General features: G+C 34.7%; 4 protein-coding genes across 4 annotated transcripts in view; 1 reads left to right on the top strand and 3 right to left on the bottom strand.

Moving 5' to 3' along the window:
• Positions 1 to 13,233: 13,233 nt before the first annotated feature.
• LOC125650375 (protein phosphatase PTC7 homolog) lies at positions 13,234 to 22,724 on the bottom strand. The gene is made up of 6 exons (XM_048878614.2): positions 22,334 to 22,724; positions 20,454 to 20,633; positions 18,577 to 18,775; positions 18,274 to 18,397; positions 16,858 to 16,993; positions 13,234 to 16,514 (listed from the first exon to the last, which is right to left on the bottom strand). The coding sequence occupies exons 1-6, from the start codon at positions 22,554 to 22,556 to the stop codon at positions 16,444 to 16,446; spliced, it is 933 nt and encodes a 310-aa protein (XP_048734571.1). The 5' UTR covers positions 22,557 to 22,724; the 3' UTR covers positions 13,234 to 16,443.
• A 5,058-nt stretch (positions 22,725 to 27,782) lies between these two features.
• On the bottom strand, positions 27,783 to 56,583 carry LOC125650287 (cell cycle checkpoint control protein RAD9A-like). Its single transcript, XM_048878459.2, has 13 exons — positions 56,490 to 56,583; positions 54,700 to 54,770; positions 52,263 to 52,409; positions 48,133 to 48,247; positions 47,890 to 47,989; positions 45,532 to 45,638; positions 45,200 to 45,306; positions 43,299 to 43,363; positions 42,218 to 42,355; positions 38,434 to 38,535; positions 36,585 to 36,822; positions 34,924 to 34,995; positions 27,783 to 28,042 (listed from the first exon to the last, which is right to left on the bottom strand). The coding sequence occupies exons 1-13, from the start codon at positions 56,521 to 56,523 to the stop codon at positions 27,929 to 27,931; spliced, it is 1,410 nt and encodes a 469-aa protein (XP_048734416.1). The 5' UTR covers positions 56,524 to 56,583; the 3' UTR covers positions 27,783 to 27,928.
• A 186-nt stretch (positions 56,584 to 56,769) lies between these two features.
• Positions 56,770 to 60,921, top strand: LOC125650427 (vacuolar protein sorting-associated protein 29). Its single transcript, XM_048878735.2, has 4 exons — positions 56,770 to 56,878; positions 57,116 to 57,307; positions 59,411 to 59,646; positions 60,413 to 60,921. Exons 1-4 carry the CDS (start codon positions 56,876 to 56,878, stop codon positions 60,528 to 60,530), a joined length of 549 nt encoding a protein of 182 aa, XP_048734692.1. The 5' UTR covers positions 56,770 to 56,875; the 3' UTR covers positions 60,531 to 60,921.
• Positions 60,922 to 68,617: 7,696 nt separating this feature from the next.
• The window catches only part of LOC125650263 (cylicin-2-like), a 22,527-nt gene continuing 19,055 nt past the window's right edge, over positions 68,618 to 72,089 (bottom strand). The window contains exons 9-10 of the mRNA XM_048878402.2: positions 70,881 to 71,278; positions 68,618 to 70,053 (exon numbers count right to left, since the gene is read on the bottom strand). Of these exons, the coding sequence (XP_048734359.2) occupies positions 69,434 to 70,053; positions 70,881 to 71,278 (1,018 nt within the window). The 3' untranslated portion in view covers positions 68,618 to 69,433. The remainder of the gene's footprint in view (positions 70,054 to 70,880; positions 71,279 to 72,089) is intronic.

Below are 72,089 nucleotides of genomic sequence, written 5' to 3'. Positions count from 1 at the left end.
AATACTTGTTGAGCAAAAAATGTTTAAAATGACAAGGCCTTTCTTACGATATCAAGCAAAACGGGCTGGCCCTTTAAATTAGGGGTTCAGAAGGGTCCAAATGTTTTTGAGAATATCTCAGAAACTATTAATATTTTATAATAAGTCATTGAAGCGGAAATGTTCATCTCAACGAGCTTGTTCTTATCAAATCAAAAAGTAGGTCATATGTTACGTAATAAGGGATTTTAAGGGCCAAAATCATAAATAATTGACGCCTCATATCTTGAAAACGACAAATATTTTGAAAAGCATTATTGAACAAAAGTTGTTCAGAATGATAATCTAAACAATATGTACATTTCGTTATTTCCCTATGTGGCCCCGTTAGGGAGCTACAGTTTGGCCCCTAAATATTTCTTGTAGAGATAACTCGAGAACGGTAAAGAATTTCTAAATACTTGTTGAGCAAATAATGTTTAAAATGACAAGGCCTTTCTTACGATATCAAGCAAAACGGGCTGGCCCTTTAAATTAGGGGTTCAGAAGGGTCCAAATGTTTTTGAGAATATCTCAGAAACTATTAATATTTTATAATAAGTTGTAGAAGCGGAAATGTTCATCTCAACGAGCTTGATCTTATCAAATCAAAAAGTAGGTCATATGTTACGTAATAAGGGATTTTAAGGGCCAAAATCATAAATAATTGACGCCTCATATCTTGAAAACGACAAATATTTTGAAAAGCATTATTGAACAAAAGTTGTTCAGAATGATAATCTAAACAATATGTACATTTCGTTTTTTCCCTATGTGGCCCCGTTAGGGAGCTACAGTTTGGCCCCTAAATATTTCTTGTAGAGATAACTCGAGAACGGTAAAGAATTTCTAAATACTTGTTGAGCAAAAAAATTTTAAAATGACAAGGCCTTTCTTACGATATCAAGCAAAACGGGCTGGCCCTTTAAATTAGGGGTTCAGAAGGGTCCAAATGTTTTTGAGAATATCTCAGAAACTATTAATATTTTATAATAAGTTGTAGAAGCGGAAATGTTCATCTCAACGAGCTTGATCTTATCAAATCAAAAAGTAGGTCATATGTTACGTAATTAGAGATTTTAAGGGCCAAAATCGTAAATATTTGACGCCTCATATCTTTAAAACGACATATTTTTTGAAAAGCATTATTGAACAAAAGTTGTTCAATGTGTCATAACCTATCGATCAATATCAAAAAATGGGTCTGTGGGCCTCATGGCTCGCCTGTAGAGTCGATTTTTGTCGATATCAGTCGATTTCAAAAACTTGTAACTGGTAAATATTTTGTAAGGACATATTGAACAAAACTTGTTCAGTTTATCGAGATCTATCGATTGATATCAAGAAATAGGCCTATGGTCTTAATGGCTCGCCTGTAGAGTCGATTTTTTGTCGATATCGGTCGATCTCAATAACTTTTTACAGGTAAATATTTTGTAAAGACATATAGAACTAAAGTTGTTGAGTCTATAGAGGGCTAACAAATGACATCAAGAAATAGGCCCGCGGGCCTTATGGCTCGCCTGGAGAGTCGAATTTCAAACGAATTTCACCGCAACTTTGCTTCAGAAGCTTATGATATGAAAAATTGATTATATCTAAAGTGTCTTAAAGTCGGAAACTAAATTGGGACTCATTTGTCTTTTCTTTTTTTTTTTTTAACTCCGAGTGCATCAACAAATCGGACGGAAGACCTACTCGTTCTCCTTACCGATTTTTGTGCAGAAGATTTCTCGGAGATGGCTTGATCGATTTGCTTCAAATTTTCAGGATTGATGCGTTGCCATTTGAAGTTTGTACCGCCGTTTCAATTTTTGAAAAATCACTTCCGGTTGGAAGTTATCCCCTTTTATCGATTTTCAGATGACCATTTTGTCCAGACAAAAACTCAAAAACGATAAAAGCTAGAGTGCTGAAATTTTCAGTGATGTTAGACGACATGTTGTAGTTGTGCACCTGGGTTTTTAAAATTTCCGGAAGTGCCTAGTATGGAAGCTCGGTAGGGGTCGAAAATGGAGTTTTAAAAAGTGTCCAATTTTTTTCCACGTTTTAAATCAGAACTTTTTACTCGTAAATATTTTGTTTAGATATATATAACAAAAGTTGTACAGTTTATTGAGATCTTTCGTGTCATATCAAGAAATAGGCCCATGGGCCTCATGGCTCGCCTGAACCATTGGATTTCTGTTACAATAATTAACTTAAGACATGTAGAATAAAAGTTGTTCAGTTTTGCAAGATCTATTTAAAGATATCTTTAAAAAGGCTTCCGGGCGTCATGGCTCGCCCGAACAGTCGAATTTGTATCGCAATTAATAACATTGATAACTTTTTTCTCGAGAAACGCTTGACAAGAGATGTAGAACAAAAGTTGTTCAGTTTCGCAAGCGTTAACTAATTATCTTAAGAAATAGGCCTGCGGGTTTCATGGCTCACCTGAACAGTTGGATTATTGTTGCAAGCTATAACATTTTTGTCAAGAAACTTTTAATAAGACATCTAGAACAAAAGTTGTTCAGTTTTGCAAGATCTTTCGAACAACATCATGAAAAAGGCGAACGGGCCTCATGGCTTGCCTGAACAGTTTGATCAGTGTCACAATTACTAACTTTTTTCTCGATAATCTTTTGATAAGACATGTAGAACAAAAGTTGTTCAGTTTTGCAAGATCTTTCAAACGATATCAAGAAAAAGGCCCACGGGCCTTATGACTCGCCTTAACAGTGACAAATGTCGCATAACTTTATACTCGTGAACATTTTGTTTAGACATATATAACAAAAGTTGTACAGTTTAATGAGATCTTTCGTGTCGTATAGGGAAATGGGCCAATTGGCCTCATGGCTCGCCTGAACCATTGAATTTCTGTTACAATGATTAACTTTTTCCTCACGAAACTTTGATAAAACATGTAGAATAAAAGTTGTTCAGTTTTGCAAGATATATCTAATGATATAAAAAAAAATAGGCCTGCGGGCGTCATGGCTCGCCTGAACAGTCGAATTTGTATCACAATTAATAACATTAATAACTTTTTTCTCGAGAAACGTTTGATAAAACATGTAGAACAAAAGTTATTCAGATTCGCAAGCGTTAACTAACTATGTTAAGAATAAGGCCTGCGGGTCTCATGGCTCACCTGAACAGTTGGGTTATTGTTGCAATCTATAACATTTTTGTCAAGAAACTTTTAATGAGACATCTAGAGCAAAAGTTGTTTTGCAAGATGTTTCAAACAACATCATGAAAAAGGCCAACGGGCCTCATGGCTCGCCTGAACAGTTTGATTAGTGTCACAATCAATATCTTTTTTCTGGAGAAACTTTTGATAAAACATGTAGACCAAACCAAAAGTTGTTCAGGTTTGCAAGATCTTTCAAACGATATCAAGAAAAAGGCCCACGGGCCTTATGACTCGCTTTAACAGTCTGATAAATGTCGCAATCAATAACTTTTTTCTCAAGAAAATTTCCATAGGACATGTAGAACAAAATTTGTTCAGTTTTGCGAGATATATCTAGAATGATCTAAAAAAAAAAAAAAATAGGCCTCCGGGCCGCATGACTCGCCTGATCAGTCGAATCTGTATCGCAGTAAATAACATTATTAACTTTTTTCTCCAAAAAATGCTGATCCTTTTAATTATTTGCCGAGAGGGAGAGAGAGTCTTTAATTTATAACATTTAAATTATCAATATTTGTAAAGGATTACCGAAGCTAAATTGTACGGCTAGACAATATATTTGTATCATTATTTATGAACGAAAATGTCAGTCAAATTCTTATCTAATCACATCTAAATTTGGACGGAAGACCCACTCGTTGCTCGCAACGAGATCGAATCTAGTTATTATTATTTTTTTTTTTTTTTTTTTTTTCCCTTTCGTCTCCGAGACCGTTGGATGGATTTTCCTGAAACTTTCACAGGTTATAGGGAACGATGGTACCTCGAGGCATTTTTTTCATTTTTTCAAAATTCACTTCCGTTCGTCAGATACGTCCGATTTTCCGGTTTTTGAAAGAAACTTTGTCCGGGGGTAAACTTGAAAACCACTAAAGATAATCGAATGAAACTTTCAGGGATGATAGATCTATTTTCTCTATGGTGCATGCACGTAATATTTTTTGTCGCCGTCACTTCCGGTCGTCACCGGAAGTGATCAAATAAATCATCAATTTCAAACTTTTTTCTTTCAAATTGAAACCTACTTTGGTTTACTATATCTCGTTCTAATTCTCAAAAAATGTTGACCCCACCGGAAGTTGAATCTCCAACTTCCGGTTATATCAAAGAAAGACTATTCATTCTCTCATTTTTCAGTGCCATAAATCTCGGTCATGAAACTAGTTAATGAGTTGAGTTTTACATATATTATAGTCACTATAAATGTCTAGAGTAACGTCAAATATTTTTGTAAAACTCACTTCCGGTCGGCAAATACGGCTTATGAGCTGTTTTCGTTGTCAATCGTTTTTCTCAGAAACGGTAAAAGATAGAGTCACCAAAATTTCAGAGTTAATAGATCTCACTTTGTAGGGGTGCAGTAGGGGGGTAAGAATGTCGGCCGTCACTTCCGGTCGTCACCGGAAGTGATTAATAAATCATAAATTTCAAACTTTTTTCATTCAAATTGAAACCTATATCGGTTTATTAGGTCTCGTTCTAATTCTAAAAAACCATTGACCCCACCGGAAGTTGAATCTCCAACTTCCGGTTATATGAAAAAAAACTATTCATTCTCTCATTTTTCAGTGCCATAAATCTCGGTCATAAAACAAGTTAATGATTTGAATTTTACATATGTTATAGACATTATAAATGTCTAGCGTAAATTTAAATATTCTTGTAAAATTCACTTCCGGTCGTGAGATATGGGGTGGACATATTCAAACCTTGTTTTTTCAGTTTCTCAATAATGAATATAGATAGACGCTTGAAACTTGTAGAGTTGATCAACTAACATTAGTCCATTGTACACATACATTCAATTTTTTCGTCCGTCACTTCCGGTCTATACCGGAAGTATTTGAAAAATGTCGATTTTCCGATTTCTTCGAGTGATTTCTCAGAGATGGTGTATAGATTTTCTTGAAATTTTCAGGAATAATGTCTTATGAAAGGACCTTCCTATAACTATTTTTGTTTTTACAAAATTCACTTCCGGTCGGAAAATATGGGCGATTTTCTGTTTCTCAAAAGCAATTTTGTCCAGCATTTTTCTTGGAAAAGGTAAAATATAGGTTCATCAATTATTCAGGAATTATAAATCTCCGTTTGCAGTCGTGCAGTAGAGGGTTGAACATGTCGACCGTCACTTCCTGTCGTCACCGGAAGTGATTGAAAGAATCGCAAATTTCAAACTTTTTCTTGTAAATTGAAACCTATACTAGTTTATTAAGTCTCTTTGAAAGTGTCAAAAGAATATTGACTCCGTTGGTAGTCAAAACAGCTACTTCCGGTTTCTTGATAAAATACATTTTTACTTTTCATCTCTTTGTCACCATAAATCTCGCGTATATTTGAAGTCTTTCATATGATTTTCACATGTCATAATAAAAGTATCAACTTCTAGAGTTTGGATCATTTTGTTTTTCAAAATTGACTTCCGGTCGGTAGTAACCTACTACTTTTTCTTTCTTTAGTCTACTTCTTTTTGTTGAGAACTCTTTCAGATAGAGACTTGAAATTTTCAGGGAATATCGACAGTAAAGAGTCGCTGTCATTTATAGGAAAACGCATCATAAAAGTACTTCCGGTCATCACCGGAAGTTACGAGAAATGAGTAAAAAATTCGATAATACATTTCTCATTCATTGTTAAGGCACATTTTCTGATATATTTAAATGGTTTTCGTAGGAACAGAAAGCTCTTTACCGGAAGTGATCTAACGGAAGACCTACTCATTACTAGTAATGAGTTTCTAGTTATGTTCCCCAAACAAAGTTTGGGAACATATTGTTTTTACTCTGTTTCTTATTATTATTATTATTATTATTCTTTTTCTCCGGTACTTTTTTGTCCGGTAGTGTTCTCAGAAACTACAAAAGGGATCGATATGAAACTTTCCAGGATGATAGTATAGCGTTTGTAGATGTGCATAGTGATAGTCATTTTGTTTGCACGTGCATGCACGCGCGCGCACGTGCATTGCAATTTTGGTACAAAAAATGGAAAATCAGAATATTGAAGGAAGCGATATAAAACCTAAATAGGATGATAGTATATCATTTGTACATATGAAAAATAATAGTTATTTTGCCAGCACGCGCACGCATGCGCGTGCACGAGCATTACAAAATTTGTACGCTAACTTTGGAATCAGTCTAACTTTTTTGTTGTTCATTGAAATGGCTTGAAATTCATATCATAGGTAGATATTGAGACCCTTAACTGATTTGCATGGTCAAAATTACCAATTTGCACGCGCATGCACGTGCGCTTCATTTTGATTGGATAATGCTAAAACGTTTGTAACTATCTTATTTATGAAGCGAATGAGATGATATTCACAGCATATGTAGACAATATGTGTATCTATATGTTGGTGTAACAAAAAATTCCAACGCACACGCGCATGCGCGTGCAACGTTTTTTAAATGTTCAATTTTTAAAGGACGATAACGTTTTTGTTTTTCATCAAATTCTATTCATATTAGGGGTTTAGATGTATCTTGGTACTCCTTACAAATTGCTGTGGTTAGAATTACTGCTCAGCACGTGCATGCACGTGTGCTGATTTCTGATTGGACGATTTTAAAATCGCTATAACTTCCTTATACTTGGTGGAAACGTTATGAAATTCATACTGTGGGTATATGATACACATGCCTGTTGAACGACATCAACAAAAATTCGGAATCATACACGCGTGCGCGTGTATGCACGTGCAACGCTTTCTTTCATTTCTTGGTACTGAAATGACCATATTGAACGTACTACATGTAATTAAAGGCTAAAATAAAATGATTTTTTCCTATAGATTCACAAGGACATCACTTTTTAATTGAGGGAGGTTTGGGGAACATCTGTAACGGTCCCCGTTACAATTAGAACTAGTTATGTTCCCCAAACAAAGTTTGGGAACATATTGTTTTTACTCTGTTTCTTATTATTATTATTATTATTATTATTATTATTCTTTTTCTCCGGTACTTTTTTGTCCGGTAGTGTTCTCAGAAACTACAAAAGGGATCGATATGAAACTTTCCAGGATGATAGTATAGCGTTTGTAGATGTGCATAGTGATAGTCATTTTGTTTGCACGTGCATGCACGCGCGCGCACGCGCATTGCAATTTTGGTACAAAAAATGGAAAATCAGAATATTGAAGGAAGCGATATAAAACCTAAATAGGATGATAGTATATCATTTGTACATATGAAAAATAATAGTTATTTTGCCAGCACGCGCACGCATGCGCGTGCACGCGCATTACAAAATTTGTACGCTAACTTTGGAATCAGTCTAACTTTTTTGTTGTTCATTGAAATGGCTTGAAATTCATATCATAGGTAGATATTGAGACCCTTAACTGATTTACATAGTCAAAATTACCAATTTGCACGCGCATGCACGTGCGCTTCATTTTGATTGGATAATGCTAAAACGTTTGTAACTATCTTATTTATGAAGCGAATGAGATGATATTCACAGCATATGTAGACAATATGTGTATCTATATGTTGGTGTAACAAAAAATGCCAACGCACACGCGCATGCGCATGCAACGTTTTTTAAATGTTCAATTTTTAAAGGACGATAACGTTTTTGTTTTTCATCAAATTCTATTCATATTAGGGGTTTAGATGTATCTTGGTACTCCTTACAAATTGCTGTGGTTAGAATTACTGCTCATTACGTGCATGCACGTGTGCTGATTTCTGATTGGACGATTTTAAAATCGCTATAACTTTCTTATATTTGGTGGAAACGTTATGAAATTCATACTGTGGGTATATGATACAAATGCCTGTTGAACGACATCAACAAAAATTCGGAATCATACACGCATGCGCGTGTATGCACGTGCAACGCTTTCTTTCATTTTTTGGTACTGAAATGACCATATTGAACGTACTACATGTAATTAAAGGCTAAAATAAAATGAATTTTTGCTATAGATTCACAAGATGATTACTTTTTAATTGGGGGAGGTTTGGGGAACATATGTAACGGTCCCCGTTACAATTAGAACTAGTTATTATTATTATTATTATTCTTTTTCTCCGGTACTTTTTTGTCCGGTAGTGTTCTCAGAAACTACAGAAGGGATCGATATGAAACTTTCCAGGATGATAGTATAGCGTTTGTAGATGTGCATAGTGATAGTCATTTTGTATGCACGTGCATGCACGCGCGCGCACGTGCATTGCAATTTTGGTACAAAAAATGGAAAATCAGAATATTAAAGGAAGCGATATAAAACCTAAATAGGATGATAGTATATCATTTGTACATATGAAAAATAATAGTTATTTTGTCAGCACGCGAACGCATGCGCGTGCACGCGCATTACAAAATTTGTACACTAACTTTGGAATCAGTCTAACTTTTTTGTTGTTCATTGAAATGGCTTGAAATTCATATCATAGGTAGATATTGAGACCCTTAACTGATTTGCATGGTCAAAATTACCAATTTGCACGCGCATGCACGTGCGCTTCATTTTGATTGGATAATACTAAAACGTTTGTAACTATCTTATTTATGAAGCGAATGAGATGATATTCACAGCATACGTAGACAATATGAGTATCTATATATTGGTGTAACAAAAAAATGCCAACGCGCATGCGCGTGCAACGTTTTTTAAATGTTCAATTTTTAAAGGACGATAACGTTTTTGTTTTTCATCAAATTCTATTGATATTAATGGTTTAGATGTGTCTTGGTACTCCTTACAAATTACTGTGGTTAGAATTACTGCTCAGCACGTGCATGCACGTGTGCTGAATTCTGATTGGACGATTTTAAAATCGCTATAACTTCCTTACATTTGATGGAAACGTTATGAAATTCACACTGTGGGTATATGATACACATGCCTGTTGAACGACATCAACCAAAATTCGGAATCATACACGCGTGCGCGTGTATGCGCGTGCAACGCTTTCTTTCATTTTTGGGTACTGAAATGACCATATTGAACGTACTACATGTAATTAAAGGCTAAAATAAAATGATTTTTTGCTATAGATTCTCAAAAACATCATTTTTTAATTGGGGGAGGTTTGGGGAACATATGTAACGGTCCCCGTTACAATTAGAACTAGTTACACTTGGCATAAGGTATGTATGTGTACCAAGTTTGATAGTCCTAACCCCAACAGTTTGGTCTGTATCCTGCTACTACGACCTTGAGAAACAGTAGGCATCCTCCACTTTGCATAAGGTGTATGTGTACCAAGTTTGACAGTCCCATCCCCAACAGTTCGGTCTGTATACTGCCTACAAGGTTTTCCAACTGATACTGTGACATTGACCTTTAAAAAAAATGGGAATCTTCCTCTCATCATGGTGATCAAATGTACAAAGTTGAAATATCCTGGAGCTTACGGTTCAGTTTGAAACCTGCCCACAAGGTTTTCTTACTTATTGATACTACAACTTTGACTTTTGACCTTGAAAAATAAGCATCTTCTTCTCATGATGATCATATTATATAAAGTTGTAATATCCTGGAGCTTATGGTTTGGTCTGTATCTTGCCTACAAGGTTTTCCTACTAAGTGATACTACGTCCTTGACATTTGATCTTGAAAAACAATAGGCATCTTCCTCTCCTCATGATGATAAAATGTACCAAGTTGTAAAATCCTGGAGCTTACAGTTCGGTCTGTATCCTGCCCACAAGGTCTGGACAGTAGTGTTGAAAAATTTCATAATCGGAAGAACTATTTCGATCAATGATCGATATATAATCGGTATTTGCTTGTAGTTAATAAATATTTATTATTTTGGGGGTTATTTCTATTTACTTTTATGGATATGTGTAGCATACACACTAGCTGGTGTCACTGAATTCCCACTTTTTCAATGTGGGGTCCACTCTGACTCCCCCGTACATGTCTCGATATAAAAGCAGGATTAACAGTCAGATGAGTCTCGGATTAGATATTAATTAGTGTACAGGCGACAATCAATTATGAAAAATATAATCGGAATCAAAGAGCCAAAAACGATCAATAATCGATTGTCGGTGACAATCGTTTCATCACTACTGGACAGACAGGTGGACGATGCCATATCATAATGAAAGATGAAGATAACAAACAATGATCAATCTCATAACTCCTATAAGCAATACAAAATAGAGAGTTGGGCAAACACGGACTCCTGGATATACCAGAGGTGGGATCAGGTGCCTAGGAGAAGTAAGCATCCCCTTTCGACCGGTCACATTCACCGTGAACCCTATATCTTGATCAGGTAAAAAGACTTATCTGTAGTCAAAATCAGTGTGCCAAGAATGGCCTAACAATCAGTATGAAACAGTCTTTGACAAGTGTATAAAAACTTTCAAACCAATAGGGATAGGACCCCCCCCCCTTTTTTTGCGGACAAAAAGTTTAAGAGTAATTCAATTTTAATGAGTCATCGAGTCAAAATGATATGAAAGGTGGATACTTACATCACTAAAATTTAACAACTGTGGTATATCATTTAATTCTAGGATAAATAAGACCACTGATCTATATTGCCGATATTTTTGTCAAATACAAGTATCACTTAAGAATTCTTTAAAAGTATATGTAACATGAAAGTTTTGTTTAAGGAGTAGACATTTTGAAAGTAAAAAAGTGCCAGGAAATGCTTAGAATGCAGGATTTTGCACCATTTACCCCAGACCCCCGGCCTATATTGGCTTTAAATCAGCTTTTTTCGTTCTGAAATAAGGTCTTTAGTATGGAAATTAGAATGACAAGAACTTGGGAAACAAGTAGTACTGTAAATAAACTAAGCATGAATTTTCATGAATGAAAAGACAGTCTCACGCTCTCCCTAAGATATTATGTACACCAGCAAAGGGATAAATGGGCAGGGGTGAAGGTAGTGAAAAGTACATAAAAGATCAAGTGCTAGACCCCCCCCCCCTCTCAAAAATTCCTGGGTCCTATATGTATGTGAAGAGACCTTTGATTTGACCTAATGACCTTTGCCTTGAACTTTGACCTACTGTTCATAACTTTGGTTATATCTTTTGAACCAAGAGTGATAAGGCTTTGATATTTCAAATATAGATGCTGTTGTGAATTAAAGACTGTATATTCATTAACTGTGTTAAATACTATAAATGTTTCATATCGCTATACATTAATATTTACTTATGAATTGTTATGTCATCATAAAAAGTTAGCAGTTAAAATTAAATAGTCTAAGGTTTGAACATTCGCCCCGCATGCAGAAGGCCAGGGTTCAAATCCCGGTTGCGACAGACCTAAGTCGTTAAAACAGGTAGTGACAGTTCCATCGTCAAACGCTCGGCATCAGGTGTGAAAATCATGGGTCCTCGGAGATGACCTTCAAAATGGCCGATGCCCCGTGTCACACTAAAGAAGCCTCACTGCTCAATGGCCGTAAGCGCCAGGCAAAGGCCTAAATTTGAAGCCCTTCAACAGTCTTGGTGGTGTCTCTATATGACATTGCGTGAAAAATTCTTTCTTGGAACATTAAGCAAGATACAATCACATAAACACTATATACCAAGTTTGGCCCCGTCCTGGGGTCAGAACCCCTACCCCGGGTATCATGAAATTTACAAATTGGGTAGAGGCCTTCTTGCTCTACATCACTATGCATTTAGTTTTCCTTAGACATGCGGTTGTAAAGAAGATTTTTGAAAATTGGCAAATTTTTGCCCCACCCTCCAAGGCCCCAGGAGTTCTGAAATTTACAATTTATGTCCCTTTGTCCCAAACATGCTTCATACCAAATTTGAAAAGAATTGGAATGTTAGTTGACAAGAAGTTAAAAATGTTCAATTGTTAACGCACGACACCAGACCAATTGCAATCATGAGTTTATTCAGGTGACCTAAAAAAAGGGTAAACATTTTAAAATTCTCCAAAAAAAGAAGGTATACATGTACATATGTGCATGGGTCAACTCTTATGCGAGTATGTACAGTAATAATTTTCCTGTTCTGCATATCTAAGTTAAGGTCATTCCACTCTTCTAGAATTATAGGTTCAGTCTTATATTTGATTGTTGATTCTTCAAAAAACATATCTTGGTAACAAATAAAAATTATAAAATAAGTATGTTGCAGTATTCATAAAGTTTTTATCAATTAATCTTTAAAATATATACAAAATGTTTGTAAAAATAAAGAAAATCTATCACATAATGGACCTGATCAATAATTTAATTAAAAACAGAGTTATTGCCCTTGAATTCAATAATTGATTATTCGTATAAAACTTAAGACTTTTGAAATAATTTATGGTGAACCAAAATAACTATTGAAAAAGACTCCAACAAAATTTAAGTTCCTGTCGTGCATAAGTCTTATTAAATCATTGAGTTTGTGAAATATTATGACGTCACAGGAGGGTGGAACTATGTTAAATTCTAATATTCAGCAGCAATAGAAAACAAGATGTTATTAAAACACAAATGCCACTAAAAGTGCCCTTATTGCAAAAGACTTTACATATTAATATAATATGTTATATCAACACTATAATAGTCTTTATGTGACTATTTTGGACCCATCCTAGAGTCATAATTGACATACATCCCTTTCTGCTTTTCCTAAATATGCATTTGGTTTTTATACAGCATCAGCAAAATTAAAGTAGTTTTTCATATGATAAAGACAATAATCACTATAATTTTGCCACCCTCCCCCCTGGTACCTACACCCCTACCCCTGGGATCATGAAGTTTATAATTTTGTTGATGGGCTACCTGCTCCTTCAAAACATCCATTTAGTTTCAATATAGTATCAATAACATTAAAGATGTTGATTTAATGTTTTACACTAAACAGTTGGCCCTGCCCTAGAGTCGGAACCTCATGAAATTTACAATTTATGTCTGTCTTGTCCCAAAGACACCTGAAGACTTCTAACCAAATCTGAAAAGAATTGAAAAGTTAGTTATCAAGAAGTTATATTCAATGGTTAACAGACACAGACCAATACTGTCACCTGAGTGAATTCCACCAAATGTGCTTTATCAAATCTACAATTGCAAAGATAACTTAAATCCATAAAGATTCGCAGGATTTATTTATAACATTCCGACCATACTTGGAGAGACAGATGCACTGTTGATATATTCCCTCAAATACAAAGATAATGACTAGTTCAGTTAATTTTACATTAGATTTCCTTAATAAATAAGATGTAAGAAAGACTTCTTAATGGCTATACAACGTAAGAAATTGAAAGACACTATTTAGAAATTGGTAAAATTAACACTTCAGCTTCAAAGTACATATTTCATATCAATAGAACCTTTAAAAACTTCTTCCATGAAGATAATTTCTGATTACAAAAATCATAAAGCACTGATGATTGACAGGATAATTTTTTTAAACCTAAATTTAAAAATAGGTTCATAAAATAAATTTGCTAGTACAATTTATTATTCAGTCCACTTCAAATTCGAATATTTTACTACAATGGCACAAGTCTCGTGAATATATCATAATCGTGATGACCAATCCCTTTTATTAATTAATCAAACAATAATATACAATACCATCTGAGCTCTGAATATACACACTGTTGTCTCACTCACAGACGCACACCAACAACGCTATGTACAGGAATGTATCAGTCCTATTTGACTACATATATTTTATTCCTTCACAACACTTGCAAACCTTTTGTGACAAAATTATGTATACAAAACCAAATCAATGTATACACAAAGATAAAAAAAGTAGTTATGACTGAAACAAATGGATAATTATGATTATGCATACAACAAAACAAATACAGAATGATCCTTTAAGGACAGAAAACTGTTCTTGGTTAATGATCATCACTGAAATTTGAATTGGTAATTGACTACAGTGTACAGATTTCATAATGAGCAGGTGTTCACTTCTGCTGTGAAGTTGGACTCCATAATAAGTAAGTATTCCTTGTATCTGTCTTTGTTGTAACCAAGTTTTGCTGTAATACTTCCTGTAATGCTTTTCATATCAAAATGAATTATTACTACCTAAGTACATATACTTTGAATTTTAAGAGAATTTCAATATTTTGTATGATAACCCAGATACGGTCATACTACTTCAATTTTTGAAATCATGGTGTAACAGTTCCATAATAAATCATGATGCAACACTTTACATTTACATGACTTTTTCTCACCAGCCCTATACTTCTTCATGGCAGTGATACCCTTCAATAAAAATGTAAAGTTTGCCTTCATTTTTCAGACTCTTTGATGCAAAGAGGTTGATAGTTGATATGTACTACCAGAGTATGGGATATATATATGTACTTGAACTACCTCTGCTATGAAAAAATCCACATGCTTTAAAACGTACAGAATATACATGTACAATATCAAATGGTGCACATCAAATCATTAAAAATATGGAAGCAAAGTCTACAGTAGTTTTCAATGAATTATGTTCATTAAAAATCAACTATATTTATAACTAATATATGTATTTTATGCAATACCATCTCTCTCTCTCTCTAACCCCCTGCCCTCAACATCCTGGTACATCATATTGACATACTCCAATATTTATTACAGGAAATAAAAAAATTATTTTTTTTTTTATTACTGAAAAAACCCGCAACAAAACATGGTGTCTTACACAATTACAATGTAGATGAAACTGCATTCAAAAACATCCTCATATATCTAAATGATTAAATCCATGTTATAAAGCAGAAAATGATCAAAATTGTTTTATCCCCCCCCCCCCCCAAATATACAGATATCTTGTACAATTACATTTGGTACTGAACATCTCTGTCAAGGTTGAATTCAAAATGCAGCAAAAACCACATTCACAAGCATTCCAATTTATCAAAATGACACCAGCATGAGAAAATCAAAACATATTTTATTTCACAATTACACTTGATTATGTTGGAGAAACTGTGCTCACAAACTGTGACTCACTGACCAACAGATAGACAAAAACAATAAGCCCCCATCAGATAAAAGTCAATTTAATAACTAAAAATTTTCACTCACGGGCACATTACAAGACTCTCATGAAATAAATCAAAAGATAACAAATTACTTTATCCACCCATATTCTAGTATAAGGAGTCATTTTTAAATTCAGAGTATCTGGATTTGATCCTGGTTCCTTCAGGCCAATGGTTGAAAGCTTCAAAACTCTAGCTATTGAGAAAAGATCCGTGTTATCAGCTAAAATCTTTATCAGGTATTCTCATTCTAAAATTATTGGAGTCAAATATTTCCTGCTTTATTCTATTGGAACCCTTCAAAGGTGGAGATAAAACTACCCTTCCTGTGTTGTTTAGTAACAAGTCATTCATGATAATAGAATTCATGATTGTTGGTAAAGTATTAGTGATATTTTTTCTCTTATGTACATTTACTTTTTAATTTTAACACATTTTCAAATTTCATTTCATTTTTTAATATATTTTTTTTATATTGAGGTATAATAAAGAGTCTTGAATACTGTCTTATTTTCGTTTAGTTTTGATCGCTACTTTAACTGAAGACCAAAACCATGAAATTAAATCTGCAGTGAATTTTGCCATAATTCTATAACAGAATAGATGGAGATTAAAATCATGAATATAAAAGTACAAGAATACAGATTTAAAGAAGAAATCCTGCCAATAACCAGGAGCAAACTTCAAGCTGTATACAGTATTTATAGAATGCATACAAATCAGAGTTGATATTGTAATAGTATATAATGTTTTACACATAAAAAATCATCACATATGAAGGTTTTGTAAATTTATGCTATACATCACTTCATCAGGTATTCACGATTCAAATACATGTAGTAACAGAAAAATATCAGTATTGGGATTTTTCCCAAATTACCAAAGATTAATTACAATGATCACATTAAGACTTTTCAAAAGAAATATATGGTCCACAAGTCTTCCATAAGAGATAAAACAACACTTGCTGCTAGCATTGCAATATATGATGTCCAAGTTGTGCGATGCAAGTCTTGTACATAATTTACATTTTGTATATACATGTACTAAAATGTACAGGTTCTCTATCAGCTATAGCTGAATGTTACATAAATGCAAACTTTATCCAGAGCTGCATTTTTCTCATTCAACATCAGGGTACAGGATACTGGCAGCAGTGATGATGAGATGACCACAGGAATGATGATGATGATGAAATCCTTTTTACATATCACAATCAAACATGTGTCAAAGGCTGTCACCCCTCTTCCTCTCTCTTCTTTCAAAAGTGTTTGTTACTTCACTTTTCCACTCAAATTCATATGTCATGATCACTCGAACAAGTAGAAACACGAGCTAATAACACTGTAATGTCATCTGGTTTCCCACCTATAAAGTCAAAGTTTTGATAAAATAATTTCATTTTATAAGGCTTGGAAAAATTAATATTTTGAATCTCAGGTGAAAAGTAAAAAAAAATTATATGGCAGAAGGTTTTTACAAGACTATATCATAATGATGGTGGAACCTGAGAATCATTAGATCTATTTTTCTTTGCCTATATATAATCAAAATTGTCACATTTTACATAACACTTAAAAGTAATAGTGCTCATTTCAATTTGGAACACAGTATTGCAATAAATCTGCTAATATTGACAAGTTTGGTAGGCATTATGTTATCAAAATATTGAATAAAAAAATCCTTTCAATTAAACTTTTGCCATACATACCCTTGAGATCAATTCCTCTTTGTTGTGCTGACAGAGCAAAAGGTGACAGGTAATCCTGATCAAACGAGAGGTGGTAAGCCTCCTCGGCTATATGGTGGGCTGTGCACTGAACGTTGACCTCGGAATCTCGGTGATCCTAAATAGAATTAAGTAAGGTATGAATAGGATTGAATCTTTTGTGTTTTTGGTTCCAATGTGCTATTCAAAAAGCTGGGTCCAGGAATCAAATATTTTAATCAAATCAATTGAATTATTTTGCATGAAGCAATCAGTATACATTGCTTCATGCAAAATATCAAAAACATAATCTGGAGCTTCTCGTTTTTAAAAACAGTCATATACTAGTGGTAATCAATTTGCCTATATTTCATGACTATTTAGGGAAAGGTTCTTGAGTCCTGCAACAATTGCAATATGCATGCAGAAAAGGCTTGTGACCTTTGGTCTGAAAAGCATTAGTGGGTCATCTAGCCATGACCAACCTGCCTATGAAGTTTACAGGCAAAGGGTTCTCTTAATTACTGGTCAGATAAAACTGCAGCATGTATGCTAGAATGTCTACTGAATTTGGACTTGAAAACCAATAGGGGTCATGACCCCCAAGGCCCCAGGGAAGCAGGAGTCATGAAATTTACAATTTATGTCCTCCTTGTACCAGAGATGCTTCATACCAAATTTGAAAAGAATCGGAATGATAGTTATCAAGAAGTTAAAAATGTTCAATTGTTAATGCATGGCAATGGACACTGACCAATTGCAATAGGTCACCAAGATTACTCGAGTGACCTAAACATTTAAAATTATCATATTCAGAAAGTAATCACAATTCTATTATCAAATTCATTGAGAGAAAAATAAAAACTCCTATAAGACTCCAAGGTATAATTTACCAAGAGACAGCCTAATGTTTTCATCCACTGATCTAACAAGATGGATATAAGGAATATATTACTAATGTGCATTTGTGACATATTTCCTTTTTCAGATATTGTGACGATGTATTAATCATCCTTATATATTACATGTAGACAGACATATAATGCCCTTTTCTACATGTTGTTTTGGACCGGTTGAAATATATCCTACCTTTTACCAAATAAATTTCCTACGCAAGGGGAAGCAAAAAATCGAACAAACTGAATTTTCTAATCGCTTGCATAAGAGAAGTGCAACTGTTGAAAAACAAATGCTGATCAGCTAATAGTCAACATAGGTTGGCGGTTGCTAAAATCATTGTAGTCAGAGACTACTCACATCAGTTTGTAGAATAATCTTCAAAAGCCACAGACACCTGCTGTTAAAATCTATAAACCCAAGACACAAAGGTACAAACATACAGACACCAGACCAAACTCAATCAGAAAAACTCATATGAGCCGCCAACAAAAGTGAGCTAAAAACTGTTTTATATAGTACCTTCATTTTGCTTAAACAATCTAAAATCATGTCTTCATTCATATTGTCAAATAAGCCATCTGTTCCCAGTAAGATTAAGTCCCCTTCTTCAACATCAAATGATGAACTTTCTGCCATTTCAGGGCTACAGAAAACCAATATTTTGCAATAGTAATTAATACAGTGTAGTTTGGATTTGGTAGGAAATCAAACTCCCAATTGTCACATAGGTATTATTTGAATTGAATGAACAGGACTGAAAAATAAATAGTATAAGGTATAAAAAGATACGTGATTTATTGACAAAAAATATGGCACACTCACCTGTCACTCAACACAAGTCCCACCTGGCTGGGTGGGGCTACAGCAAGCTGGAAGGGAGTATTGAAATAATGCTGCTGCTCCTGAGAGCGATGAACGACTTGATCATCTCTGATGATTAGGAAACCGCTATCTCCTAAATTGGCAGTGTATAGCCGCCTTTCTTTTTTATGCAGTGCCACAATGCATGCTGTACTGCTTCCTACAGTAGAATAAAGGTTCTCTTGAGTTCTTGTTGACTTCTTCAGCTTTTTGAAAATTAAGTGGTCAAATGAACGCTTCCTTGCTGAGCTGATAAGTGAACAACTAAATAATTTCAATGTGTAAAATAACTATAAATCATATTAACAACATTTGTTAAGGTAGCTCATTACACTACAATTTTATTTAATAACTCGTTAAAACACCTCTTATGAAGTATGATTTCACCATTGAAAGAGTGATACAAACTCTCAAGTATTTTATATGATTTTTTTTTGGTGATTTATTCCAGAATGATAAAAAAGGTACTCTGCAAATAAGATCTCTAGAATCCAAATTTTGCTGTGATTTAATGCATAATATGAATACCTAAGAAAACATGTCTAAACAACTCAGATAAATGTTTTATTTTTTTAAATTAAAAAAATATTTATAAAAATCATGCACTAAACAAGATGAAATTTGGACTCTACAATCTCTTATTTGCAAACAAAACACTTTTTTTTATCATTCCCAGAAAAAACACGAAAAATTCCTATAAAATATTTGAGAGCTTGTATCACTCTTTCAATGATGAAATCATACTTCATAAGAGGTGTTTTAATGAGCCATTGAATAAAAATTTAGAGTAATGGGCTAAGGTCCTTAAGTGTTTTAAAATAGTTGTTTGTCAAGCAAAGTAACTCAAAAAAAAAACAAAACTGGGTAGATGTGGTTGATTATATATTTTGATAGCAAGGATGGTGGTCTCTTAGGAAATATGCACCATAATCATTACATCAAGAACATGTACACAAGTTTAATCTACAGTCTGTGACTCGTTACATGCAGCTTGAACACACAGGTACAACTATGAGTATGCATGTAATTAAGTTTAAAGACCTTTATCAGAACACATGTACAAACCTATCAAAATCACTCATTTAATTTGGTTGCTTTCCAATCATTTTTCATATTGAAAGGGTAGTAATATTAAAGTTCTAAATATGGGGTTTAAAGTCTAAATATAGAATAATATAGTTTTCATCTCAGTACAATGACCTATAGGGTGATCTTTGAAAACACTTTTAAAGCATTAGCAATACTACATGTTCTGGTTTGCATTTTCAAGTTATCATCAAACCAGTAATCATGTATTTATGGTAGTACATAAATTTTAACAACTGATGTTCTTGTGCATTTTTTACTAACAGAGACTAAATCTTCAAATAAATTTACATCACAATTCAAACAAAATTCAGTACATATTGGTTTGTGTGTCTATGCAATGTATATTGCAACACTGCCATGTTTCAATCTGCAATATGAAACAGAACACCTTATTGATTTGGAGCAAGTCTTACAGAATTTGTGAATACACATCAGTGCAACATGCTCTGTTACACATCTCTAACAGCAACATAGCTAGTGCTAGTCTGGAATCCAGCTGAAAATGACCTATGTAAATATGTGCCTGGAGAGTTCAGATCACTGTTGTTACTCTTCTCATTCAGATGTAATGGCTATGGGTTATGCTGCTTTGCTTAGTACAATGTACCAAACTTTGACACTAGGTTTGGATCAGGTCATCATTTTTATATAAGTATGCAGTTAATTATTTTGATAAAAACTTAATTTCAATAGCTCAGTATTTAATGGCAAGTACCTCTCAATCAAGAAAATGATCTTGAATACAATACCTATAAGTGGCGTTTTCATCTGCTGGAGTTCATAATAACTTGCAGCGATCACAGTGGCTGGGGCCTGAGCATTAAACCTGCCTTCTCTCACCATTCTTTCGCAGGTTTCCATTAAAGATCGTGGAAAAGCAGATGGATCTATCCCATAATTTCTCCATCCTCCTACACCATCTGCTACCCCTATAAGAACACAGACATTCTCGAAATTTAAGTACATAATTACATGCATATAACATAAGTCAAGTAAATACTGGCTCCCCTACCCTTCAAACCATCCACATCTTAAAAAAAAGGGGGGGTAGACTTAATGTGTATGTGAAACACTAAACCCCTGATTCAATCGTAATTACTCTGCTATTTCCGTAATCACAAATAAACCTCGTATGTAGATCGACGCCATCAGAGTCCGTTGCTATGTATACACAAATTTACTTTAATGTCACAATCGTATGATACAATATGAAACGTGAGCTTTCAAATGCATCTAATACATCATAGTACATATCTAAGGTATTCTACCACTATCAAATATCAATTTCCACTTTTATGTTTTATAGTGAGTAAGACGTTAATGATACCCAAACTGAATTTGTATAGAAAATCTAGATAATACATTATACAGGGATTTGATTCTAGCCTTTTAACTTCATCTACATGCACGCTTTCCAGCGAAGAAATGCATCGATTTGATGGAATCCTTGCTCCGCTCCACATCCACTTCTTTCCAATTACACAAAATATATCCTATATCCTATGGTTGCAAGTTGACCTTGCTAATGTCCCTGCTTTAACAATTCAGTTCACCAATTATAAAGTCTTTATCTTGTATAGTTCAGAAGATATAACCAAAATTAAAGTTGTGAATGGATGGACAAACACAATTAGATAGACCAAGAATATCACCATTTATCACGCCTCAGACAAAATTGTTGAAATCTAATTGGTCAGATCTTAGTCACATTTTTTGTCAGGTTCAACTTGCAGCCGTGACAAAATTGGCGTAGCAATAAGTTGTATAATATAGACCCCCACATATTGAAACTTTGTAACTCTAAAATTTGATTTGGAGAATCACAAAGATCTATGCAAAAATAAAAAGTGTTTGGGGGTATTTTCGCAAAATTTGTGATACGCAAAAAAAAGAGTTATACTCTCAGTATTCTTGTACATATTAACTTGCATTTTAAACTTTAAAACAAAAGTATGACTGGCATTCAATCAATATATTAAACATCTAGACTTGGCATGTTGATGATTGCCAAGTTGACTTTCCAATAATTCTCTTATATTAAGCTACATTCAGGTAAAACCTTTCTGTTTATATTTTTGCCCACCAGATTTGACAGGTTAGAGTAGACATTTGTATCAAAATGAAATATAGCCACTATGAGCATTTTCACCCGTTAGGTATTTTTTAAATTTCGTTTTGTATATTTCTCTGTATGAAATTTGTGTAAGATAATACCATCTCCTGTCATCAAAGAGAGAATATTTTTAATTCATGAATGAAAATACACACTATACAACTACATTGCAATACTAGTAAATCAAGTTTGTGACAGTTTAACAAGTAATAACATCCAAAGATTTAAAGACAGGGTATAGTTATTTTCTAATCTAAATGAAACTTATACAATGCAGAGAAAATTCGGGAAAATATTTGTAAACAATAAAAACTGATTTAAATTACAATCTCCAATAAAAGTTTTCCTAGCAGTTAAGACACAAAATTAGATCCAATAATAAATAATTTAAGCAGAGAAATATGTGAAATATGACACTACAAAGAGATCACTGCTAAAAAATAATAATAATAGTACACGGACAAAAGGTCGAGAAAGAAAAAAATCACCTCAATGACATTATCATATGTCTCTCACCTATAACATCAGCGGTTCTATTTTTGGCCACAAAATATGCATCATCACCGTATGTCCATTGTTTAAACGTATGCGACTGAGAAATCGTCTTAGAAAAACCAGCTGAACCTGCCACCAAGTGTAGTGGTTCCTTTGGTCGAGTTTTCAACTGCAACTCGGTGTGAAATCCTGCTAGAAATGATCTGGAAAGTCCTGCCAATCTTCCCAGTAATCCTGCTGCCATGTCAATACCAACATTAAGTCACACCGCGTCAAAATGCACCATGTTCATAATGTTATGCTAAAACCATTCCAATTTTTTACCCGATGTGATGTCGTCTCCTGATAGCCTCCATCTTCGTTTCGTGACGCAAAACAACAGTTGACCTTCAAAAGGCTATTGATCCCAATTAGCTCGTCCGCTATATATGTCGTTTGAAAAAGTAAGTCGGTCTAGGGATAGACTTTTAAAAAACCCATCACAACATGAGTTTTTTTTTAAAAATTAGAATATCTATTCAACCAATTTGGGCTTATCAGGGACCACATGATGGGTTTGGTATGCCCATCTCTTTGCTCTACAACTTTAACGATGCTCATAATTAAAGTTCTTTTGATAAAGACTTCTTAAACCAACCACAAGTATATGAATTTTGATCAATGAAAAGATACACAAGATGTGTTTGTGAAACACAAATTCCCCCCCCCCTCCCCCCCCCCCCCCCCCCCCCCCCATAATGGCCAATTCCAAAGATGGCCAAGGTCACAAGAACAAATATCTTGGTACCAGCAGAAATTAAGATCTTGTCACAAGAAATTGCTCATGTGCACTATGAAAGCTGATATAAATTTACCATTTAGAAGTTATGACCAATGTCAAATTTTTCAAAACTCCAAGGTCACAAAAATGGTACCCACGGAAAGGTCTTGTCACAAGGAATACTCATGTGAATTATCAAAGATCTAGCACTTATTGTTCAAAAGTTATTAGAAAGGTTAAAGTTTTCAAAAAGTAGGTCAAACTCCAAGGTCACAGGGTCAAAAATTGTGGTACCCACAGAAAGGTCTTGTCACAAGGAATATTCATGTGAAATATCAAAGCTCTAGCACTTACTGTTCAAAAGTTATTATCAAGGTTAAATTTTCAGACAGAATGACAGACAGGACAAAAACAGTATGCCTTAAATTCGATTTCAGGGGCATAAAAAAGAATCAAATAATAAATATTTTAAGAACATGCAGGACGATGTGGCCAAAAATAACTAGTCAATGAATTTTTTTTCTTTTTTTCATGAAGCACCATCAGGATGTCCTTTACAATGTGTATAAATTTCATGGCCACTTTCTAGGTATACAAGGGAGATAATAAGCTTTGAATTACCCCCCTTTTTGAAAATTGTGAATTTTACAATATCATTCAGATTTTCAATTCAAAAAATAATTTGATAGAATTTTCATCTACATCTTTTACAATAATCTTTAGAATATATGCAAAATATGAAATATATAATAATAGCATGCTTAAACAGAACCATATAATAAGAAATTGGGAAAATTTAAGGATTTGGGGTGGGAATTAGTACTCCAAAACAGGGTAGTCCAGACACTAAATGAAGCACTGCTCAAAAACCTGTCAAAAAATATTTTTGGAAACACTGCAATTAAAGGCTAATCATATACCTAACTTTCTGTAGAAATATGAAGGGGTGAAGCTAATCTTGATTTTGAGGTAGGCGTCCTTGAAGTTATATATTGATATGTTCACTTGGCGAAATATTTTTTAATAACTTTCAAGCTTATATTCTTTTCATGTATAACTACTGTTAAAAGTAATGGGGGATTGGACAGTCTCAATTTATTTGCACTACAAAATAAAACCCACGGGTTAGATCTAGTTAACGTCAATATAAGCTCCTACTTCATTTACAAGATCAACAGCATTTCTGCGGCCATGGTAGCGAGTGTCGCTTGACTCGATCGTCTCAATGCTATTTTACAAGGTATTTAAGTGTCGCACATGTTGTGACTTTGCACCTTTTTCTTTTTCACACGTCTGCTTTTCGCATACATTCCGACGTGTGTCATATTTTTTACATTAGTTGCCATTTCCGCAGCGTTTCATAAAATTAGTAAAAATAATTTAGAATATGAAATAGTTTGAGAGATAAAGCATACTTATATTTACATGAAAATTTCGGTGACTTATAAGCTGTACTATCAAAATTACTGTGGCGCATACTATATATATAATATACGCAATGTATATGTAATCAATATGAAATAAAAAAAAATTATCATTTGACAAGAATTCAATTAACAGATTTACACTTGACAGCGGTAGCAAATTACGACAACATATGATGACATTTTCCCCGCGATACAACGTCATGACGTACTTTTTTATAGTGACGTCATATAGTGTGCCTGTACAGCATTCATTCTCTCACCAGAGGGCGCGTTACGCAAGCTTCACATACATGCAAGGAGCGCATGGAACTCTGGGTAGAGAATGGTACAGCATTGTGATTTTTCTCGGGAAGCTTTAACTACGCTGCGTCCGCTTCTAAATTTATAATAAATTCGCAACCATCACATGATCATCGTCCCGCATATCCTTAAGCAGAGAAATATATATAGATAGAGTATTATTTTCTCTTATTATATCTATTTATTGATCAAAATTCAGATACCTAGCTGTGCACCAACTAAAATATACCTTGTTATGCTCAAGAAATGGAATATTGATGGCTGTGCTTTGGGGTATTATAATTGTGTTTAGGTTTGTTGAAATAGCTAGATTTTTCGTGTCTCCACAACTTCAACCTAAGATAAAGACTTCGAGCATTACTTGCAGGTGAATGAAAGATCAAGGTCAATCATCATGTCAATAGGTTATGCTTTCTTAGAAGCAGGTCAAACTATGAGTTCAAGGTCAAAGGACATGCTATGAAATGAAAGGTCTTGCTCTAAGAAAGTTATATACAAAATATAAAACATCTACCTTCAATGGTTCAGGACATATTGAATAGGTAAGATTTTTATTAAAAGTAGGTCACACTTCCAGATCAAGGTCACGAGATTACACACCATTGGATCACATGAAAGGCCTTGCTGTAAAGAATTTATATACAGCATATGAGCCCTAGCTAAAATAGTTCTCGAGATATTTTTAAAGATATTTCCAAAATATATATCGGCATATAAAACTTTGATCCCCAATTGTGGTTCCACCCTACCCCTAGACCATGAGTTTAACTTTAATCTGCTCTATGTTTGAAAGACTTCATGTAAATTTCCACTTTTCGTGAGAAGATTGTTAAAATAATTTCCACTATCTCCGAATGTAAAACTTTTATCCCCCACTGTGGCGCCACCCAACCCCGGGGGCTATGATTTGAACAAACTTGAATTGAATCTACTCAGGAAGCTTTCATGTAAACTTGAACTTTTCTGGTCCAGTGGTTTTTGAGAAGATTTTCCTTATATAATCACATGTAAAAATTTGATTCCCTATCCCCCCCCCCCTTTGGGAGGCCATATTTGAACAAACTTGAAACTGCACTTGTCTGTCCTAGTGGTTCTTGAGAAGATTTTTCCTATATATTCACACACAAAACTTTGATTCCCTATTGTGGACCCACCCAAGTACATCTCTTTCTGCTTTTCCTAAATATGCATTTCGTTTTTATATAAATGATAAAGACAATAATCACAATTACAATTTTGGTCTTGATCAATCTGGAACCCAAAAACCCTTACAACCTCGGATCATGAAATTTACAATTTTGGTAAAAGGCTACCTGCTCTTTCTAAATATCCTTTTAGTTTCAATTTAGTATCATTAGCATTAAAGAAGATGTTATGTAGATGTTTTACAAATAAACACATAATTTAGTCCTGCCCTGGGGTCAGAACCCGGGGATAATGAAATTTACAATTTTGGTAGAGACCTTCATCACTATGTATTTAGTTTTTCTTACCAATGTATGGTTGTAGAGAAGACTTTTGAAAATTGGGAATTATTTGACAGATTTTGCCCTGCCCCAAAGGCCCTGGTGGTGCAGGAGTCTGGAAATTTACAATTTATGCCCCCTTTGTCCCAAAACTTCATCCCAAATTATCAAGAAGTAAAAAATGTTAAATTGTTTATGCATGACAGAGGACCCCAGATGCAGACCAATAGCAATGTCCTAAAGAGACTGGAAAACTATGATGAATCAAAAGGTACTATGGGCAAAGCTCCCTAACAAAACCCCCCACTTACCCCAATCTCCAAAAGGGTGTTGTTAATAGGTATAAATTACCTCTTTCCTGAGTGTAAAAAAGAAAGGCATAACAAAACCTTGGGTAGTCTCCTCTAGGAGTGCACTTGACCTTTGACCCCAGTCGATAGGGAACATCTTCGCCCCATGGGTAGTCCATATGTATGATATGGTGACTGTAGGTGGAAAGGATAACGCTTTAGAGCCCGGAAACCATATTGCTACTTCTATGTCCAGTGCGCTTGACCTTTTGACCCCAAATTCGATAGGGAACATCTTCGTCTCATGGGTAGTCCATATGTATGATATGGTGACTGTTAGATCTGCTATAAAGGCAAATCTAATTTATACATATTTGTAATTATGTGTTTGTAAATTCTTTATATAATTTACTTGTGTTTATTCGACGTCACACGTCTACGCAACGTCGAACGTGCACGTCTATTGTGACGTAAAATAACAACTCAGAAAAACAACAATTTGATTTACTAGTTACCAGTAGTTTACAGTTGTAGTCGGCAGTGTAATAAGTTAGAGACACTATATATTTGGTAAGCATACTTTTATTATTTGATAATTTACAGTTCAATCAAATAACCATTAGCGTACATAACGCACTTACCATTATTTCAGTAATTTAGCAGTTCATATTTAGATATCAATAATTGTCCGTATTCTTACGTAATATTGTACTTAGTTTAAAGTTTTATACTAATGATCTGTAATCATATTGTATTGATATTGTATTGTTTGTTTATTCTCTCTTACAGAGAATCGTTTCATTATAACAGAAAATAAAGACATGTAAATATGGAACGCATATCTCTTCATTCTAACATCGGACGAGCCGACGGCAACAGTGACTGTAGGTGGAAAGGATGCTTTAGAGCCCGGAAACCATACTGCTACTTCAATGTCCAGTGCACTTGACCTTTTGACACCAAATTCGATAGGGAACATCTTCGTCTCATGGGTAGTCCATATGTATGATATGGTGACTATAGGTGGAAAGGATAATGCTTTAGAGCCCGCAAATCATTGCGTCTACAGACAGACAGACAACCCGATTCCAGTATACCCCCCCCCCCCCCCCAACTTTGTTGGTGGGGGGAGGGATAATGAAAGACGGAATGGGGTAACACTATATGCACCTACAATTTCATGACAGGGGCATAATAATCCTTTTGAAAATGACTGGAACACAAATCTAAACTTTTTTTTTAATATTGCATCAGAATCAGTACACTTGGTGTAAAACAATTCAAATGATAACATCATCATGTAACATCTATAACAAAAAAATACATCAGTACATTTATGTAAAAAAGGGAGGAGGCGTAGAAATATGTGTATGTCAGTCCTCCTCTTCATCAGTGTCCTCAACTAGAACCTGGCGACTGGGTGGGGCCCAGGTGCCCTGAGATGCTGCACTGCTGGCTTGTGATATGCCAAAGAACATGGAGCGAAACTGAAAGTAAAATGCAGTATCTGCTATAGAAAGATTTCATCTAAACTGATGTGAATTGCAAATACCCTCCACACAAACCCTTGACGAATGTAGCTATTTAAATTTCGAGCTCAGGATTCCGCATTTCATTGGGTCCAAGCCGTACACCGGAGCCACTTATAATGCGGTTCTCATTTAAACACTTGGTAGACATAAACAATTAAGATTGTAAACAACAGATGGCAAGTTCTTCAATTTTTTCAACTTGTTGCATATGCAATGATATCAACTTAAACAAATACCGCCGTTTTCTCCCTCTAGATGATGCAGATCAGCCATCTTTGTGCTCAGTTTTGAAAAGAGCCATTTTATTGGATAGTTTATTTCTAGTACATTACACATTGCAAAACTTGAGCCTGAAAATAGCTGCATTCGTCAAGGGTTTGTATGGAATCAATGTACTTAATCACGAAACCTTGATTTGTGAGGATGCTGTATAGTTCCACCTGTCTGTGCAATCATTACCAAATATGGAGCATCGTCAAGTGCATTGGCTGTTCCGTTTAAAGTAACAAATGGGTCAATGACATGATATTTTAGTCCTTAAATCTAGTTATATTTCTAAAAAATATAAATGATAAAATGTCTTTCTTTGTTGTTTCATCGGGTGATGAATGTAGCAATCATTGAAGAAAAATTTGCATAACCCACTAATGCGGGTTATGAATTTTTCCTGCAGTGCTTGCTACCTTCATCAACAAAATAAGACAACAAAGAAAGCATTTTTATGGCATGTCAAACGTTGCAATATTTGATCTTTTCCATTTGCATTGTATAATTTTCCATTTGTATTCTATATTTTACATTTGCATTGTAAAATTTTTCATTTGCATTGTATAATTTCATAATTTTCCATTTGTATTCTATATTTTCCATTTGTATTGTATAATATTCCATTTGTATTCTATATTTTCCATTTGCATTGTAAAATTTTTCATTTGTATTGTATCCAGGGAATGTTTATTTTGATTTGTTACGAAGGATTTCATTAGTTAACGTCATTGATGTACCACAAATGTAGACGTCTTCAGCACACAGGGCCGTAGCAATGATGGTTCTTTAACGTGCCAACGCCTGTGCAGCGATACGGAATATCTGTTTTTAAGGTCATTACGGAAAGACCCGTGATTCTCACTTTTAAATGCCGAGTGTTTGGCAAAGGAGCAACCACTGTCTTTGTTTATGTCTTAGGTTTGATGCAGCAATGACAGTAACGGTTCTCGAACTCACTACCTCTCGCCCACAAACCAAGCGATATACTGAGCTACCGCGACCAGGTCCATGCAGGACTAGTTATTTTTTAAAATGCGTAGATAGCTCTAGTAATGGCGAATCCCCCCTCCCTGATCATTTTTTAAAAAATGGAACTGTCCAGAAAAGCATGCACATTTTTATTTAGTCGGAATTCAGTAGATTCAGGGGAGTTAATTCGGCCCTTGGGTCCCCACCAATTGTTAACATCGAGTTTGGTTTGTTACAACTATTCAATGGATTAATCTTAAGTTATCGTTTATCGAATTTGATAATGCGCGAGATGTTGAAGAGGTAAAGTTCAGGATCCACGTTTCGCAGGAAACGTATTTGTTAAGTGTAATGGCGTAACACCCCCTCCCCCCCAATTAATTGATCGCTTCTAATGTGATCAGCATATTTAAACTAGTCTCCTATTTAACCAATGGCTGATCTAGATAATTCTGAACGAAAGGATGCAGTAAACTGCTGGATGTCTGGGGACTGTCTTAAGATCCCTAGTGAGTCCAGTGCAAAGCCTTGGTGGAGGAGGGGGGGGGGGGAGGAGGGGGTTGCAGGGGGAGGGCGAAGTCAGTGGTGGATTTAAGGGGGGCGCAGTTGCCCCTCCCCCCTAAAATTTTCAAATTTAAGGTAAATCTTGGTATATTGTTTAGAAAAATGTATTAAACGATAAAAGAAGCAATAATTTCTTCCATTCCCGGAGAAATAAATGACGAAATCTTTTGATTTCTTGAATTACTTTATTGAGAGAACTTAATTTTTTCAGAAACCCTTAAAAATTGTGTCATTCTACTAATTTCACTTTATTAAAAATGACATATTTCAAGCCCTATAAAATCTGTAAAATCCAGGAGCTTTCGGGGGCTTCGCTCCCTGGACCCCTACTGGGGCTTAGCCCTGGACCCCAGACCCCCTGCTTCATAAAGTGGCGCCTCCGTAACCGCAATTCAAGGATCCGCCCCTGGAAGTCCCCCGGAACAAGTGCATTCTGACAAAATAAAACGTACATGCATGCTTTTTTCGACATCTATATACAAAATATCATATTTGTGAAGGGAGGGAGGGGGGTCTCCCGGCACATTCCTCATTGCTAGCTACATGTATATGGAACCGATCGCGGTAGTTCAGTGATATACCCTTTGGTTCGTAACCGTGAAGTCGCATGTTCGAGTTATACTTGTGTCAGGCTGCATCAAATTTTAGACGTAAATATAGTTAATACTTTCCCATACGCATTGCTATCTAAAAGTGAGAATCACGGATCTTTCGGATAATGTGACCTTAAAAGCAGACATCCCGTGTTGCAACAGGCGTTGACACGTTAAAGAACCCCCACTGCTACGCCATTGTGCCCGTACGTGTAGCATAGTAAGTCTATTTGTGGTACGTCACCTGCAGCTGGTGACGGCTAAATATAAGTGGAACCTAAACTAATGAAATCCTTCGTAACAAAGCAAAATAAACAATCCCTCGGATGCAATACAAATGAAAGATTTTGCAATGCAAATGGAAATTATACAATGCAAACGAAAAAATTATATAATACAAATGGAAAATATAGAATTCAAATGGAAACTTATACAATAAAAAAGGAAAACATAGAATACAAATGGAAAAACATACAATACAAATGGAAATTATACAATGCAAATGAAAAATTATACAATGCCAAATGGAAAATATAGAATACAAGTGGAAAATTATACAATGCAAATGGAAAAGATCAAATATTGCAACGTTTGACATGCCATACATTTTATTGTTTTAATATTTACATTTACGATGTTTTTGTTTTTGATATCTTTACAGACTGTAATGATAACCATTTCCTCATGTATGTGTTACAGTTGTGAACAATATCTGTATGAATCTTGATAAATATAGCACATTTATATTAATGGCTAAGAATTCTGACAGCAATAACAAGAGGCCCAAGGGCCTAGAATCGCTCTTCTGATAAATTGTACAACCCCACCATTTCTATTCTTAGCCTCTTAGTATTCTAAATCTTTAGTTAAATCCTAAGAATTCAAAAAAAGTAGGTCAATGTGACCTACTTTTTGGTTTACACATTTTGAGAACCCAAGAAATATCAACTCACAAAGTTTGATGATTTTAAGCCAATTAGTATCTGAATATTGAATTATAGCTGTCAAATTCCAATCGTAGGTCATGGTGACCTACTTTTTGGTCAGCGAACTCCGAACATGCAAGACCCATCAACTGACAAAGTTTGATGACTGTAGGTCAAATAGTATCTGAAATATATAAATATAGCCGTCCAATTCCAAAAGTAGGTCAAGTTGACCTACTTTTTGGTCGAAACCCTTCGAACATGCAAGACCCATCAACTGACAAAGTTTGATGACTGTAGGTCAAATAGTATCTGAAATATATAAATATAGCCGTCAAATTCCAAAAGTAGGTCAAGGTGACCTACTTTTTGGTCGACACACTCCGTTGACTCAAGATGCATCAACTGTCAAAGTTTGATGATTGTAGGTCAATTAGTGACTGAAATATATAAATATAACTGTCAAATGCCAAAAGTAGGTCACAGTGACCTACTTTTTGGTCGATACACTCCGAAGACTCAAGATGCATCAACTGACAAAGTTTGATGATTGTAGGTCAAATAGTGTCTGAAATATAGTAATTTAGCTGTCAAATACCAAAAGTAGGTCACGGTGACCTACTTTTTGGTCGACACAAACCGAAGACGAAGACGCATCAACTGACAAAGTTTGATGATCCTAGGTTTTACAGTGCCCAAAATATGCATCAATTGAAAATGTGAAATTTGAATATCTGCAAAATTCAAAAAGTAGGTCACTGTGACCTACTTTTTTATAAATATGTTTCAAGGCCTCAAGATGCATCAACTTACAAGATTTGATGATTCTAAACCTCTCGGTATTTGAAATAACAACTTAAAATATATCTATAAATGATAAGCCATAAAATTCAGAAAGTAGGTCACGGTGACCTATTTTTCAGTTGACGCATTTCAAGGTCCCATGATCCACCAACTGACAAGTTTTGATGATCATAGGCTTCAAAGTGTCCAAGATATGCATCAAAATTAATTTTAAAATAAATACCTGCAAAATTCAAAAAGTAGGTCACCGTGACCTACTTTTGAGACAACTTGACACAAGGTCCTAAGATGCATCAACTGTCAAAATTTGATGATCCTAGTCCTTATAATGACTAAAATATCTAAGATTTAAGGAATTTAAAAATTTTTTTAATTTAGGTCAACTTTGAAGTGACCTTGAGACCACGCCCTTTGCCCCAGGGTAATGCCTTGAATAATTTTTAATCTACAACATATCCTCATCCTTATGTGTAAGTTTGGTGATAATCTGCCCTGTGGTTCTTGAGAAGAAGATTTTTTAGCAACCACTACTTTTGTTTGTATTTTCCTGATTATCTCCCCTTGTTAAAGGGTCACATCCCTCTATTTAGTTTGTATGAAAGCCCTTGGGCCAATGATACCCTGTAACAAATTTGAAAAAAATTGGCCAAGGGGTTCTTGAGTTATAGCCCTTTTTCTAAAAAGTTTACGCACACCGCACAAATGACCATAGCATTAGCTCTTTGAGCCTTTGGCTCAGAAGAGCTAAAAATATATGCGGGTATGAACTGCAACTCTTCACGCCAGCACACTTTTCATGAAGCTCAAACATGTTGTATGCCAATATGAAGCATTGCAGTTCATAGCCTCATATATTTTCACCAAGAGGCCCACAGGCCTTATCGGTCACCTGAGTACTAGTGAAAAGTATCACTACTCCCAAGGGCTATGAAATCTAGAAATAATTTCCTGTTCTGAATATCTAAGCTAAATTCTAATGTTTAGCAACAGTATATAACAAGATGTGTTCTTAAAACTTCAATGCCCTCAAAAGTGCATACACTGATGAAAGGCTTTAAATAATATAATATGTGTATTAATATTAAAAGATATGACTAGTCTGGAACCACCCTAGAATCAAAACCCTGGGTTGTAAAAAATCACCATTTTTTGTACATCCTTTTCTGCTTTTCCTAAGTATGCATTTAGATTTTACACAGTATCAGCAAACTTAAATAAGTTCTTCAAATTTTGACATCACCCTGAAACCAAACCCTAATCCCTAGGATCATGCAATTTACAATTTTGGTAAAGGACTGCCTACTCCTTCTAAATACCCAAGTTTGGCCCCACCTTGGAGTCAAAACCCCTACCCCAGGGGTATTGAAATTTACAATTTTGGTAAAGGCCTTCCTGCTCTACATCACTATGCATTTAGTTTTTCTTTACACATGCGGTTCTTGAAAAGATTTTTGAAATTTTGGGCAGTTTTTGCCCCACCCCTAAGGTCCCAGGGGTGCAGTAGTCCTGAAATTTACAATTTATGTCCACCTTGTCCCAAAGATACTTCATACCAAATTTGAAAAGAATTGGAATAGTAGTTATCAAGAAGAAGTTAAAAATGTTCAATTGTTAAGGCACGACAGACGACAACCAATGCAACAGGTCACCTGAGTTTACACAAGTGACCTAAAAATTATATTTATTACTTGAATGACACACAAACTTTGGAGACCAATTGTGGCCCAAAACTACGCCCATTATAGAACAACTATACACTAAGATGCAGATATTTTGGCACAAATAGAGAGTGTGTACATTCAATTTATTGCCATATATTCTCAATGAAAGGTCAAGGCAAAATTAAAATTGGGCATCATTTGCATAATGATTTCATAAAGACATATCTGTATATGTAAAATGATGAAATTTACAACCGTTCTTTACTTTGAAATTGAGCTAAATACACAATCCAGAAATGTGAGGTCGATGTTCCCTTACCATGATGTATTAAGCTTGATGAAAAAATCTTTAATATTTCATTCATAAATGAGCTACATGTATATATAAAATATGATGGAGAAACAAAAGATGGAAAATGAACATGAAAAACAAGAGGTACTGTGAGCAATGCTCACTAAGAATACTCCCCGCTTAACCCAATCTCCCAAAGGGTGTTGGTAATAGGTAAAACTTCAGTATTATGATCCAAAAGGTATCTAGGAACACAGCATCTCCATGCGATGAAAAAAGCCATTAAAGAATTTAAATGGAAACCATATTGCTACTTCGATGTCCAGTGCGCATGACCTTTGACCTTTTGACCCCAAAATCAATAGGGAACATCTTCATCCCATGGGTAGTCCATATGTATGATATGGTGACTGTAGGTGGAAAGGATAACGCTTTAGAGCCCGGAAACCATATTGCTACTTCAATGTCCAGTGCGCTTGACCTTTGACCTTTTGACCCCAAAATCGATAGGGAACATCTTCATCCCATGGGTAGTCCATATATATGATATGGTGATGGTAGGTGGAAAGGATAATGCTTTAGAGCCTAGAAACCATTGCGTCTACAGATGGACGGACGGACAGACAGACGGACAACCTGATTCCAGTATAACCCCCAACCCCCCCACAACTTGTTGCAGGGGGTATAACAATATCGGGCTTTGCCATTTACATGGCAGGACTTGAAATTCCAAGATCCCCTTTCATGTTTTCTATTTTACCTTTTTCTTTGGTGGAGTTCCTGGGACTGGTTCATCTTCTTCACCATCCATATTGATATCTTCTAAGACACTCTGACAATTAAATACAAATACTGTCTGAGATGTAACAAGAGTACTGCCAATGATACATAATACGCCCCTGAAAAGCTAACATAGGGTGTTTTTCTTACACCATGATTTGCAGAACTTGGCTTCAAGTAGCATCAGCAATCATCATCATTAGGGTGTGACATCACATACTTTCTTTGCATCATAAAAACAAGACAAATCATGTACTCTCTATGTAATATTTTCACTTGGCATAAGATGTATGTGTACCAAGTTTGATGGTCCTTGCCCCAATAACTGAAGAAAATATATATGTTGCTAGATGTCAGACATACAAAAACAAAAGTCTATATCAACATCAGAAAATTGCATTTTCATTAAATAGCATGATAAAAATACATAAGAACTGGTTAAAATGACAAAATCTTAATTTCAATAGTTTCAAAATGCTGCTTTACAAATATATATGAATTAATTATGGATATCAAAGATATAAACATACATTAGAGAAATACCAGAATAGGAGTTATTGCCCTTGACAACATTTTTGTATAGATAATTGCTTATTTATAAAAAATATAACCTTTTCGATATCAAATTGTTTACCAGATTATCAGTGAATAAAATTCGTCTTAAAGATATATTTCTATCATGCACAAATTTCAACTGAATAAAGATTTTGCAAAATCTATGACGTCAAACGAGGGTGGAATTACTTTAACTGCAAAATAGTTATACAAGTAGTTGTTCATCAAAAAGCTGATATTTTTCAATAAAAAATGTACACTAGATATAACTGCTGACCCTTTGCTTTATAACAGCAATAAATGTTAATTACATTTAAATGTTGACTACTTGCTATTTAACAGCAATAAATGTTACGTATACAATAGTTCTTTAAATGACCCCACCATTTTGCCTTTTCGTGATTATCTCCCCTTTGAAGGGAACATGGCTCTTCATTTGTACAAACTCAAAGCCCCTTTACCCAATGATGATTTGTGCCAAGTTTGATTGCCCAGTGGTTCTAGAGAAAAAGATTCTAAAAGTTTGCAGACTTGCATATTTCATTTTAACAGCAATAAATGTAAATTATATTAAAATACTGACCAGTAGTTATTTTTAAACAGCAATAAATGTACACAAAATCTAATGTGGATAAATTTCAATGATTTGTGAAATATTTTTTTAAAAAGTTTCTTGATACATAACTTTGTGGAAAGCAGTACTTTGTTTTTCCTTTATGAGCAAAAGGTTTTTTTTCATGGGGTACTTGATATCGTAATCTGGCACAACCAAGAAAACAACAAAAATTAATACTCAATGAGAAATTATAAAACTACAGTAAGGAATCTCAAAAGTTGACCTAAAGATGTACATTTAATTTAAATGCCTACCTGCTGAGCATATTCTAAATTAAATGCCTACCTGCTGAATGTATTCTAAATTTAATGCCAACCTGCTGAATATACACCAAGTTTAATTGCCAACCTGCTGAATGTACAAAGTTTAATTGCCAACCTGCTGAATGTACAAAGTTTAATCGCCAACCTGCTGAATGTATACAAGTTTAATGCTAACCTGCTGAATGTACAATAAATTTAAATGCTGACCTGTTGCAGTGGGTTTGGTATTACGGGACTCTGGTAACTACTAGAGGTTGATGGTTGAGGGGAAGACTGATTGCTGTGTCTGGCAAACACACTCTCTGCCTGATACACCCTGTCTGGGACCCCATTCTCAGTGGCTTGCAATCTGCCAGCTTTTGAGATGCTGGGCACTTGAACTTCATCTTCAAAATCTTCCTCCATTAGATCTAAATTAGCTGAGTGGTTATTTCTGTCTAGTGGTCTAAAATACAAAATCATGGATTGTAAAAGTTACTGAAACACCACCTTTCACATCTGATAAGATTCTCTCTTCATTTTGTATGCATTATACACCTTCATATTCCATAAGAATTTTGCTAAAAACTGTTAAACTGTGTCAAATGAAGTTAAAATGTAATATCCAATTATTGACAATGAATTTAAAAATACACGTTTTGCTTTTAATCATTTCTCAGTTGAAAATTATTATATAAGGCCACACCAATTTGTAAAATAGTTCTTCGGATTTTCGAACAAAAAAGTGAGGCGAGAGGGCGAAATTATTTTACAAATATTATTTTTAATTTTGGAGATAAAAATTATGAGGCGAGCGAATACAAGAAATATAAATATTTTTAATTGAATTAAGTGTGATTTTAAAAAGCGGGCGCCTAAAAATAAAGATCTAAAATCATCAGATATCATTTGTTTACCACATAAACTTAATATTTTTCAACTTTGTTGATATAGTTTACAATAAATAAGAAGTATTTCGGGTTTCAAAGACTTATTTTCTTTATACCTAATACATGTACTTTGCAACATTAACTGATAAGGTCTTTTTGAAGCATTTTATTTAAGTTTCATTTCTACAAACTTTTGATTCAGAGATATGCATATTGCTAGAGACACATCCAGTTTTGACATTCATTGCAAATGCAATATCCATTGCATCGCTTTGAGCATTTTCTTGAATTTTGATATGACATCACCAAACCTTTTGTGAATTTGTCGTTAACTGTCGGTCCGGTTTAAAATAGTCATCGATCAGTACCCCTTGCTTGTTGTAAGAGGCGAATAAATGGGGCGGTCCTTCAGATAGGACTGCAAAAACTGAGATCCTTGTCACAGCAGGTTTGGCACGATAAAGATCCCTCAGTGCCATAAGCGCTGAGCATAGGCCTAAATTTTGCAGCCCTTCACCGGCAATGGTAACGTCTTCATGTGAGTGAAATATTCTCAAGAGAGACTTCAGTCAATATATAGGCTAATCAAACAATCAATCATATGCTAACAATGTTCTCTAAATAGTGGCATCGAATAGCGCTTCAAAAGTTTCATCGGCTTCCAGTTCGATTCCAGCATAAGGAACAACTTCCAATCCAGTGTTATGAAGTATCGTACATATTAAGATAGACATCATGAATAACTTAACCGTATTACACTGTTAGGAAATTTCTCGAGAGCCCGCGCTTCTGCCATTTGTCAGCATATACATCAAGGTTATTTGTGCGCTTGTTGTAAAAACTAAAAAAAATATTTACGGATATTTTTGAACACGCGGGCGGATACTATTTTTTGATAATAATATAATTTGGATTTGTTACAAATAGAAGCGGCGAATCCGACAAACTAGATTACAAATTGGCATGGCCTAAAGAAATTCTACAAATTTGACCAGTTTCTGTAGTTGAAATTAATTATACATATATAACCAACATTTAAAAAAAATAGGTTTACATCTCTTCTTTAAAGCAAAATTTTTAAAAGTTCTTTAAAGCTTATTTTTAAGTATGTATAATCATTTCAATCAATACTAACATGTTTCCAGATGAAGGCTATGAAAATATAAGATATGTTGTGTTCTAGGTACCTGTGTCTATTTGGATGTGAACCATAGCTGTTATTTGATTGATTCACATGATGATGGCCTCTCTGTGATTTTCCTTTTCTGGTATGAGACCTCACTGAAGAGCTATAAATATACATAGATCAGTATGGAGAGCGTGTGCATTTTCAAAGACACATGTAACTGATACAGTTAAAACTAATAGTAGTATCTTCATTATTGACCTTTGCCACCAGGCCTTCACTTTACAGTACATGCACTGCAATCTTACCAAGATTCTATAATCACATTCCTTATGATCTTCATCTATTTTCCATCAAACACAATATTGAAATGGGACAGAGATATCAGTTATTGTATCATGATTCAAGGTGAAAGGGGAAACTACTAGTTATCCATAACCTCCCTAAGAGTTCAGTTTGCTTGACTTTCTGACCTGAAAGTCAATAGAGGTCTTCCTCATCCCATGTTGAGTCTGTGTGTGAAGTCTAGTAACTCCAATTTAAAAGACAATTACTTAAGGCCTGGAAACTAATCTGTTTCCAATAGACAAATCAACAAACAACCTGATTTCAGTATAGCCCCACCCACCCCCACTTTATTGTCATGGGAAGGGGAGGAGATGTCAATGCAAGAAGGTAGTGTCTTATTATTTGTTTCATCATGCTGTGCTACATATATAATAATCTTGCTTGAGGATCACAATGCACCTTCTGGTAAAGCTGTATACATGTCAAATACAGTATCAAAATCATATATTACACAAAGCATATGTTAGATCGAAGTTTTGATAAACACTGTAATTGAAACATAAAATCTAAGTAACATGCAGCATCTGGACCATAAATTAAAAGAAGTATCTAGAAATGTGTCATCTTAGCAAGTTTAGTTTGCATTCAACCTGTGAGAACAACACTACATGCTGACCTTAGCCAGAGTCACTGATGTCAAAAATGTAGGTCAGATCTATTCCAGATGGGATTAGGTACATATTTTTAACCTGGTGTCTACAGACATGCAGATAGACATGGTGATTCTAACTTCTACAAAAACTTCATTACATTGGGTATAGTATGTATATATGCCATTAAGAACAGATGAAATAAAATGCATACAATCTCTTATCTAAATTAAAAGTACAAGTTACGTGATACATTACATTTCATCTTGAGTTAGCAGAAGGACAAACATTTCTTTACATGGTTACTGGGCCTGTGGAACCGCGACTTAAAATGCTAAGTTGTGAATACTGGCCCTGTGCCTTAGGAATTTGGTTGAAATCAACTCACTGACTCATGAGAAGATTTTTAAAACTGATTTTTCAAAACATAACATCCAATTTTCCATAATTCTCTATAATTTCCCTTTTAAAAGAAAGTTAGCTACCAAGCTTTTGAGCACAACTGCGCAGGATGCTACAACTAATTATTTACTGGTTCAATACTGATCCCATTGGTGCAAACATATTACACATCTATTACTGAACCCTATCTAGTTGATATATTTTGCGTAAATTTAAATTTTGAAAGGGTTTAACTGGGACTATATTTTGTGGTGGAAGGACAGATTCATCAAAAAGTTCTAAATCTACAATTTGTATTTCATCCAATATATCTTCTGTTTTTACACTCCTATATGCGTATTTCAGTTTTATGAATTATGATACAAGTAACTGAGACTTGGAACTACTTCAAATGTTGTCATTTATTAATTTGGGATTGAACATTCTTTTTGAGGAATTTATCAATGTGTAAACTCTGGACATTTTACTCATAAACTAAATAAAAGTGCAAAGCACTTTTATGTTAAGTTTGTGAGTAAAATGTCCAGTTTACACATCGATAAATTCTTCAAAAACAATGTTTGATTCTTATAATTCCAATTAATTCCCTGTATTATCAATTTCAAAAATTTGAATAGTTTCCCGCACTAAGTTATTGGTTTTGAGGCGTGTATGTATACATAGCGTTTTTGGATTTATTGAAGTGTAAATTCTCATTTAGCTTTATTTTTGTCCTATCAAAACAACTGTAATGAGTAGCAAAGGAATTATAAAACTTTTAATTAATTTACTCAAAATTTTGTATAAAAATTCAGTATTTTCACCAAAAATTTAAGAATTTGATCTCTAACTCCCACTTTTTTTAAAGTTCCAATTTTAAATTTTATGACAAAACTTTGAAAATTAAGGGAAATTTTAGAAATTGACATTACTCCCAATATGTCCTTTTAAACTTTCAAATTTGTTATCATGATTTTTTTCATATATCAAATGCAAAAAAGTTATTATTTATTTCCATTACTAGTATTAAACTTTTTTTTGATCTGAATTGTTAGAAGACATGATTATGTGTCTATTTTATGTAATGATTGATTTGTGTTGCTTATGTTATGTTGATACCAACAGATAAATCAAGTTTAACTGAAAAAATTTGAAGTGCGAAAAGGTCATGTTTAGAACACTGTAGCTCAATAACAAGCATTGTGACCCCAGTTTTTCTTTTTAATTTCCTAATTCTCCTTCAATGTAGAAATCAACAAGAGGTACTGTGAACAATGCTCACTAAGAATACCCCCCGCTTACCCCAATCTCCCAAAGGGTGTTGTTAATAGGTATAAATTACCTCTTTCCTGAGTGTAAAAATATGGTATGCCTTTGTAGAAGGAAATGGAAGATATAGTCCGAACACAAATCCATGGTATAAACCTATAATTTTGACCTTGAGATCAGAGGTCAAGGTCATAAAGAGGTCATGAATGTACATGACACATAGTCTCATGGTGATACACCCATGTCTAATGGTATGACTATGTCAAAACCCTATAATCAATTTTGACCTTGAGGTCAAAGTTCAACGTCATATAGAGGTCATGAAGGTACCCGACACATCGTCTCATGGTGATACACTCATGTGTCAAATATGGTATGCCTATGTAATAGAACAAAGAAGTCATGGCCCTGACACGAATCCATTGTAAAAACCTTTAATTTTGACCTTGAGGTCAAGGTCATATGGAGGACATGAAGGTGCCTAACACATCATCTCATGGTGATACACTCATGTGTCAAATATGGTATGCCTATGTCAAAGAACAAAGAAGTTATGTCCCAGACACGAATGCATTTTAAAAAACCTTTAATTTTGACCTAGAGGTCAAGGGTCAAGGTCATATGGAGGTCATGAAGGTACTATACACATCGTCTCATGGTGATCCACCTGTGTGCCAAATATGGTATGCCTATGTCAAAGAACAAAGAAGTTATGGCCCGGACACGAATCTGCACAGACAGACGGACAGACAGACAGTGATTCCTATATACCCCCCTGAACTTCGTTCAGGGGGTATAAAAATACACTTCCCAAAAAACTGACATTACTCCAAATCTCAGGTGCGAACGTCTTTAAAGAGGAAGAACAAACTTGAATCTCCTTCATCCAGTGGTACTTTGTTCCGAGTTCGTTCATAATCAACCCCATACTGCTTTGTTCTAGGTTTGTTTGTATTTAACACAATGGTACTTTGGTTTCAACTTTGTTGATAATCGGCTGTGCATTTTCTGCTAACAAGAGCTATAGCTCATTCAATAAAATTGCTTTCCACACTTTTAGCTCAATACAGTCTAAAGTGAAAATTTCTGGTGAAAATGTTTTACATGAGCATTTGACCCTTTCTATCAAATGGAGAGAGAGATGGATGGGCAGGAAAATTTGTATGTCTCCAAATCTTTAATTCTGGGGACTAATTATAAAAGAATGGAGGGGGGAGAACAACAATGATGTTAAAGAGAATACTAAAGTAAACTGACCTGGCTGCTCGACTATAGAAGGTCTGCTGTGTTGTATGATCAACAGGATTCCCATTTTGGCTGTGAGACTCGGCTAATGTTGCCAAAACAAAGTTAGCTTCAAAGGCACTGTCAGCGTCAATGCTGAATACAACCGGTCTGAAATATCAAACGAGGGAACAATACATGTACACCTCAAATAGTAAATACAAACCAGGCTCTAAAATTCTCTCAAGAAACAAGATACAGTTACTGATTGCCTTTGGGTACAACAGCAGTTTTTGAACGAATCTGTTGCCTGAAGTCACAGGGTCAAACAAATGTTCAGTTGTGCTCAAAATTTTTTTGGACTGCTTGTTTCATAGTCATACGAATTACATAACCAATGAAATTAAGGCAATCGGTCAACAGGTCAATCTAGGGCAATAGATCTAGAGACTGTTGACCAGCAGCAAGATTTTGAGCACAACTGAACAGAGCACTATAACTGTGTAGATACTGGCAGCAAGATTGAACTGGAAGATACTGGTTCAATACTTATTTCACTGGTCCTGACATATCATGCATTTATTACTTAAAACTTGTCAACTTCAATTTTTTTTTTATGTCAATTCAAATTTGAAAGGGTGTGGAAAGGACTACATTTTGTGGTGGTGAATTGTTTTAAAGTCAAAAAGCTCTAAATCTGCCCAATTTTATTGTTTCTGATCTATCCAATACACCATCAACATTTACACTCCTTAACATGTATTTCAATTTTGTAACTTTTGAACTAGTAGAGACTTGAAACTAATTCAAATGTTCTAAATTCATTAATTTGGTTGACATGTTTTTTCAAACAAAACACTGATTCTAAACATGGGCCAAATCGTTCACCTGAGTCACCTTGGCCCATATTTAAAGATTTTTCCCTACATATTTGGCATCTTGTTAAGTACTACCAACTGATTTCCCTGTCATTGACATTGAAAATGAAACATAACTGATGTGGAAAAGATCTATTGAACGTAGAAGGTATATATATCATATAAGACACATCTACAGATGTAAGTTACATAAAACACATTGTTCTTTCTGTGAAATTGTAATACACAGTAGTTACCTTCCTGATGATTCAAATTTGATGTTGAGTGGCATTGCTGTAATTTCTGCAAAAGCGAGGACTGCCTGTCAGAATCAAAAGTAACACAAGTTGAACAAGATTGATTGTTTTGCTGTTTTCCGCCACACTCAACAATTTTTCAGTTATCTGGTGGCACCCAGTTTTTAGTGGTGGAAGAGAGAACCCAGATACAATGTACCTGGGAAGAGACCACCGACCTTCCAAAAGTAAACTGGGAAACTATCTCACTTACCGGCACGAGCGGGATTCGAACCCGCGCCGACCATAGGTGAGAGGCCGTGTGATTTTGAGCGCAATGCTCTAACCACTGGGCCCTAGTTGAACAAGAAATGCTTGGGAAACATATATGCCCCCCATGGTGCAAAATTGAAAAGGGTTATACACATCCATCATTTAATTGATAGTAGTGCAAAACTAATTCAAGATATTGAGCACACAATATCTTCTTATGTCCAGAGTGGATTGACCATATATGACCTAAAAATCAATAGGGGTCATCTACTCCTTATGCTGTACCAGTGTACCAAGTTTAGTGTCAATCAAGCAAACGATTCTTAAAATATATATGATATATTACTAAGTCCAGTTTAACCCTTGCCCTTTGACCATATGAACCCAAATTTTATAAGGGTCATCTACTCCTGAAGATGTACCAGTCTACCAAATCTGTCAAGCAAAGGGGTCTCAAGATATTGAATGGACAATGTATTCCTATATCCAGTTTGACCCTTGACCATGTGACTTCAAAATCAATAGGGGTCATCTACTCCTTAAGATGTACCAGTGTACCAAGTTTGATATCTGTCTAGCAAAGGGTTATCAAAATATTGTGCAAACAGTATTTTACTATGTCCAGTTTGACTCTTAACCTTTGACCATGTGACCTCAAAATCAATAGGGTTCATCTACTTAAGATGTGCCAGTGTACCAAGTTTTTTTAATATCTGTTAAGCAAAGAGTTCTCAAGATATTGAGCAGACAGTATCTTCCTATGTTCAGTTTGACCCTTAACCTCAAAATCAATAGCTGTCATCTACTCCTTATGATGCACCAGTGTACCAAGTTTGATGTCTGTCAAGCAAAGGGTTCTCAGGATATTGAGCGGACAGTATATTCCTATGTCCAGTTTGACCCTTGACCATATGACTTCTAATCAATAGTGGTCACCTTCTCCTGAAGATGTACCAGTGAACCATGTTTGATGTCTGTCAAGCAAAGGGTTCTCTAAACATTGAGTTGTCAATATATTCCTATGTCCAGTTTGACCCTTGAGCTTTGACAATGTGACCTCAAAATCAATAGGGATCATCTACTCCTCACAATGTATCAGTGTACCAAATTTAATGTCTGTCAAGGAAAGTTTTCTCAAGATATTGAGGGGGCAGAGTACATTGACCCTTGACCTTTTGACCTGAAAACGAATAAGGGTCCTCTTCTACTTGTAACCAACCCACATATGAAATATCATTACAATGAAGTGAATGGTTTTCAAGATATTGAGCGGACAACATGTGGTCTACCGACCGACATACCGTAGGAGCAAAGCAATATGCCCCTCTTTTGTGGGGGGGGGGGGGGGGGGAGGGGGGGGGGGGGGAGGGGGGGCATAAAAATTCTCTGACTCGGATTCTGATGATTATTCTTGAAGTACATATCTACTCGATATTACAGTAAAACATGGTTATAGCAAACCTCCAAGGCCAGTAAAAAACAGTTAGTTGTAACCAAATTTCATTATATCCAATAAAATTTTCATTATTTTCCTCTCATAGTGCAATAAATATTACTTTGCAATAAGCATAAATGCATTATAGGTGTTTCCATCATAAGCTTGTTTAACTGCAGTTAATAGTGCTCAATTTAACAGCTGAACACCTTACCCTGAATTCTTTCAAACAGAATGTGATATCTGTGTCCACTCCTATCTGACAATTATCAAATTCATCCGGATCCAAATTTAAGACAGTGTGAACAACTTTTGTAGGGTCTAAAATGAAAATGGACTTCATCACAACTAATTCACCAACAATTATACAATTTTCACTGTCAAATTTGCTTGACTAAGATGTAAAGATAAAGGTGTGATAATAGCCCCTATAGCAGTATTTCTACCAAGTTTTACTGTTACAGTAATTCTTACAAGTTTAATACAGCATATTAGTTGGCAGCAATCTAAATTTCATTTTTGGTCCTTCATACACAAATATATAACCTGGTTCATCATCCACATAATTCTTTAATGAAATCTTTTCAGGGGAGACAATCAATGTAATCTCTTCCTGGTTGGACTGGAAGTTCACCACTGTATCACAGAGTAGTCTAAAAGTAGAGTAAAACACTTCTTTTTTTAATTGTACCTACAAATTTTAAAACACAAGCTGAATTTATGCAACTTGGGATATATTACCATGTCTGTTTTAGAGTTAGCACATTTTGATAGTTCCTGGTTGTTACAAAAAATGTAAAGTCACCTCTAATGTATAACTAAATGGACATCATTGAAGCAAAGAAGGAGAGAAAATCTTGGAACAATCTGGTATTGAACCCGGGACTCTTGCCTTACTGAGCTACCCAGGCTAATATACAAAGAATGGTAATATCAGTACAATATATTTAAACCTATTTCAGAAATTGTACAAGAACTCTTCATACTGAGGAGATGAAAAAATAATTTTTTTAAAAATGTCAGAAATGTCATTTATATCGTTAAGGAATATTTTGTGATTTTAGTATTAGTGGCTTTATACAATACACGTATTCTTCAGAGAACATTTGACATATCAATACTTCAGAGAATATAAAGACTTGTGAACACTGGGCTTTATACATAGTCAGTAGTTACATTACCTGGGCTTTATACATAGTCAGTAGTTACATTACCTGGGCTTTATACATAGTCAGTAGTTACATTACCCAGGCTTTATACATAGTCAGTATAGTTACATTACCTGGGCTTTATACATAGTCAGTAGTTACATTACCTGGGCTTTATACATAGTCAGTAGTTACATTACCCAGGCTTTATACATAGTCAGTATAGTTACATTATCTGGGCTTTACACATAGTCAGTAGTTACATTACCTGGGCTTTATACATAGTATAGTTACACTACCTGGGCTTTATACATAGTCAGTAGATACATTACCCGGGCTTTATACATAGTATAGTTACATTACCTGGGCTTTATACATAGTCAGTACTTACATTACCTGGGCTTTATACATAGTATAGTTACATTACCCGGCTTTATACATAGTCAGTACAGTTACATTACCTGGGCTTTATACATAGTCAGTAGTTACATTACCCGGGCTTTATACATAGTATAGTTACACTACCTGGGCTTTATACATAGTATAGTTACATTATCTGGGCTTTATACATAGTCAGTAGTTACATTACCTGGGCTTTTATACATAGTATAGTTACACTACCTGGGCTTTATACATAGTCAGTATAGTTACATTACCCGGGCTTTATACCTAGTCTGTATATTTACATTACCTGGGCTTTATACATAGTCAGTAGTTACATTACCCAGGCTTTATACATAGTCAGTAGATACATTACCCGGGCTTTATACATAGTATAGTTACACTACCTGGGCTTTATACATAGTATAGTTACATTACCCGGGCTTTATACATAGTCAGTAGTTACATTACCCGGGCTATATACATAGTCAGTATACTTACACTACAGGGGCTTTATACATAGTCAGTATAGTTATAATACCCGGGCTTTATACATAATATAGTTAAACTACCCGGGCTTTATACATAGTATAGTTACATTATCCGGGCTTTATACATAGTCAGTAGTTACATCACCTGGGCTTTATACATAGTCAGTAGTTACATTACCCAGGCTTTATACATAGTATAGTTACATTACCTGGGCTTTATACATAGTCAGTAGTTACATTACCCGGGCTTTATACATAGTCAGTAGATACATTACCCGGGCTTTATACATAGTATAGTTACATTATCCGGGCTTTATACATAGTATAGTTACACTACCTGGGCTTTATACATAGTCAGTAGTTACATTACCCGGGCTTTATATATAGTATAGTTATATTACCTGGGCTTTATACATAGTCAGTAGTTACATTACCCGGGCTTTATACATAGTCAGTATAGTTACACTACAGGGGCTTTATACAGTCAGTATAGTTATACTACCCGGGCTTTATACATAGTATAGTTACACTACCCGGGCTTTATACATAGTATAGTTACATTATCTGGGCTTTATACATAGTCGGTAGTTACATCACCTGGGCTTTATACATAGTCAGTAGTTACATTACCCGGGCTTTATACATAGTCAGTAGATACACTACCTGGGCTTTATACATAGTATAGTTACACTACCTGGGCTTTATACATAGTATAGTTACACTACCCGGGCTTTATACATAGTATAGTTACATTACCCAGGCTTTATACATAGTATAGTTACACTACCCGGGCTTTATACATAGTATAGTTACACTACCCGGGCTTTATACATAGTATAGTTACACTACCCAGGCTTTATTCATAGTCAGTATAGTTACATTACCTGGGCTGTGCAGTCAGCTGATTTGGACACATGTCTTTTGAAAACACAGCTTGCAATGTTTCACATTCTATGAAAGCTAAATTGTGTGTCTTCACAATTCCTGAAACAGTGTATTTTCATTACTTTATTAAATACAAAATATGAAGAGCAAGGTTAAATACACATATGTGTATTTATGCAGCTGTAGATCTACAGATAACAAGTATTTCAGACTATATGTATTTTATACAACAGAACACTTACCATGTTTGCAGTACAATTTGAAGATGAGTCTTGCCTTTTGCATGTTTAGAGTAATTTGGCATTTCTCTACAGTCTTTTCCACATTGGACATGGACTTAAAAACAGTCAAACATGACTGAAATTGAAGAGCAATTTATTAAACAAAACAGTTCTCTATAGTTCACATTTTATGAATCTGAGGACCAAATGAAAATAGTTTCTTGGTTGGTGGTGTGATATTTGATAGACTGTTTGAGGTACACCTACGAAAGTGGCATGATTACAAATGACCCACGAGTCACTAACCTCAAATAGTCACCTAAGTATCAAACAACAAAAACAATTAGCATAAAGTAGTGAGGTAAGAGGCAAGTTTTTGGACATTTTTGTTTCCGAATGCTCAATTATACGATCAACACCGCTCCTCTTTGGAAGTTACAGCTCAATCTACAATGTTTATGAACAAAATGTTTGAACAGAAAACAGATTATCAATTATGATTTTTAAACTGACATGGGTTAGATTTTATGAAATCTGTTTTACAGATGTTCTTAGAAAATACATAATGTTTGTTTTTACATTTTAATATTTATTCGGCTGATTTCCCACTCGTTTCGCAAGACAAACTGGATCAAAAAGTCATGTGATAAAAAAGAACCAGGTTGTCACCCGGATTTCTGAAACAAGTGCACCCACTGACTCCGAGTCAAGACACACCATCTGGTCATAAGCAACCTTTGTACAGATTATGTGTTCCCAATGTTTGCCCACTACAATGTTGTGGTCTACAATTTTCTAAATTTTTCCACACGTAACTTTGACCTTGTCTAAACTAGAACTGTCCTAGCAGGACTTATACCCCAACAGGGCAAACTGGGTGGTGGGAAATAGTGAATTTGTGCTCACTGAAGAATAAACACATCCTTTTAACATGAAGATTGTTGAGAGCGATTAATGGAAATGCAAGACTATATATTCTGCAGTAGTGTGTTATTCAGAATATTGATGATCTTTTTACTACAATTCCTGAATAATATTACATGCATAACTACTATTCAGCAAACATGAGCCAGAAAACAACAGTTTTTATTAACAAATTATCCACAGACAGATGAGCAGACAGACAAACAAATGGACTGATGATTCCACTATACCCTCTCCTAAAATAATGCAGAAGTCTCTGAAAGATCAGATCATTACAAAATCTAAAAGAAAATGTCTAAGTCAATGAAGTTGAAAAAAACACCTGTAAATGAAAATATATCCATAATTTCCTTAAATGCTGTTGAATTTTAATAAAAATGACAGGAGCACTTCAGTATATACATAATATGTACACAAAGTTTGAATCAAATCTGTTCATTGGTTTTTAAAATATACTCTGAAACTGACAACACCCCCTAAAAATGGAAGAAAAATATCCATAACTTCCTTGAATATTAAAATATCTCAATCAAAATAGCACAGACGGACAGATGAACAGACGGAAACAAGGTGATTCCAGTATTACAATATACCCCCAAAACTTCATTTGCGGGGGCACAATGAAGGTAATACTTATTGTCTTATCATAAGCAGTCTTAATGCCAGTATGAGTTTCTAGTACCTCTCCATTACAAAGTTGTGACCAGAGCTAGTATTTCTAATTTGTTTTACTAGTGACCTCAATCTTGGGGGTACCTGTAAAGTGCGAAACGAAATCGAAACGAAACGAAATCTACCGAAACGAAATCTATCGAAACGAAACAGATTGTATGACCGAACTCTTTTAATTATAATAATTAAAAATGGTATCTTAGGCCCCTGTGAAAGTTACCACATATAAATAAAATTCGCCTCCCCTTTGATGTAGGCTTTCGGCTTGACTGTTACAAAGTTTTAAAAGTTGGAAAAGGGGGAGTAAGCACAAAGTACATATCCGTAGTTGATTAAATGCCATGTACAATTAGTTTCGGATCCATACATTTCAGAACCGAGGGTTACAGTCTCAGAGATCTGGGGAAACACACTATACGAGGGGTGGGGTCGCCGACGTTGGATCCGCCTTTGGGCATAGATACATTGTTTGAAGAAGCTGGTGTCTGAGAAAATTGAAAGCAGGAAGAGCTCTTAACCTCTTATTTTATCTCTAACTGCTGAGGTGCGAGTACTTTCAATAATGGAAAAACTCTATACATTTGGGATGTTGCTAAGACGGGGAATTGAAAACGGGACGGAAAACGGATTTTTTTTAATGCAATGATATTAGGAGGAGGTCGGCATTTTGTAAACTGAAAAGGCTTATGAACAAGGGGATTTTAAGCAGAAATCACAAAGAGAACGGGAGGACATATTCAGAATCCACCGTTTGATATACTACATACAAATACACAATATCCACATGTATACATATATTTGTCTTTAGAGGAAAAAATACTGAAACATGTATTTATGCCCAAAATCGGATTCAACGCCGACGACCCCATCCTTCGTTTAGTGTGTTTCCCCAGACCTCTGACCTGTAACCTTCTGTTCTGAAATTTATGGATCCGAAGCTAATTGCACATGGTATTTATGTACTTTGTGCTTACCCCTCCCCCCTTTTCCAACTCTTAAAACTTCGTATCAGTCAAGCCGAAAGCCTACATCAAAGGGGAGGTGAATTTTATTTATATGTGTAAACTTTAACAGGGGCATAAGATACCATTTCCAATTATTATAATTAAAAGAGTTTGATCATACAATCTGTTTCGTTTCGTTTCAGTAGGTTTCGTTTCGTTTCGGTGGGTTTCGTTTCATTTCGGTAGATTTCGTTTCGTTTCGGTAGATTTCGTTTCGTTTCGGTAGATTTCGTTTCGATTTCGTTTCGCACTTTACAGTTACCCCAATCTTGGTCAAATGACCTTAGGTCAGGGTTATGACACATTATCTAGCCATAAGCAAGCTTTGCAACACGTCAAGTGGGAAGGAAGGTGAGAAGTCAGACAGATTGCACAGACTAGTGATCCCTACATATCATCCGAACTTATTCATCCAAACCAGTAATAATGTAGTTTGTCTGCTAGGAGTGCAAAAGATGTACAGAGATAAAGCATTTTTCAGTACAAGCCATGTTATGTTGCCCAACATTCTGGGTCAGAATTTTGGTTGAGTACTCTATGCTCATTTTTAACTGTGCAATTAGTTTGTCTGCTATATGGTCAGGAATAAAAAACCACACTGACTTCACAAACCTATTTAGCGCCACCCTACACTATAGGGGGATGTTTACACATTAATCTGACACATTGTGTCGTTATGGTTATGAAGATTTGTAAGAATTTCCTTACATATCCTATGTAGAATTCTAAACCTTTATAGCTGTCCTGCTCAAGCCCCAGATCTGTAATTTATTCGGATTCCCAAATCCAAAACAGTGGGGAACTTTTGTAGTTATATAGGGAGAGTTAATATATTTCTACTTTTGAACATCACAGAAAATTTACAAGTCTCTAGGTTTTCAGGAATTTTATATTTGTACTTATAAATTACAAACAAGCTAAGCCAAAACATATATATCAACCCAAGCATCCATTTTTCATTATTTTTATTATTACTTTTTTTTGTGCATCAAGCATCCTGACAGAAGTATGGTATTCCAACCCCTACTGTAAACCCACCCTGGCACTGGGAGTCATGGTGGAAGAAACTTGAATATACATGTATACACTTCATGAAGATTCTTACATATTACTTTGACACATTGCACTCCTATTGTTCTTAAGAAGATTCTTAAAGAATTGTCCTATATGTTCCTATGGATTTTTTTTTACCTTTAATGAGGCAACATCCTGGCCCAAATGCTTATGATTTGATCAAGCTTAAATCTTTATTATATAAGAAAGTCTTCATTAAAAAAAATCTTGGCTTTTCTTGTGCAGCAGTTCTTCACAATATATATTTTTAAACATCCAACTCTAATTTCACTTTCTTAATTATCTCTCTGTTGAAAGTTTTGATTTAAATTGGAACAGTGGTTTTGAAGAAGTTAAATATGTGAAAAGTTTACACCAACACAACAACAGACAAATTCTGACCAAGTGAGCTAATCAGTCATGTGTAGATTTGGCTAACGTCATCTAAATTTATGTCTGATGGGAGAAATATGTGTAGGTACAATTTTGATCACAAACCCTCATAGCAATTTTGCATCTGATGACATCCTCACTATCTTGAGATGATGTTTCTGGTGAGCCGTCATCATAGTTCTGGAAAAAGGTTGGAGAAAACAGGAAACAAGCATAGGCTGACCTTGATGAGTTGACAGTCCTTAAAGCTAACTAAAATAAATGGGGAAAAAGAAAAGGAAATGAATTACATCTAAATGCATAGAAACCAACAATGATGAGATTCAATATTCTTTTACCCTATCGAGTCTATTGTACACATTGCATGATGCACTACATTTTAAAAAAAAATCATATATCAGAAAAACATCCTACAAAATAGCAAGAGTTGTTCTTGAATGAGAATTACTAGCCTCTGTCTTCAAATTTGAAATCATTAACACTGGTTAACTGTTGAATATCAGTTTAAGACTGCAACATACTTACTACCTCAAATCTGAGGACAGAGCTAATAATTATTATTCTATCCCCTACTTTCCTTAGATCCACCATTCAAAAATTGTTAATTTTCTGAATATGATCCAATTTGTCCGAGACTGAAGTATTTTCAACCACATAAATAATTAGTGGAAATGAAATCTGTATACCTTAATACTAATCACTTTGCTCATGCGGTAACTTTTAGCTTGGATCCATCGTTTTCCTCATGATATGAAGAACTTTATGATTTTATGGGATTTCAGTTCAATTCATTGTAAAATTCTGTATCTATGGGGACAATGGCTCTATCCTGAATGTCACAAACTTGAATTAATTGTACCGAAGGATGTCATCATTGTGTCTATATTTTCCCAAATTTTTGCAGGTTTTCTGGACTTGTTCAAGAACATTACCAACATTTCCCAACATTAAACCTTTCATTGTATGACCCTATTACAAAGGATCTAATACTCATCATTCTGATAATTCTACTATTGTAATAGTATGATGTACACATATTTTCAGAATCAACGAACACAGCACCATTTGTTTAAAAAAGAATAAAAATGTTCAAATTTTTCATAATTTTGCATTCGTTTTACCAATTAACTTCTTCATTTCATATATATGTGAAGTTTCAGGACTCGGGAACCATGAATACGGAAATGACAGTCATGCAAAACAGCCATGCTGTGCAGTATCTATATGTAACTACGTGATACAAGTTTACGTAAGTTACATTCGTTTATAGGGTGCATCGCGATTCATACCATTCAATTCAATGCACTGATTACAAATTCCAGATTGGAGTGCAATTCATACCAACAGAATATGGCCTGCCAGATAATAGGCAGTGTATCTTTACATAACATTTCTGTCAGTGCTGGAGTGAAATCAACATCGCAGATAATGACAGTTAATATGACTGACAGTAGTGAATCAATAAAGGAGAGGTTTTCAGTGACCCCCAAATAATATAATTGTTGAATTTTGAAATATATAAATGAAAATAATAACATACATTTCAGATTGATTATAGATTTGTTTAATAATGCCAAAAAAAGTATGATGCACATTAATAGAAATTTTTTTAATATACTGTCAATGTTTTCTTTATTCTATGCAGTTATATGATGAATAAAAATTATAACATATCATTATATGAAACTTAAATAAGTATGCTACTCATTATAAATGTTAATTTTTGCACTGTCCTTAGATAAAAAGACCACACATGAATCAAATTGAAAAAACTGAATCATGCTGTTCTGAATCGAAACCAAACCGAATTGAGCTAACCAAGAATAGTCCTAGTTCTATTCATTTAAAATCAAATCTTGCATGCATAAAATGAACTAACTATTCAGTGATTTTGGTAGAATATGATAAAATCTTTGAAAAAATAGCATCTTTGCTTTTTATGATTTAAGTATATATAAGAATCAAGCAGCTCATATATTTGGCTTTGTAAAATTCAATTGGAAAAATCTTTTTTATACATACATGTACATGTATTTCATTTGTTACGTACAAAAAGAAAATACATAGCCATCTAGGCCAATTTTGTTCATAATAAAATAAAATGTTAGCAAGATTCAAAATTCAATCTAAAACAAATTCTAGCCATCTTTTATTACCATCATTAAAAAGAATACTAATTATATGATTACTAAACAAAAAACTACAAGTTCATTAATCCAATATTTCTGTTAATCTGATTTCTTTTTTACAAATGAGAACCCCTTGTATTCTATGATCACTTGAGGACATGGTCTGAATAAACACAAATGAGTGAAAAAATAACAGACATACGATTTAGAAGATGAACTGATCGTTCGAGAAAAAGACAGGTACTGTCTGGTAGGTAAACTACATTATTTTATCATTGTTACAATAAATACATTTGTAAATCAGCTTCAATAGACCCACTCAATGAATTTATGCCCACGATGTAAACTCTATATTTACACAAATGTGTAAACAGAAAAAGATTTGAACAAGTAAATATTTCAATAATACATACCCCATGAGGAAGAGGTTCTATATATAATTCTTCTCCAATTTTTGCCAACGAATGAATTGCTCTTCCAAACACTAAAAGTATAGAGTAAAAAACATTGAGATGAAAGAGGAAAATATGATCTAAATAATGCTGGTTTTAAAAAATGAAGTACTAGTGACAAAACAAACAATGCAATTATATAAAGTTGGAATGGCAGTACACTAAAGTTTAATGCAATAATAATCAATTTTAATGAAGTGGTTTAGGATTATTCCTTGACTAAAGCCTTCGAGTAATCAATTATTTAAATCAGAGTAAAGTTGACATTCTGGTCTAGTTTGTTGCATTTTCTCCTATACATGTTCATATTTTTTAACATGTAATAATGAATATTAAAGAACAAAGTGCAGACATATCATATACATATATTGAGAATATACATAATACAAACTGACATCTATTTCATTTATACAAATGTTGTACTAAGCAGATTAAATTATGCATAAATTACATAGATTCTATTTGTAGCTTGTAGGTAAAATAAGTTTGTTAAAGAAAGAACTTGGTTTCGACACTTCTTCTTCTTCCTGTATGGTACTTTACCACTTAAAGTGTATTTTCGTACCGTGTGGTGCAAGGACGTCTTATGTGATTAATATAAATATTTACAAGTGCATTTAAAAGTTTAAAATCCAGGATATCTATCGTCAGATACTGATGGACTGAATCTGGCACTTGAAGCTGTCTAAAGATGTTGCCTTGACAGCCTCAGTTGGAAAAGAGTTCTAAATCCTAATCTTATCTGGGAAAAACGATTTCTAATATACTGTAGTCCTGGCATACGGCACAAGGAAGGACTGGAGAGACTTGGACTTGGAGAAATGGTTGGTATCAGGAGTGTAGATGAAATGTCAATCAGCTGCTACACAATCCGGTACATCATGATAGTCCTGGCATGGCCTGGGCTCTACGCTCCTGTAGTAAGGGCCAGTTGAGTTGTTGGATAATATTAGAGACACTGGTGGTTGTCCTAAAATCGTTCATTACCATTCCAGCAGCTCTCCTCATAGTCCGAAATATCTAACGTTTTCCTGGCTTTTTTATGATTTCGATATTTACCCACAGGGACTCGGTTGTCAGATATTGAAGTTTTGTATTATTTGTTCCCGAATAATAAATTGAAGTTTTGCATGATTTGTGTCCGAATAATAAATTATATAAATAAAATCCACCACCAAAATCCGCCTTTTTAGAGGTTTTCAAAAAGGTGTATTTTAAAACCTCTAAAAAGGCGGATTTTGGTGGTGGATTTTATTTATATAATTTATTATTCGGACACAAATCATGCAAAACTTCAATTTATTATTCAGGAACAAATAATACAAAACTTCAATATCTGACAACCGAGTCCCTGTGTATTTACCATGGCACAGTAAATGTCAAATTCATAAAAAGGCCAGGAAAACGTCAGATATTTCGGACTACTCTCCTCAGTACAATCTCAAGCTTGTTGATATTTTCCATTTGATACTTTCCATAAGTAAACTCTAATACCCATTACTACATAATGTATTAAGAATATTCATACAATTTTGTCACACAGTCTTACTTTCAGATCACCAGTATATATACTAAACAATTTACAGACTGATCATCAATCTGATCAGGATCATCTGCAATATACCACATACATATACCATTACTGCACTGGGCATTCGATCCACAGGCGCAGGCCTCTGTGTTAGCTTTAATGCTGCAATTCAATAGAATTAGACAAAATCGTTGTGATTATTCAAATATTTTCAAAGTACCTTTGATATTTACACCTGGAATGACACATTTCATTTTGACTTGGGTTACTCCAAATTTCGCGGAAAAATGTAAATACAACTAATTCCAAAATATATAAATTGATATTTCCGGATAAAAACGAAATTAACCAACTTGTGGCTACTGCAAATCATGTGTACCTCAATTTATTAGTTTTATTAAAAAAAATCTTTTATATGGAAGAATTGAAGGATTATAATATTGACCCAAGCGCACTAATACTATTTCTTTCTAAGTGATAAAAAACAAATAAACCAACAACAAATTTATCCGTTAGTAATGTTTCAATACGTATAGGCTTTTCAAGTTGCAAACACCAGTTTGACACTGACGAAGTCAGGAGACCTTAGTTTCATTTCTAGATAAAATGGTAATAATTTCTTCATTTACGCAAATTATACTGTGTTTCAAAATGTAAATGGTTTAGGAATATGAGAGTGTGTGATATTTATGTTATCTAGTTCATGAGTACAATTTACTGTGGTGTTGATGAAGTTCAAACGAAGGGGGTGTGACTTTTGGCTGAGAAGCCTCAGAAGGTATATAATGTGGCCGGTTTTTAGTTCACTGTGTGCTTTATTTATTACACATTAATTTTTGATTTCAGTTGGTGTTAGTTCTTGGCGATCTACACATTCCCCATCGCTGTAACACTCTTCCAGCAAAGTTTAAGAAGTTGCTTGTTCCTGGAAAAATTCAGCATATATTATGTACAGGCAATCTGTGTACGAAAGAATCCTTTGACTACTTGAAAACGCTTGCCAGTGATGTTCATGTTGTTAGAGGAGATTTTGATGAGGTATTTTGTATACATTTCACCACCATTAATGCAGAAAAACCTTCACAACTCTAAAATGAATTAACGGACTGGAGCATGGAGCAAAATGAATAAATTCATTGTGTTGCATACACGTATGCCACTGTGATTTTATACCAGCATCAATAGGAAAATTGCTCAGTATAAACTCCAACATGGGTAAACCATGATACAATTAGTTGTTAAATTTGCCAGAAGTTTGAAATCACGTCATTCAGCAGACAGGTTGTACTCAATACATACAGTCTATCAAATATCATTAATCTGTCAGTCCAAATGTGCATTACACTTTTCTATGTCCACATCTCTTATTCATGAATGGGTAAAACAAATTTTAAATTGAAAAAGTAAGAAATGAAAATGTTATGCATATTACAGAGCAGTATTTGGTATCCCTTTCTGAAATTAGTTCACGAAATTGTGTTTTACCCTCTGTTGATCCACACACAAACTTGTTTTACCTACCCCTGCTAAAGAGAAACAAACATGGCCAACAAAGACAATCAACAATATATTGGATGATGATCCTAACATAATCTCATCTGTGTAGATGACACTGTTTATAAATTTCTCAATGAAGAAACTAAAGAAATGCTGCCCATGTTGAAACAATTGGAAATTTTTATATACTATGTAATGTCATTTTCCTTTTGACAGGTATTCTTCTTTTGATGAGTACCAGGCCTTAATATTAAGGCATCATCACTTTGTTTACAGTTTAGATTAAAAGGACATGCACACAAAGGAGAGTCCAATATTTACAATTAAAAAAAAACAAACAATGTAAAACAGTCTGCATGTCACTTATTCCATGCTTGTTTCCTCCAAAGAAGTCATGAGTTAGAATATGATACAGACACTGATTAAGGTTGTAAAGAAAAGATTAGGTATTAAACCGAAACAAAAATGTAAGATGTTTTAGTGTCGGAATGAAATTGAAAGACCTTTATAGATGTTGTCAGTCTGTCTCCTTTTCATAACATGATACATTACAATTTATGACATGACAAAATTGTTGTTTGTTTGACAGAAGTAGCTATGATCATGATGATACCAGATAAAATGTCTTCTTTTAATGATTCACATACCACCATCTGGTGCATTGTCATAAATGACTATTTACACATGCCAGACAGAATTAGTGTTGATCTTAAAGGTTCTAACCGTCAGAACAGTTGACTTGTGTTTTTGGTTTTGTTTTTACTCTTTGATTAGGTATTTTTAATGGCAATATAATAGATGCAGTAGATGGATTTACTGAGCAAGATTCAATTTTGAGGGAAAACATTGCTCTTTTATCAACTTTACTCTGTATATAAAGATAAAAATATATCTTTCTATAAGACACAATATATCTTGTTGAATGATCACTTTCTAATATTGAGTGTGCTAATGCTAATTTATAATGCAGTGTGTTGATTATACATTCAATTAAATGCTGAACTTATTTTAAAAACCTCAAAAGTGAGACAAATACCAATAAATCAACAAAAACAAATGTTTCTAACATCCTTATTCAATATCAATGTTAGGAAATGTACATTCTCTCTGCATTAGGAAATGTACATTCTTTCTGCATTAGGAAATGTACATTCTCTCTCTCTCTCTCTCTGCATTAGGAAATGTACATTCTTTCTGCATTAGGAAATTACATTCTCTCTGCATTAGGAAATGTACATTCTCTCTGCATTAGGAAATGTACATTCTTTCTGCATTAGGAAATTACATTCTCTCTGCATTAGGAAATGTACATTCTCTCTGCATTAGGAAATGTACATTCTCTCTGCATTAGGAAATGTACATTCTTTCTGCATTAGAAAATTACATTCTCTCTGCATTAGGAAATGTACATTCTCTCTGCATTAGGAAATGTACATTCTTTCTGCATTAGGAAATGTACATTCTTTTAGCATTAGGAGTGTAGATGAAATGTCAATCAGCTGATCTTTCTGCAATCTGGTTATCTGATTATAACTGTATATCTTATTATATACACATAAATGATGAGATGTGATTGAAAAGGTGATTTAGAAAACCTTAAAGAATGATTAACACATTGAAATATTTTTTTCAAAACTCTTTTAGAATCTGAACTATCCAGAGCAAAAGGTGGTTACTGTGGGCCAGTTTAGGATAGGACTCTGCCATGGACATCAGGTGGTTCCCTGGGGCGACACAGAGAGCCTTGCATTGGTTCAGCGGCAGTTGGATGTGGATATCCTCATCTCAGGACACACACATAAATTTGAAGCTTTTGAGCATGAAAACAAATTTTACATCAATCCTGGATCTGCAACAGGGGCATATAGTGCTCTAGACAGGTATGTTTCTTTTGTTTGCAGATTTATTTACTTCAATTTATCAAATTGTTTTAGGAATTTTTGAAGATAATTTTGGTTGTCAAATACAGACATGTAGCATTTGAATATTTCTCTCTGTGATATTTTATTAAGTTCACCATGAAATCCTTCAAAAGAAAATACAGGATATGTCACAAAATATTTCTTTATTATATCTAGCTTCAACTGGTCTTTAGAATTTTTCACTGTAGATATTTGAATGCATTAGGTCTGTAGATGTTTGAATTCCTACATTAGGCTCCTGTCCAATGCTGAAATTGTGATGATAAAAGATGTATCATTGTTTTACACAGATATATTCATCCAATTCTGACATAGTGCAGATTCAAGTTTGTAAAAAACATGGCCTCCAGGAATAGGTTGGGGCCACAATAGGGCTAAGGTTTTACATGCAAATATATATATATGGAAAGTCTTCAGATAAGGGCCATGGTGACTCAGGTGAGCGATGTGGCCCATGGGCCTCTTGTTAATTCATTATAGTCAGGGCTCTTTATGTCCAGGTATGGCTGTGTTATAAAAACATGGATGTTAGGGTGTAAAATTTCTGTTCCTTATAACTAAGAATTCTGTATAATTGAGTTCTTTATTGGTAGGTTTTACCATATTGTAGTTACTGTATTGCTGTATCATAATAATGTGCCCAGCTAGGTACATAATACATTTACTACATTTATGTTCTATTTCATTAAAATTACGGATTATATTGTATTGTGTTCTGTTTCAGTAATGTTACACCCTCCTTTGTTATCCTGGATATTCAGCAGTCAACTGTTGTGGCCTATGTATACAAACTGGTCCAAGATGATGTCAAAGTAGAAAGAATAGAGTACAAGAAGAACTGACATTGATTCAAAATGCAGTACTGTGACATTTTGATGTTTATGTGCAATAAGACTATGGAAAATGTTCTCTTCCTGGTATTGTGTGTATATAGAGCTGTAGACTCAAGTTTAGTAACCAATTCGAGTAATATTGATAGTGAACAAACTTTTTTAAAAGTTTGCATTCTCTATCTACATTAATGTTATTACTTAGATTTATCATTCCTAACAATTTCTAGAGTTTAGTTAATATTGCACTTTTTCAGAGTAGGAAAGTAAATTCAGGCCAGGACTGATGATGTATTAAGATCCTAAAATGAGATACAGTAAATGGAATCTGTTTGATGTGTGAAGTATGACCTCAATTCTTATATTATTCATTTATGTATCAAATAAATTAACATTGATTGACTTAGTTCTACTCTACTGATGTTCAACTGGAGTAGGAATACAAGCTCCGGGACTTAATATTTATTTATATACTGAGATATACTACCATATTCATCCTATTGAGTGCCATGGGCATTTAAAAAATTGGGAAAAGGGGGGTGGTTATTTAGAACTTTGTTTGGAAATATTTTTAGTAATATTTTGACTTTGAGAAATGTGAAATAGAAATTAAATTCTAAATGAGTTATTGTTACATGCTGTACTTTTGTTTATGATAATATGATACACTCAAGTCTTCTTTATTGATTTATTATATCAAATCGTCAAAACAACATGGTAAATACACAAAGATGTAGTAGTTATTACCGGTATAAGGTAGATTGTACTGTATTTAAATGGAAAGTCCTTAATTTTTAAGAGTTGAAAAAAGTCCCAGGGGGCAGTCATAGGGGATGGGGTGCTCATTAAGATGAATACGGTATACTAGTTTGTATTTTATAATCCCTCCCCTAGCAGATCTTAAATCATGAGTAAAGAAATGGGTCTCTTTTCTATTTGGCACTTAAAAGTTTTTATCCTGTGGGGATCCGGGTTAGAATAGATCCTCATTACCCCTTGCTTGTCGTAAGAGGCGACTAAATAGAGTGGTCCTTTGGATGAGACCGCAAAAACCGAGGTCCCATGTCACGATAAAGATCCCTCCCTGCTCAATGGCCATAAACGCCGAGCATAGGCCTAAATTTTGCAGCCCTTCACCGGCAGTGGTGACATCTCCATATGAGTGAAATATTCTCGAGAGGGACGTTAAACAATATTCAATCATGGGGCTTTTACGTAGTTTCAGACAGAGCAACAGATTTTTTCTGTTTAAAAAACACATAGTGCATTCACTAATTTTTTCCCTAAAAATGTTCAAAATAAACTTGGCTGCCTTTGTTGGGCTATTATCTATATCATAACATACTTTCTGTTGTTTTTGATAATACACATCAAAGTTTGCATTATTTAAATCCCGAATTGATATAGATTGATACTTTTTACTCGTTGCTTAGATTCTGGAGTGGGAGGGGGGTTAGGATTCAAAGAGAGCTATTTTCTGAACATGGCTGTCTTACAGGCTTTGACGAAATAACTAACTAAAGGTTATAGTACAAATAATGAGAAATCTATCGAAGTACTGTCTGGTGAGTTAAGGAGGAATGATGCAGAGAAATCGGATATGGATGGAAAGCAGACGATGTGTAGAATAAAATTTTGAATTTTAAGAGTTTCAAATTTACCATTTCTAGTGAAAAATACAGTTTTATTATAAAGTAATCTGAAGGGACAAGTTTACCTAGAACAAAGTTTTTGGCCCAAGCTTCAAAATCTTAAAACAAGGAAGGGGGAAGCGTTTGTTAGCTCAAAGTGGACAGTAAGGAGTTCCAAGATGCATCTACAACATAAAGAAGGGACAGTTTCTACAGTCATTTGGCCCAGAAAATAGATGATTTCAGTAGGAGTCCAAAAATCTGGCATTCAAATAAGGAATATATATGCAAATTCAAACTACGTTTAATTTGATCCAAAATTGCTTTGTGTTGTATGACAGGAGTGTGAAGTTGGCATAAAATTACCAAAAATGCAAAAATCAAAAAATTTTCATAAATTCAGGGTGTTTTCCTATCAGAAAACATACAGCTCATGTGTCGAGCAAATTTATATTCAAACACATTTTTCATCTTCTCTTAATACACAATATTTGAATGCCAGATTTTGGGACTCCTACTGAAATCATCTATTTTCTGGGCCAAATGACTGTAGAAACTGTTTTGTTTTTCATTCATTTTGCTCGACGTATGGGCACACCTTTTCCTAAGTAATAATCTGGATGAAATTTTACAGTTATCAAGCTCTTTTTGAAAAAAGGCGGGCAAAACTCTTATTCATGACGTAATAATGCTATAAAATAAGAAATAACTTTTATTTAAGTTGAGATACTATACTTGGCATATATTTAACTTATTCAAAACACAGATCAAGCTTGATTCAAGACTCCTTTAAATCAGAGAATTTTTGGGGGCCTTTTATGTACCTTGTTCTTTCAAATGATTTTCATGAAAAACAAAACAGTGAATTGCATGTTTTTAGTACACGATTTGTATTTCTATACCTATGTTATGAATATCAGTTCATTCCCATCATTTATGAGAGAGTTATTGATGTTTTAGTGTTATCCAATCAAAACAAAGCACGTACATTTGCATGAAGATTGATGATTGTTACGTTACCATATATATGCTAATCATTTAAGAGCCTCATTATAGACCTATGACAAATCTCAAACAATTTTATTGAAAAACAAATAAGTTAGAATGAATCCAAAGTTAATGTGCACATACATGCATGTTCAGACAAAAAGGTTTCATCTTGATGTCCTGTATATATATAGTGTCTGAGAATACTCGAACACAAAAAAGTTATTAAATGTGTGAACAATAGACATTTTTAACTTCTTGATAATTATCATTAATGTCCATGTTCATTAAAATACCCAAATATGAAGCAGATAAGGAAGATTGTAGTGTCATTTTAGCCGAGTTGCATAGCAAATCTTGGCTTTTAAATTGGCGAAGGATGGTCGGGTGGGCGTCGTCCACAATTAGCTTGTCCGGTCTCTAACTTTCATATTTATTGGTGCATCTTTGTGAGACTTACATAACATGATCACATCCAGAAGAGGAATGTTCCTATTTATTTTGAGGTCAAAAGGTCAAGGTCTCTTTTTCACTATATACTGTAACTTTGAGCTTGCCTCTAACTTTAATTTATACATGTACTTGCTGGTTCATGTTTATCAGACTTCAAATCCTGATGACATTCAAGATTTATGTTGCTTTTGAAATCCCAAGGTCATTATCACACTAAATACCTATTGCAGCCATTCAAAGCTTCATACTTGTGAACTATATTAAATATGTGCATGTTTTTACTTCGTGAATGCAAGCGTGCATAATTTTCCAAACTGCAACTCAGCCATACGCATCTTTGATGCGTTTTAGCAACTTTATTTGAAGTTCACTGGGATATCATATGAATGTTAGGATATAAAACACTGTCGATGTGCCTAAATGTTGAGTTCAAACCAAAGCAAGAGACTTTTTTCTCTAATGTAGAAACTTTTAAATAAATAATGCCTCATAAGAATACAAAAACAGGTAAGCTAATAAAGGAGTACAATTCGTGCCTATAGGAATTCCAACAGACTGTTAGAAGACCTGATTACCAAAGACTACATATTAGATATCATCAATGAGGAACTCGAGCATCTTTTTAAGGAGGTACTCTACATTGTCATAAAGGCTGACTTCCTTTCAAAACATGAATGAAAATATAGATATCGGCTATATTTGTCTATTCATTTCAAATATTGCCTAGCTGAGTAGCTCAGTAAATTAGCACATTGACTGCTGAACCTGGGGTCGAGACCAGCAGAGGTTTACTGGAACCGGGTTGTCTGTCCATCCATCTGTCTGTAGATGCAATGGTTTCTGGGCTCTAAAGCGTTATTCTTTCCACCTACAGTCACCATATCATACATATAGACTACCCATGGGATGAAGATGTTCCCTATCGATTTTGGGGTCAAAGGTCAAGTGCACTGGACATCAAAGTAGCAATATGGTTTCTGGGCTCTAAAGCATTATCCTTTCCACCTACAGTCACCATATCATACATTATGGACTACCCATGGGACGAAGATGTTCCCTATCAAATTTGGGGGTCAAAGGTCAAGTGCACTGGACATCAAAGTAGCAGTATGGTTTCCGGGCTCTAAAGCGTTATCCTTTCCACCTACAGTCACCATATTGTAATGATTCCGGATATTTGAGGTACGACCATGCAGAGTTCTCAATTAGTCACTTTACATCACGTGATCTCATTTGTGTATAAATACCGAGACTCCGCAGTTGTCTGTGTCATTCTGATAGAAGACCAAGCCAAGTAGAGAGGACGAGATTATGTGTGTTAGTACTACTAATAAAGTATTCATGGTAAACAATTCCTCGCCTGTTCTTACAGTTAGAGAGTGAATTTGGAAGGCCACCGGAAGTCTGGCCTGCCATGAAGAGGTTGACCTCCAGTAAAGAGGCTAGCCATAGTTCGTTTTTGGTGTTGTCCAGGCCGCTATACTCATTGTCCGTCCTGAATAAGGCATCCTACAGTGAGTGTAGTGGTTGAAGGGCTACCACATATACTGTCCGTCCTGAATAAGGCGTCCTACAGTATATGGGGTAATCCGAGGGCGACTGGGCTCTAGATCTACATTTTGTCAAGTTAGCACTACCAGTTTGTCGTTGCTTGCCTCTGATTGGTATAGTGATTCTCTGTTTGATTATAATTAACCTAGATGAGGTTAGGACGTATTTGTATATTTTGGCAGTCCGCTAAAATCATACCAATTAGTTTAAATTAGTTATTGTTGAATACCCCAAACCCTGGAATTGACCAGGTACAATCCCAGAATTTAATGTAAATATGTTACAATATCATACATATGGACTATCCATGGGACGAAGATGTTCCCTATCGAATTTGAGGTCAAAGGTCAAGCACACTGGACATCGAAGTAGCAATGTGGTTTCCGGGCTCTAGAGCATTATCCTTTCCACCTATAGTCACCATATCATGTATATGGACTACCCATGGGACGAAGATGTTCCCTATCGATTTTGGGGTCAAAAGGTCAAGTGCACTCCTAGAGAAGAGACTACCCAAGGTTTTGTCATGCCCTTTCCTTTTTACACTCAGGAAGGAGGTAATTTATACCTATTAACAACACCCTTTGGGAGATTGGGGTAAGCGGGGGTATTCTTAGCAAGCATTGCTTTCTTCTAAACCTGCATTTTTGGACTAAATAAAGTAAATTTGAAAGTTTTCAATTTCAAAATATTGTACATGTCAAACACTTTTCAGTCTCATCAAATTTCTCTGGTGTAGCATCCTCCTTAAAGGGACCGATTCACGATTTTCCTCCAAATTTTGTTTTTCACTTTAAATTATCAAAATCTACAGTCTAATATGTTTAGAAGGTTTCACAAAAAATTAAGGTTATTCATCATGACGGAAGCTCATTATAGAGTTTATTATTTGTTTTGAAAACAAAGATTGAGGTGCGTTATTGTTTACGGGGTTTTCAAAATAAATGGATACTGGTCCAAGTTTATTGTATATATCACATCTCAAGTATACTTTAGGTAAAATGTGTCATTTTATAAGTTAAAATTTGTGATTGTACAAAATGAAGATGCTTTAAATTACAAAATCAACGTTTCACTGGTTGGTTTGTTTATGTAAAGACTCAAGTCTTTGTTTACACAACACAGAATCAAAGCTAAAATATTGCTCTTATTCTTGCATTCAGACGGTCTAAATTTTGGTTGTCAGCATTAAATGAGCTATATTTTTAATTTTTGACCTATCAAAAATGAAAAAAAAATTCTTTCAAAAAACGTGAACCAGTCCCTTTAATATCAACTTCAGAATACTTGCGTGTAGAATCAGAGTGGTGTATAATGATGACTTGTAATGTGTCCCACAAACAAAGGCAATATCGTTGCAAGCTTTGTCAGCTAGAACCACTACATGTAACCTACTCTTGACTTAGTTCCTTCTCTCCTCCGCCTCTAACACGCATTTTCCAGTTCAGTCCTTTCCTTACTTCTGGTTTGATAAGCACAGAAGGATAGATGGAATGCATTATTGTTTAAAAGTGTCTAATACGCGATCTTGATGATCATCAGGGATATACTTCTTATCCATTCTGACAGTTTTAGTGTCAAGTTCTTTCTTTTCGTATGTAGCCCATCATCTGGCATAATCTTCAAAAAATTAATATGAGGTGAAGTAGTTCTGTCGCCAATTGATTAAATTAAAAGATTAGGCTTTCTGAATTTCAAACCCTTTAAAATAAGTCACTTCATTCAGGTTGTTATACATCACCTGTAATGGCATGTCCATCTGAACTATAGCTAACACATAGGAAGATTTTGTGTAACATAGCATTGTAAAGTTTGTAATTAAAGCATCTGGAGACATTAGTAGAGGTATATTTATAGGAAATACAGGGTGTATGACGAAATACACAAAAAATGAAAGCAAGCTCACATACCCCACACTCCAACATTGCTTGACAATGCCTCACATAATGAATGGTAATGCTAAGCATTACTGCAAAAACAGGACAGATGGGTTCGAAATTCTAAGTTCAAAAGGGGCATAACTCCCAGAAAAATTATTGAATCAGAATTTCCTGGGAATATGCATATCTACACAGTGTGTCCTTATTAACTGCAAAGTTTAACGAAATTCTGTTGAGCGATCTTCCAGGAGTTGTGCTGACAACTAGGCTCGAAAGTCCAAGTTCAAAAGGGGCATAACTCCCAGGAAAATTATTAAATCAGGATTTCCTGGGAATATGCACATCTGCACAGTGTGTCCGTATTAACTACAAAGTTTCACAAAATTTTGTTGAGCGGTCTCATCGGAGTTTGCTCCGACAAGAAAGGGACTGACAGACGGGTCAAAAACATTATACCCTCCGTAACTTTGTTGAGTGGGATATAATTTTATCATTATGTGTGTGGAGAGAGAAAGAGAGAAGAGAGAGGGGCATGTTCTAAGTAAATTCCATCTGTTCCAATGAGTATCAAATTTTTTCTTTTCACCATTCTTATATGTGAAATATTTGTGTGTTTCATAAAATAATCTCATTTGTGATTCTTGGTGCATCTTGCAGTATAAACATAATACTTCAGCCATAAAATGATAGTGTTTTGTATATCCCTATTGTTTTCAATACAAGCTAAAATAAAGGATTTCTTTGTAATTGTTATCTGTCGCTCAGTCTTATCTTCTAAAAATTGTTTGAATTCTACAATAAATAGTTGTAAACAATCACATTCCAATAAAAGATGTTCCATTGCTTCCTCCTCAGAGTGACAAAAGTTGCAATATTTAGAATCTATTCTTTTTATTTTGAACAATAATGAATTTGTAGCTAAAATTTAGTTTATAATTCTGCACTGAAACCAGTGGGGTTTACAGTCTCTTGTCACTCTGAAGGGAATTTTGTGGATTATTTTCCAGGGAATTTTGTGGATTATTTTCCATTCCCTTTCATCTAAATCCAAGAGCTCAATCCATTTCTCTTTGCCAGCTGAGACTTATTATTTTGATTAAGAATTTGAGGGAAGGTGTCAAAAATGTGGTTTTCATTAAGGAATAATCTGATATCAAACAAATGTTTGTGTCTGGGTCTGATTGTTGTGGTAGTATAGTAATGATAATTCAAGAGGACCAGAGAGGGGGGGGGGGGGGGGGGGTATATTCCTGATATCATATACTATTAATCAATTGAAACTGAAAACACTAGATTTATTGCAAATGTAGAAAACAAAGGAAGTATAGGGTAATATAAATTGGCAGATACTTCAGTATTATTAACATCTCTATCTAAAACAGTTCTTTTAAGAAAACTGCATCCTTCATCTAACCCATTAAAGAGTACTCTAACATGTATTAATATTTGAGTGAATGTATTTTGAAGAAATAAGTTTGTCATCCTAGAGAAAATGAAACTCTCCAAGATCCTCTCGAGTCAACTTATGTGTCAGATTTATCCCCCTTTACCACAATTTTTGGTGCACTCTTTCTTTCCATAAAAGGTGTAACAAGAATTGATAACATTCATTTAATAGATATGAAAATGTTAAACAAAAGCGAATAACAGCTAGAATGCATAAATTGACAAGATGATTTGTTAATTTGTTTTCTCTGCAATATTCTCAAGAATCCAATCAGAACACAATTGGATGCTGAAAAACATCAAAAGTGATTATAAGAGTATAAGATACATTTTTTGGGGGGGGTCAAAATATGCACTAATTACATGATAATGGATTAATTTACTAACAAAATTCCATTTTCCTGTAAACTCTTTTTAAAGCATAAACTCTATCACAACATACAAGTCTTTGGCACACATATCATAAATATACTCTATGTGTCATGAAATCATACAGCAATATACATATACCTGTGCTTCTCAATATTTTACTTTGCTGATAGTCACTAAATTTGAAACTACATGATGAATATCACTTATAAACATATAGTATAGACTCTGTCTACATCACAAGCTGAACAAATCTACGTTGAATACAAAACAGATAAAAAAAAAAAACTCACACAAATTATCTTTTCTCTTAATCCCATCTTTGTGAAACTGTGAGGAATATATCAAAATTAATACTGAGGTGTGTGTTGTGAATTAAGCACAAATCTTAGCCATAAATACATGTCAAAAATATGAAAAAGTAAAAAAAAAATAATTAGAAAAACTACTTTGTGCAACAGTTGACTATAATATGCAATAGGCATTGCCTGTTGATAATACTTTTTAGTGTCAGCATGATTAAAATTCAGAACCTTATTTCAGAATTCTTCTCGTTTTTAAAAGCAAACTGTGCATTAGCCAGAAAATATTTTGTGAACTAATATTCTAGTTTATCTGGGTCTCTTTTAGAACTAGGTTCATCATCTTCACTTAGTGAGTCTCTCCTGTTTGGTGACTGATCTTCATCTGAGCTAACAGACTGCGAGTCCTTCTTGAAAGACACCACTTTGTCAGCGGAATGAGGAGGTTTCTTCATACCCTCGGTATTCTCAGATGTGTCTCTCTCAAAGTCATCAGTATACGAGTCTGAATCGCTAGCTTTAGCTTTACCTTGCTTGTTTTGTTCCACCATGTCTGTCTTTTCAGATGTATCTTTCTCAAAATCATCTGTATATGAGTCTGACTCACTTGGTTTAGGTTCTGCTGTGTTTGTTTTTCTTTCACTCTCTGTTTGAGGTTCTGTATCAGTGGCTGTTTCAGTGTCTGTTCGTAAGTCAGTATCAGTTTTGTCTGCATCTGTTGACAACATTGTGTCTTCTGCTGGTGTTCTATAACTGTCGTCTGTAGGCGATTTGTTGTCAGATTTACTCGATTCTTTTGTGACTGTGTCAGATTTGCTCGTACTGTCACTTTCCTCCAGTGCAGTCTCCTCTCTCTTTGACTTGGTTTCTGGTTTGCTGTAAGATTCTTGATCCATAGATTGTTGGCTTTTAGAATCTGTGTGGTACAAACAAAATAATTTTTTTCATTCACAATTGGGTCAACATTATCATTTAATTCCTATTGAGAATAAACAATACACTAAAATGATTTGTATAGCACCAAATTTAATAAAGTGGCACAAAGGCACTTTACAACATAAAAACAAATATACAATGTAATTAGAACAACCTTAACGGGACAAACACACGCACACACCCCGCAGGACACATTGGATGGTGGGAAATTCAAATAGTAGACTTGTGCTCATTGAAGAATAATGGTTTTAAGATACAATCTGGACAATGACAACATAACAACCCCCAATCCCTCTCAAAATAGAAAAAAATATCCATAACTTCCTTGAATGATAAAATATCTCAATCAAAATAGCAGTTGCACAACTTCTTTATTCATATAAGACATGTATATACAAAGTTTTAATCAAATGTGTTCGTCATTTTTAAAGATACTCTAGACAGGTTATTTTTTTGGACGGACAGACAAGGTGATTCCAGTAACACACAACGACCCCCCCCCCCCCCAATCTTTGTTTGCAGGGGTATAAAAATTCCACATGGAAAATAAAATGGATTATTGTTTAATATTGCATAAATTTTTACAGTTTTGACCAGAAGGTTCAAGGGCTCCAGTCACCATGAATTCATAACTTTTGTTCCCCTTCCCTATGGATGTTCCATACCAAATTTGATGAAAAATGGTCATGTACTTCAGAGAAGTTGATAATGTTCAAATGTTAATAAAAGACAGATGCCAACGGACAACTACCTATTGCAATAAGTCACCTGAGTGACTAGGGTGAAAACTATTGCAAGTTCGTTTACCTTCAGGAATGTGGCCTAGTCTGGAGAGGGGTCTATCATACCCTTCCCTGTGGATTTTTCTATCAGGTGAGGACTGAACACTCCCCGAGGTATCAGAACTATCGCCTTTTTCTTCCTTCTCTTTAGTTGGTCTCGGTGGAGACCTGGAATCTGATCGAGAACGTTTTGTTTCAGCCTTTGGTTTTGTGGCTGACTTGCTCGAGGTTTCAGACTTGGCTGGGGATTTGAACCTTGAGGCTTCCCTTGTAGATGGTCTGGCCCTGCTGGACTTGACACTGACAGGCCGTCTGCCTTTGCTGCCGGATGGAGACTTACTTCTCGGACTTTTTGAGGGTGCAGATTTCTTGACAGATTCTTCCTCCTCTTCTTCACTTTGACTCTCTTCAATTGCTCTGGTCCTAAATTTGCACAGACAATGGTAAAAATTTCAAATATTTAATGTTCAATTTGTATTACATATACAATACCCTGGAAGAACATTGATAGCAGGATATACTTATCAATACTACAGATATCAAATAAGGATGTCAACTAATACTCAATTATTTTTCTATATCACTTACGTTTGAGTAGAAAATCAGTATTTAATTACCAATATTCAATGACACTACATTTAACATGATCAAACTCTGTCATTTGTTTACTGAAGAATTTTGAATCATCCCTCTTAAATACATTATTGTATTATCACGCCTCAGACAAAATTGTTGAAATCTAATTGGTCAGATCTTGGTCACATGACGCCGTGAAAAAAACCGTATCATGCGAGTAAAATCCGTATTGGGCGAGTAATTTTATTTATCGTCGGATTCGACTTGCAGCTGTGTCAAAAGGAAAGACATTTGACTAAGTTGTATGATATAGACCCCCGCATATACAGTTAGAGGTCTTCGACGTGATAAATTCGTTACACAGTTAGTTAGTGACCTGATACGGAAAAATACATGGTGTGAAAAGAAAACCTGTATCGGGCGAGGCAAAGCCTCGCCCGATATGGGTTTTCTTTTCACACCATGTATTTTTCCGTATCAGGTCACTAACTAACTGTGTAACTAATAATACAAGTCATTCTGCCACTTCCAGGTCTACATTTTGATTCATAAATATCTATGAGTTTACTAATATAAAGTATGACAATTTCTTAAACACAATCTTTTCATCTAGTCTAATGACAGTGCATGGTACCAATCAAAACAAGAGGCCCATGGG

The sequence above is a fragment of the Ostrea edulis genome, chromosome 1 (genome assembly GCF_947568905.1).
Source record: "Ostrea edulis chromosome 1, xbOstEdul1.1, whole genome shotgun sequence".
In the NCBI taxonomy this organism is placed as follows: domain Eukaryota; kingdom Metazoa; phylum Mollusca; class Bivalvia; order Ostreida; family Ostreidae; genus Ostrea; species Ostrea edulis.
The sequence above is the reverse complement of the archived record's forward strand: the minus strand, read 5'-3'. Positions and strand labels throughout refer to the sequence as shown.

Coding starts and splice junctions, on each gene's coding strand:
- LOC125650375 (XM_048878614.2), bottom strand. CDS start 22,556: ATGGCAGCAGGATTACTGGGAAGATTGGCAGGACTTTCCAGATCATTT. Junction 20,634..22,333: donor TAGAACCGCTGATGTTATAG/GTGAGAGACATA, acceptor GTGTTCTTATAG/GGGTAGCAGATGGTGTAGGA. Junction 18,776..20,453: donor GATGAAAACGCCACTTATAG/GTATTGTATTCA, acceptor ATTCTACTGTAG/GAAGCAGTACAGCATGCATT.
- LOC125650287 (XM_048878459.2), bottom strand. CDS start 56,523: ATGAAATGTGTCATTCCAGGTGTAAATATCAAAG. Junction 54,771..56,489: donor TCCAGGTGTAAATATCAAAG/GTACTTTGAAAA, acceptor CTATACTTTTAG/TGTTTGGAAGAGCAATTCAT. Junction 45,307..45,531: donor TTATGTGGATGATGAACCAG/GTTATATATTTG, acceptor TTTTCATTTTAG/ACCCTACAAAAGTTGTTCAC.
- LOC125650427 (XM_048878735.2), top strand. Junction 57,308..59,410: donor TTAGAGGAGATTTTGATGAG/GTATTTTGTATA, acceptor AAACTCTTTTAG/AATCTGAACTATCCAGAGCA. Junction 59,647..60,412: donor GCATATAGTGCTCTAGACAG/GTATGTTTCTTT, acceptor GTTCTGTTTCAG/TAATGTTACACCCTCCTTTG.